Source organism: Carex rostrata, chromosome 7 (assembly GCF_964058835.1).
Source record: "Carex rostrata chromosome 7, lpCarRost1.2, whole genome shotgun sequence".
In the NCBI taxonomy this organism is placed as follows: domain Eukaryota; kingdom Viridiplantae; phylum Streptophyta; class Magnoliopsida; order Poales; family Cyperaceae; genus Carex; species Carex rostrata.
This window is the reverse complement of record NC_135924.1, coordinates 9,251,865-9,321,821: the sequence shown is the minus strand read 5'-3', so window position 1 is coordinate 9,321,821 and position 69,957 is coordinate 9,251,865. Positions and strand designations below refer to the sequence as shown.

General features: G+C 34.8%; 9 protein-coding genes and 2 pseudogenes across 18 annotated transcripts in view; 3 read left to right on the top strand and 8 right to left on the bottom strand.

Annotated features, from left to right (window-relative positions):
- ACS12 (1-amino-cyclopropane-1-carboxylate synthase 12) overlaps nt 1–3,768 on the top strand; it is a 3,833-nt gene extending 65 nt beyond the window's left edge. The window contains exons 1-4 of one of the 2 annotated variants that reach the window (XM_078305578.1): nt 1–660; nt 1,126–1,263; nt 1,948–2,108; nt 2,580–3,768. The exon at nt 1–660 is cut by the window's left edge and continues 65 nt beyond it. In XM_078305578.1, the coding sequence (XP_078161704.1) occupies nt 169–660; nt 1,126–1,263; nt 1,948–2,108; nt 2,580–3,429 (1,641 nt within the window). In that variant the 5' untranslated portion in view covers nt 1–168 and the 3' untranslated portion in view covers nt 3,430–3,768. Of the gene's footprint in view, nt 661–1,120; nt 1,264–1,947; nt 2,109–2,579 lie in introns of both variants that reach the window. The other variant, XM_078305579.1, reaches the window with a different exon arrangement.
- A 2,130-nt stretch (nt 3,769–5,898) lies between these two features.
- LOC144557037 (Cyclophilin-like peptidyl-prolyl cis-trans isomerase family protein) lies at nt 5,899–7,855 on the top strand. Its single transcript, XM_078305583.1, has 5 exons — nt 5,899–6,041; nt 6,134–6,208; nt 6,936–7,097; nt 7,368–7,526; nt 7,617–7,855. The coding sequence occupies exons 1-5, from the start codon at nt 6,039–6,041 to the stop codon at nt 7,698–7,700; spliced, it is 483 nt and encodes a 160-aa protein (XP_078161709.1). The 5' UTR covers nt 5,899–6,038; the 3' UTR covers nt 7,701–7,855.
- A 290-nt stretch (nt 7,856–8,145) lies between these two features.
- LOC144557036 (barley B recombinant-like protein D) lies at nt 8,146–11,008 on the bottom strand. Of its 2 annotated transcripts, none has more exons than XM_078305582.1 (3): nt 10,646–11,008; nt 9,901–10,028; nt 8,146–9,314 (listed from the first exon to the last, which is right to left on the bottom strand). In XM_078305582.1, exons 2-3 carry the CDS (start codon nt 9,988–9,990, stop codon nt 8,430–8,432), a joined length of 975 nt encoding a protein of 324 aa, XP_078161708.1. In that variant the 5' UTR covers nt 9,991–10,028; nt 10,646–11,008; the 3' UTR covers nt 8,146–8,429. The 2 variants fall into 2 exon arrangements, with proteins under 2 accessions (XP_078161708.1, XP_078161707.1); XM_078305581.1 differs by having other exon boundaries at nt 9,901–10,025; nt 10,648–11,004.
- A 3,053-nt stretch (nt 11,009–14,061) lies between these two features.
- On the bottom strand, nt 14,062–15,020 carry LOC144557034 (histone H1-like). The gene is made up of 2 exons (XM_078305577.1): nt 14,769–15,020; nt 14,062–14,674 (listed from the first exon to the last, which is right to left on the bottom strand). The coding sequence occupies exons 1-2, from the start codon at nt 15,018–15,020 to the stop codon at nt 14,255–14,257; spliced, it is 672 nt and encodes a 223-aa protein (XP_078161703.1). The 3' UTR covers nt 14,062–14,254.
- A 4,403-nt stretch (nt 15,021–19,423) lies between these two features.
- Nucleotides 19,424–20,231, bottom strand: LOC144557032 (histone H3.3). Its single transcript, XM_078305576.1, has 2 exons — nt 20,029–20,231; nt 19,424–19,934 (listed from the first exon to the last, which is right to left on the bottom strand). Exons 1-2 carry the CDS (start codon nt 20,098–20,100, stop codon nt 19,596–19,598), a joined length of 411 nt encoding a protein of 136 aa, XP_078161702.1. The 5' UTR covers nt 20,101–20,231; the 3' UTR covers nt 19,424–19,595.
- Nucleotides 20,232–24,733: 4,502 nt separating this feature from the next.
- On the bottom strand, nt 24,734–29,366 carry EMB2757 (Transducin/WD40 repeat-like superfamily protein). Of its 5 annotated transcripts, none has more exons than XM_078305571.1 (13): nt 29,170–29,366; nt 28,991–29,053; nt 28,382–28,450; nt 28,135–28,191; nt 27,959–28,047; nt 27,815–27,870; nt 27,611–27,704; nt 27,368–27,431; nt 26,392–26,474; nt 26,195–26,286; nt 25,980–26,086; nt 25,831–25,894; nt 24,734–24,979 (listed from the first exon to the last, which is right to left on the bottom strand). In XM_078305571.1, exons 1-13 carry the CDS (start codon nt 29,280–29,282, stop codon nt 24,875–24,877), a joined length of 1,056 nt encoding a protein of 351 aa, XP_078161697.1. In that variant the 5' UTR covers nt 29,283–29,366; the 3' UTR covers nt 24,734–24,874. The 5 variants fall into 5 exon arrangements, with proteins under 5 accessions (XP_078161697.1, XP_078161698.1, XP_078161700.1 ...); XM_078305572.1 differs by having other exon boundaries at nt 27,962–28,047; nt 29,170–29,339; XM_078305574.1 differs by having other exon boundaries at nt 28,135–28,187; nt 29,170–29,241.
- Nucleotides 29,367–30,323: 957 nt separating this feature from the next.
- LOC144557346 (dynamin-related protein 4C pseudogene) lies at nt 30,324–32,487 on the top strand (annotated as a pseudogene).
- Nucleotides 32,488–33,672: 1,185 nt separating this feature from the next.
- LOC144557030 (uncharacterized) lies at nt 33,673–40,125 on the bottom strand. 3 transcript variants are annotated; one of them, XM_078305568.1, is made up of 15 exons: nt 39,956–40,125; nt 39,670–39,731; nt 39,452–39,577; nt 39,117–39,365; nt 38,887–39,045; nt 38,619–38,797; nt 38,299–38,447; nt 36,585–36,773; nt 36,158–36,346; nt 35,878–35,942; nt 35,662–35,787; nt 35,328–35,579; nt 35,071–35,229; nt 34,791–34,969; nt 33,673–34,656 (listed from the first exon to the last, which is right to left on the bottom strand). In XM_078305568.1, the coding sequence occupies exons 1-15, from the start codon at nt 40,077–40,079 to the stop codon at nt 34,476–34,478; spliced, it is 2,388 nt and encodes a 795-aa protein (XP_078161694.1). In that variant the 5' UTR covers nt 40,080–40,125; the 3' UTR covers nt 33,673–34,475. The 3 variants fall into 3 exon arrangements, with proteins under 3 accessions (XP_078161694.1, XP_078161696.1, XP_078161695.1); XM_078305570.1 differs by having other exon boundaries at nt 36,158–36,332; nt 36,754–36,773; nt 39,956–40,124; XM_078305569.1 differs by having other exon boundaries at nt 35,328–35,576; nt 39,956–40,122.
- Nucleotides 40,126–44,523: 4,398 nt separating this feature from the next.
- On the bottom strand, nt 44,524–48,321 carry LOC144557029 (putative 1-acylglycerol-3-phosphate O-acyltransferase). Its single transcript, XM_078305566.1, has 9 exons — nt 48,041–48,321; nt 47,308–47,544; nt 46,959–47,005; nt 46,737–46,855; nt 46,264–46,424; nt 45,562–45,671; nt 45,367–45,466; nt 45,117–45,240; nt 44,524–44,794 (listed from the first exon to the last, which is right to left on the bottom strand). The coding sequence occupies exons 1-9, from the start codon at nt 48,187–48,189 to the stop codon at nt 44,666–44,668; spliced, it is 1,176 nt and encodes a 391-aa protein (XP_078161692.1). The 5' UTR covers nt 48,190–48,321; the 3' UTR covers nt 44,524–44,665.
- Nucleotides 48,322–59,753: 11,432 nt separating this feature from the next.
- Nucleotides 59,754–65,912, bottom strand: LOC144557119 (uncharacterized; annotated as a pseudogene). The gene is made up of 7 exons (XR_013512552.1): nt 65,719–65,912; nt 65,353–65,464; nt 65,167–65,241; nt 65,018–65,045; nt 60,763–61,012; nt 60,604–60,619; nt 59,754–60,529 (listed from the first exon to the last, which is right to left on the bottom strand). The product of XR_013512552.1 is annotated as an uncharacterized LOC144557119 (transcript).
- A 3,259-nt stretch (nt 65,913–69,171) lies between these two features.
- Nucleotides 69,172–69,957, bottom strand: part of LOC144557028 (arginine decarboxylase-like) — a 2,937-nt gene continuing 2,151 nt past the window's right edge. Inside the window, exon 1 of the mRNA XM_078305565.1 lies at nt 69,172–69,957. This exon is cut by the window's right edge and continues 2,151 nt beyond it. Within this exon, the coding sequence (XP_078161691.1) occupies nt 69,542–69,957 (416 nt within the window). The 3' untranslated portion in view covers nt 69,172–69,541.

Sequence of the window (69,957 nt, the reverse complement as noted above, 5' to 3'; positions counted from 1 at the left end):
TCCCTCCCGCTCTCCTCACAATCTCCGCCCCCTCACCATCTCCTACCTACAACAACGCCCTTCAAAATCCAAAAAATAAAAGCGACAAATTAGAAAAAAATATTATTCACAAAACAGCCACCAGTCCGCATTTCCCAAATCCATGGCGACTCACTTCCCCTGACCCAAATGACCCGTGCCTCTCGCGACTCTGACAAGTCCCCGCCGGAGCACAACCTTTCTTCGTCCCGCCTCAAATCCGACGGTCCGGAGATGCGCATCATCGTCCCTTTACAAGGCGTGGTGCAAGGCCGCGGCGGCCTCGTGCTCGGCTCCCTCCTCCCATGCGCGCTCTTTTACTTCCTCCAACTGTACCTCAAATCACGCAACCGCCCCTCCCAATCGCGGCCAAGCTCGCCGCCGCCTCTCTCTACTCCCAACGACCACATCTCCTCCCCTTCTTCGCCCTCCTCCGCTTCCGGTTCGTCCATCCACAGGACGCTCTCCAGGGGTCTACTGTCACCCCGGGTCCACCCTAGTGTCTCCTCTCGTGCCGCAGCCATTGCGCGGCCTGATGAGGATTCATCGTACTATGTCGGGTTAAAGAGGTGTCGGGAGGATGCTTATCATCGGGTGGATAATCCCGAGGGGATTCTACAGCTTGGCCTTGCAGAGAATTGGGTAATTGCAATTTAATTTAGTTTATTTTGTTTCCTTTTAGTTCTGCGCAGGTGGTTGTTTGAGATAGATTTGAGCCAGAGAAGATAATGACTCTCAGCTTCCAACAGGAATTGCTACTTTGTGATATAGTTTGCTCGGTACATTTGCAATTAAGACTTCAGATTATGAGTTCTTACTTGCTCATATCAAAAATTGTCTTTATACAAGGGCAATTTTGGGCACAGTTCCTGCATGTTAATGGACAACACTACTTTCTAGTAGAATTGTTTTTCTTTTATTTATCATTTTTGTTATTTATTCAGATTTGTTATACTTGCTTTCATAGAACAAATAGGGAAATTTACTGATATCAAAGCATCCAAGCTGAAAATTAGCATTTTAGTTGTGTGTGTGTTTGGGGTGGGGGGTATTTGTGCAAGTTTTTAGGCATTTTCCTAATTGATGGTTGTATTTGTGGTAGAGCAGCTATCTCAAGATTTGGTGCTGGATTGGCTGGAGAAGAAAGCGCATGGGGCATTGCTTGGTGGGGAACGACCTGATGAGCTTAACATTATGGGCCTCACCACCTATCAACCTTTTGATGGATCGAACAGTTTGAAAATTGTAAGTTTTCAGATAAATTTACTTTGTTTTATTATTAAATAATTTACTATGAATTTGGGGAAAAATTTTAGTTGCAATAATGGACTTATTTGTATGCTACCGTAAGAGTCCCAAAAATGATTGGTTCTTTGGATTTTGCTGTAAGCATGTTTGGTTGTAATTTTTTGGCCTTATTTATATTCAATTAGTTTGAAACTTTAGTTTGATAATGACTGTTTTATTTGTCTCATCATAGATGATCATTGTGTTTTTGGAAAATCAGTAGCGTAACAATTTCAAACAAACAGAAACCACACCCTTCTGTTTTACTCATTTACAGGCAGCAATAATCATCTAATTGGCTGAGAGTTCATTTATTTGTTTATTTTTCGTTATTAGTTATTTGTTTATGTTCTAACTTCTAAGGTTCTGCAGGAAGAAAATTATGTTATTAATGAAAGGTAGTTTATTATTATTATTTTTTTAAGAATCAGATTACAAGCTTCCTTCTTTGCTTTGCTTTATCATCAAGTGACTCAAACCTTCATAACATGTGCTTTCTTTCTTTAGTAATATCTATACGGAAAACTTGTGAAAACTTCTACTTGAGGAGGAATCTCCTTCAATTTTTATTTACTTCCACTGTATTAAAATGGAAAAGAAAATTTGTGGCTTATGAAGGTCGTTCGGTTTCTTTTCACACAGGCTGTAGCAGGATTTATGAATCAAGTCATGCAAGGATCAGTATCATTCGACCCTTCTCAAATTGTACTCACATGCGGTGCAACTCCTGCCATGGAAATACTAAGCTTCTGTATAGCTGATCAAGGAAATGCTTTTCTTGTCCCTTCTCCTTACTACCCCGGGTCTCTCTCTCTCTCTCTCTCTCTGTCCTTTATATTTATGGCTTTGCCCTTGCTGTAACAATCTCATTTTTTCTGTGGGATTCATTTGGATCTGAATGTAAGAACTTTGAGATAATTTGGTTGATTTAATAAAAATAAGGTTGGTCCAATGAAGTTGATCTTACTCGTGTAAAAGTTGGTAGGTAGTTAGTGCATTCAGAAACAAAATAAAAGTTAGTGGGCAGCTAATTTTAGTTAATAGAAATGCTGGGTGTTATTTGCAATTGATGCAGATTTTTTTTTTTTAAAATCTTAGCAGCTGCTACTAAGCGATTGATGTAGATTATTTAGTATAATTTACTGGAAACTTAATTATGATTGTTTTCCTAACAAATTGGACGTTCAACTTATGGTGTACTATTGAAGAATCAACATCATGCTCTGACAAATCAAATATAGCACTCTTATCAACATTTGTTTTTGTTTATGCAGGTGGGATCGTGATATAAAGTGGCGTACCGGTGTAGAGCTGGTACCAGTGCCATGCCGTAGTACAGACAACTTCAGCATAAGCACTGCGGCTCTAGAGAGAACCTATACTCAAGCAAAAAAGCGTGGCCTTAAAATCCGTGCAGTACTGATCGCCAACCCTACAAACCCTACCGGCCATGTCCTGAGCAGAGAAACCTTAATTGACCTCCTAGACTTTGTCACAGAGAAAAACATTCACTTAATCTCTGATGAAGTATTTGCTGGGTCCATCCATGGAGACCAATCAAAGTTTGTCAGCGTGGCAGAGATCTTGGAATCAGAAGGAATTGACAAAACTAGGGTTCACATTATATACGGTCTATCTAAAGACCTACCCCTTGCCGGGTTTCGGGTTGGGGTCATACACTCCTACAATGACACTGTTATTGCGGCCTCAGCTAAACTAGCCAGGTTTTCATCTATATCTGCACCGACCCAGCAACTGCTAACCTCGATGCTCTCTGACATGCAATTTATTTCTGATTATTTGGAGGTGAACCAACAGAGATTAAGAAGGATGCATTCATTATTTGTGGTTGCACTAAAGCAATTGGGAATTGAATGTGCGAACAGCAATGCTGGTTTCTACTGCTGGGCTGACATGAGCCGGTACATAAAATCATACAGTGAGAAAGGGGAGAGGCAATTATGGGAGAAATTATTGACAGTAGCTAAGGTTAATATGACACCTGGCTTGTCGTGCCATTGCATTGAACCGGGTTGGTTCAGGTGCTGTTTTACAACTCTGACAGAGGAGGATATTCCTTTGGTTGTGGAGAGGATAAAGAGAGTCACCCAAGGGCCCAAGTGAGAAAAACAAAAACAAAAATGGGTCAAGGTTGTTGGTTAGAATCAAACCAGCTGTGGTAAGTGGTAACCATGATTTCAACGTGAGACGGGTTGAAAATAAAAAACGCCATTAGGCTCAATTTTGGTCATCTGATAGGGAAATTTCAGTATTTATTACCTTTCTTCTATACTTGTGTAGTTCTTATTGATATTTGTTTCTAACGCTAGCCCGTTCCGTTCTTTTTTTGTTTTCCAGTGTAAAGCAATAATATATGTTCTTGCATTGCAATTAGTCTAAATTGTTATTTGGATGGTCCTGATCAAAATAGTATTTTGGCATGTAATTTAATCTTATTTCTAGGATGACTGTCGGAATCTTGAAAGTGTTGGAGAACAGTTCTAATTATTCTTGTGAAAAGATAAATCTCGTACTCGGTCTTTTTCTCTGTTTGCTGTGTAATGTGATGAATTAAATTCAATAAACATGTTTATTATGACGTTAAACATCGGCCGAATTGTCCCCTCCAAACCCTAGATTTCAATCTAAAAGATCAATTTTGGAAATTGATGCTTTGGAATCAAATATAAGAACCTTTTAAAATTTTACTCGAGCATTTATCTCAAGCTCCGCTAGACCGCTGCTGATCCCAACCGTACCTGTCAAATGTACCAACTTCTATTATGAACTTCTTTCTAATTTGAAATTCAGAATGACATTGCTCAGGTATGATTCTGCTCATTTCGGACTTTTCAGGTCAGTTTGCTCAAAATCGACTGTAAATTGACCAGACAATGAAATTTTGACCGGAACAAACTAAATTTGACAAGCTTTATCAAAATAGTTACATGTCAAAACAATAAATCAGGACCAGCATTCAAAAGACGTGATTTTATATTACAACAATTTTAAAAATATAATAAAATTAGAGTGAGGCTATGGTAATATGCATGTTATAGATCGATCCGTATTATGAAAACATATTTTTATTTTTAAAGTTCAAATAGTCAATTCAAATTGTCAAACGTAATCTCCATATGAAAATATACTTGCTGATCAAATTTTTAAAACTTTTTAGAATTTTTGTACTATTTTAGATAAATAGACAACCACTGTCTTTGAATGGTCCGGAATTTTCAAATAAATTGGTTTTTGCTACCTATTTAAAAATAATAAAAAATTTAAAACAAACATAAAATTTGACCATTAAATATAGGAGGCTGATAATTAACCCCGCACCTCCCACCCCGCAATTAACCCCGCACAAAATGCCAAAAAACTCCAGCTGTCATTTTTTTTTTCATAAGGTATTAATACTTACGTACAGAAGTATTTATCTGTAAGAACGGAAGTATTTATCTCTAAGTACGAAAGTATTTAAGGGACCATGCACATTTTTTTCATGGAGGGTGGGGGGAATCTCAAATCACATGGGGGGACCATGCACGTTTTTAGAGGTGGGTTTTTTTTATCTCATTTCAATCTCGTCCACATTTCTCACAATCTATGAGAAATTTTGCGAATCTAAAACCACGAACGTTTTCTACGTAATTTTCTCTTTCAAATGAGATCCATGATGACATACTTTCGAGCAAGTCGTTACAGAAGTATTTATCCCTCATCGTGTAAGTATTTATATCTATACTTGAAAGTATTTTTTTGCATATAATACTTATAATACATGATATTATACTTTCATATATCAGTATAAAAACTTATAATACATGATATTAATACTTTCATATGTCAGTATAAATACTTATAATAATTGATATTAATACTTTCATATGTTAGTATAAATACTTATAATAATTGATAGTAATACTTTCATATGTCAGTATAAATACTTATAATACATTATATTAATACTTTCATATGTCAGTATAAATACTTATAATACATGATACTAATACTTTTATATGTCAGTATAAATACTTATAATAATTGATAGTAATATTTTCATATGTCTGTATAGATATAAATACTTGCATGATGAGGGATAAATACTTCTGTAACGAGTTGTCCGAAAGTATGTCATCATGGATCTCATTTGAAAGAGAAAATTACGTAGAAAACGTTCGTGGTTTTAGATTCGCAAAATTTTTCATAAATCGTGAGAAATGTGAACGAGATCGAAATGAGATTAAACTAATTTGGAGAGAGATAGAGTGGGGGGATGGTGGGGGGATGGAATGGGGGGGAGTAATATAATTGTTCTTAAATATATTTTTGTATGAATATTACGTTCAACAGTAAAAATGAAACATGAATGATGAATACATAGACACGGTTACTGTGTAACCATAACTTCACTCGCAAAATTATGGCTGAAAATGGACTGCAGGTGCCGAAGTGGTGAACCGGAATCTAAGCGGCTGCTTTATGGGTTCAGACAGCGACACATTCAGATTTCTAACAGAGAAGTACAAGTTCGACCCATTTGCGGTGTTTACCGTACTGTTTAGACCATCCCATTAATCAGGTCCACCCTCCGCAACATTTTTTTTTACAGAAGGATCTCATGAACCACACTCAGGATTTGCGCACGCTACCTTCTGTTTCAAAAAACTGAAAAAGAGAAAAGTGAGAAACCAGTAAACAGCACATCTCTGTTTAACCACGCGTCTTTTCCAATGGTGAGCGATTCCATTTCCTTCCCAACCTAGCTAGGTGTATCTATTTAATTTGCCTACTCTTAGTTTATTTGAATTTTCGATTGGTTTTTCAGTCGGTCACTCTGCACACGAACTTAGGCGATATCAAGTGCGAGATTTTCTGTGACGAGGTTCCCAAAACCGCCGAGGTGTGCCTCTCATCTTCTGTCCTCTCTTTTTTCCTTTCTTTTTCCTCTGGCCATTTTACCCTTGTGAATTATTAGTACCAGAAATATTCATTTTTTTAGAAGGTAGGGTTTATGGTTTGATTATCTGGAATAAGATTTGGGTAGGGTTTAACCACATTAGCCCCATATTGAGGTAAATTAGACCATAGGTCGATTTAAACTGTCAAGATTTAGTATATATTTCATAGAGCTTTTAGCGGAAACATGCTGGGTTAGATTTACATTGGAATTCCTTATTTTTTGTTAAAGATGATTTCATAATGAGAATTATTAATATGTCTGTTGCTGGATGTTCATATTAGGACATGAGAGAATTTAGACTAATTACAAAAGTAAACAGACTGCATCTTTTCCTTTGGGCAACAAATGTTTTGTTAGGAATGAACAGAACTGTCGGAATTTACGAAAGATAATAGGGCAGTAATTAACTATTCCTGAACTCATTTTATCAATTATTCTATTCATTTTACAAAACGAAGGCTTGACCCTTATTTTTCACTAAAAAATAGGAACAGCAATGAGGAACTTCAAGCCTACCAGATTAGAAATTGACCTGATTTTTACTTGTATTTTCTCAATTTAACTGACTGGTCAGTCTCGGTGTATATTATCAGTGTTAAATAAAACTATTAGGATATTTTAGTATCCTTACGGACCACATTAAGCTTAAATAATTTTCTTTGTACAGAATTTTCTGGCATTATGTGCCAGTAGCTATTATGATGGGACCATATTTCACAGAAACATTAAAGGTTTCATGATCCAAGGTGGAGATCCCACTGGTACTGGTAAAGGTGGTACCAGCATCTGGGGTAAGAAATTCAATGATGAAATACGAGAATCACTTAAGGTACTATTGAACTAAACCAGGATTCATTTCTGCATTTTCTTTATTTGTATATGTAGGTTTTCTTATCTACATATGTACCCAAATTGCCTTTTATACAAGGTGAGAGTATGACCAAATTACTGGTAAATTTTGCAAGGAAAAGATTTCAAATTGATAGAGAAAAGTTGATCGGTTGACATCTATATCTGGCTTTTCATATCAAACCGTTGTTGTTTTTTTTAAGTATGTTACTGGCTTGCTAACTGAATTTTCTGGTTTCCCGTTTTTTAGCACAATGCAAGAGGCATACTTTCTATGGCAAATAGTGGGCCGAACACGAATGGAAGTCAGTTCTTCATAACCTACGGAAAGCAACCTCATTTAAACGGAATTTACACTATTTTTGGAAAAGTTATTCATGGTTTTGAAATTCTTGACATCATGGAAAAGGTTAGCTATTACTTAATCGGTACCTATTTTATATTTTTTACTGTCTTTGTGATAATTGTTAATTTTGAATGTTTTTTCTTGCTTGACCAGACACCAATTGGACCTGGGGATCGACCTCTTGCAGAGATCAGGCTTAATCATGTCACAATTCACGCAAATCCTTTGGCTGGATGACTTCTTATGTCTCAGATTGTTTGGTCTTTTACAAATGCATGCAATTGATAATTTGCAAGAGCAGGAACTAGGGGAAGAGATAATGTCGTAATTTTTAATTAGCACCTATAGTTCTTCTCAACTTATATGCAGATTATATTAAGTTGCACTTCTTAGCTTCCAGTTTTTGCTTGTTGATCCGTACATTAATTAGCTCACACTATGAAAATGTAGTTTATAGTTTTGTATGCTTCATTTTGGAACTGCGTATTATAAATGGTGACCACATGCGAGCAGTTGTAATACAGAAAACTAACCCGATCTTTACAACTTATCATAAATTACTAATTGAAATTAATTATGGAACTCCGTGTCCATGGTTTCAATAGTAGTTGAAACACAACGGCATTTTATCATCTCGAGATAATTATCCTAACGTAACCACATAACAAAATGAAGCACTAGGAAGTCACATGCTTGTATTACTGGTATATTCAACAATTAGACCTAGAGCTATATACACTAGCCTCACTACAAAATACAGAACATCTCCAACATCATCACAGGTTACATTCTAATGGCAACTTATTATTCACACAGAAGGAGTACAGTACCCTGATTAAGCAACATATTTAAACACCTTACTCCATTAAGACAACAAGACCTTAAAACTAACTTGACAATTCATAGAAGTGCACTTCCTATTCTGTGCATCCAAAATCAGTTGGAAATGGTACGAGAAAGATACAACTACTTTATTGTTATGTACCGGTTCGTCCCATGCTTTGCCCAGTGATCTTTCAGATCAACCGGCATCGACAAATCATGACCCTCAGCTGCAAGCCGACTTAGCAGCTTCTGAAAAGCAGTCCCACTCATCTTCCTCCCACCCATGCGAGCATGCCGCTTATTTGGCATGACAGGAAGCGGGTACATTGACATTTTTGTAGTACAACAGGATGATTGCCACCCCCCATTACCCCACTTGTAGCACTGCCGGTACTTCTCGGTGCACGAACAAACCGGTGCCGGCATGGTTGACTCATCAAAACTAACCTGGTTCAAACCCAAATCCTGCCCCTTCCAATCATTAACTGTCTTAGTAACAGTAACAACTGACTCATCATCATCTCCTCCCAACCCAGACCCCAATCTCTTCACTTTCTTCTCCACTTTCGGTTGCCTCTTCTCCTTTCTTGGCCGCTTCCCCTTCTTCATCATCATGTCCCCAGCCGGTGCAGCTGAAATGGGATATGCTTCTGCAATATGCATCTCCCGGATATGGTCATAAGGGGCATCAGAGAGCTGGGGCGGGGATGGCTGGACCTGAGAGAGGGAGCTGTGGCTTGTGTTGAGGCCATTAGGGTTGGAGCGGGCAAGGTCAAGAGCAGCAAGTGCATTGTTGCGTTCAGCAACAGCCGAGTCACGCTGCATGATGGCGAGGTCACGCTCAGCCAAAGCCGCTTTTCTCTCGGCAATGGCCTGGTTCCGCTCCTGGATAGCCTTGTCCCGTTCTGACAACACTGCAATCAGGCTCGCTGTGTGGTGGTCCTTCATTGGGTGGTGCCGTTGCTGTTGCTGCTGCTGCTGCTGCTGGAGTTGGTGCTGGTGCTGGTGTGTCTGAGGCATCATCCACTGGCAAGGAAAGAGGAAAGAAAATCACAGCATTATTAGATATTGATTTTTTTTTGTGTGTGTGTGTTTAGCTGGGAGAGAGTAATAATTTTCACTAATCACAATAAATTTGGGATTGGTTTTGTAGAGAAAGATTCCGTATATTTTTAATTTGAAATGAGCTAAGTTCATCTTTATATTAACTAAATTTGTATGTTCGGCTGGGACCAGTTATGAGGATTCTTTAGTGATTACTGATTAGTTACTTCTTTTTGGTGCGAATTCTCTACTATCTCCAGTCAACTACCTACCTACAAGTGAAAAATTTAGATTAGCTCTGTAGTGTACACGTTCTTTCGGTAATTTTGTTTTGATTCTATTATAAAGGATGCTAATTTTGTGTCTTACAAACAGAGTTCCAAATCAAATCACCTACATGAAAGAACATGCTTTAGAGCAAGAATTTCAACACCAATGTTACAAAAAAAAAAGACATGCTTTCTGGTGGAGGTTGATGGTGCATTAAACATATTTAATACTAAATCATGTACGAGATCTAATCCTTAACTAACCAGGTACTATGGTGCCTTAAATAAAGTTTGTCTACCTGAGCATGAACAGGTTTGTAAGGATCCTGCCTTTGCCTCCCATTTTCTCTACTTCGCCCCATGTCGTCCATAGCTAAATTTGTTTTCATGAACAACTACAAAAAGCGATGTTGAGCCAGGTACAATCCTAATAATAAAAAAGTGAAGAATTAGATAAAACATGAAACGGGATTAAAGAAATACCAGGAAAAGACGAGTATGAACTGCAATAATAAGCTTGCTAGACTTCATTACATGCAAAAGTAGGATTAGGATGGTGTGTAAAATTTGTGAGTTCCTTGAGAACTTAATGCGAGTTCTGTCATGAGAAACTGCAAAATGCTATAGTACAAAACATGCTTAAATATTTTTTTTGAAATTATGGAACCAGCTTAAATAGTAAAACAAAATGGTACTGTAACACAATGTACTTCATTTTGTCCCATGAATTTCCAACCGTAATTAAACCAGATGCACTTAATTTTACTTGTCAGTACGCAGCAGTGGCAAACTTCAGCTTACAAAAGCAATGAACTGAAATTAAAGTAAGAAGCTTACTATAAGATGCAACCAGAACCTTCACATAAAATTTGCAAATAACTTTACATGTATGAAAGGATTAAAAGCTACTTCAAACTCAGCTCACAGTGCATTCAATTTATTCCAGCATATATATACTAAATTCCTGCAATCAATTGCGCAGATACAGAAAAAAATAAGAGTTCTAAGAATCAAAATCAGACTCTAGAGAGAGAGGTGGATTACCAGGGTTTAGATGACAGTGTTGGACTTGTTATGCTTGTGAAGTGAGAGTAAAAGACCGATTTTCTCTGAAATCAGAAGTACAATCTGATCGGAGGATATTTTCTAACTTGGATTCGATCGGACCGGAAGCAAACGGCCGATTTTGCCCCGAGTCATCTAGGGTTTTCTTGGGGAGAAGAGGGGAGAAGGGACATGGCCGATTCCATGAGGGAGGAGAGAGAAAGAGACTTGATGAGATCTCTTACGTTCATGGGCCGTTGGATCGAAGCGCTCTGATCCAACGGCTCGGATGATGTGAAGGGGTGAAGCCTCGAAAGATGAAGTCACTTTTTTCGTGACCGTCTTCCATCGCAAATAACGCAGTTAATTAGAGATCCATTAAGCACTCTGCACTCATCAAATAATACTAGAGGAGCATGTTTTTAAGCATTTGTCAACGAAGACTAACAGAGAACTACAAAAATGTAAGAATTGAATGTATGGAGGTCGGTGTAGGTGATGGTGTTGAATGCTAAACAGCACTCGCGGAGAAGCCATGTGACATGTTTTACAACGAGCTTGACGTCCGTCATATGCAAAAATTTAACCGCTGCAATTCGAATAAAAAAAATGTTTTATTTTTTTTTTAAAACAATTTCAAACTAAAATATAATTATGAATTTTTTTGTGAGAAGAAAATGGGAGTGTGTGTCTTCAAATTAGATCTTGCGGCTCCTCAATTTCACTTCTTGAAAACTTTTTTTTTAAACCTTAGCAGCAAGTGTCAAGTAAAAACTCAGCAGCTGTTTTGAGAGTTGCTACTTTCTTTCGACTCCTTCTCCTCTGCCCCGCCTCCACCCTCTTCTATCCGGTTCTCATTTCTAGCCGAGTAAATGTTTTCGTTTAACGGATCTGGTCACTACTCGCTGCTCGCTTTATCTGAGTAGGTGCTTCCATTTGACGGATCTGACCACCGCTCTTTAGCCATTGCCCTTCGCTTCGCTTCGCCACAACTCTCCGGGTTCAGATGGAGGTATTGTGAATTCGCTCCACCTCTACCGTAATATTTACTATATCTACGTATTAATAAGGTATGTGTTATAGTTAATGATAATGCGTTGTTGCCGACCCCCTTCCTCCTCTCTTTCTTCTTCTCCTTCCTTGTATCTTTTCTCGGTTCCTTTTGAATAATTCAGGCACAAACCTCATCTAAGCATGAAGGCTTTCCTGGATACCTGTCTCGCTTTGATCACAACAGCACTGTTTGTGCTAACGACAAGAAATTATGTAGGCTCACAATATACCAATTCAAGCATAAGCACATAAAATCCTGCAGGCTTAATATATATCTACCAATCTGAGCGCAGAAACTCTTGGTTCTGCTTTTATTTTTTGATTTTTCTTGTTTACTTTTGCAATGGGGTTCAATTGTAATATGTTATGTACTGGTACTAATGTTGTATGTAATGGTACAAAACTATGTGTAACTGGTTTGTCATGATTAATAAAAATGTCTATGGATTTTAAATCAAAAATAAAATAAAAAAATAGATCTTGCGAGTTGTAATACCACATTAATTTGTGAGACCTAAAGTGACCTAAAGTAAAAACATTACTAAAATAATAATTAGCTTTATATTTTATAGGTGGTTCCATTAATGTGTGGAGAGGTTTTTGACGATTTTACGGTAGTCTGTCAAATTATAATTTGTAATTTGGCTCATCGCCGTGTTTTGACAGAAAGTTTATACAGTAGACTGTATATTTCTTAGCTGACAGACGCACGCAAGGTGACACATCATATAGATACAACTACTACTATGCATACAATTATGCTAGAATGCTTTTAAAGTGTGTTGTATCTTTCTGTTGATTTTTTTAATAAATTTGGACTATATTTATCAGCATAAAATTGCCAAATTTTATCCATAAATTCTAAATTATGCGTTCCACACATGCATAAATTTATTCTCACTAAATAAAACGAATATAATAAATATCATGCAACAAATTATGTAAGAATGTGTTTTTCTAGGGGTGAAAACAGTATAGATAATATCTAATCCGTATTCGAAAACTTAGATGTAGATATTCAATATTATATTGAATATCCTCGTGGATAAAGATACTGATATGGTTTTACGTTTTTGTTATCTGTATCCAAATAGTAGATATATATCATATATTATGAAAAATTTATGTTATTTACCATTATAATTAGATAAATATTTTAAACTTTAATATTTTTTAATATTATTTTAATTAATATCCAATCTGATTTGAACCATATCTCAAAAATAAATAAAAAATATAAATATGGTTTTACCACTGTCCGCTCCGTATATGTTCCGTTTTCACCCCTAGTTTTGCAGTTTATTTGTTTTCGTGTCTTGAGACTTTTAATCAAACTAGGCCGAATATATAATCGTAAAACACCAAAATTAACATGCACACTTTCACTACAAATTTTTTTTTTTTTTTTTTTTTTTTTTTGCTGAAAACACTGGATATACATATATAAAAATATTTAATCCGACCGCTAAATTTAGCAGGCAAAGCCCATGTAAATGGCCTGCTGGAGTTTGCCTACGTAAATGATCTATTGAAATAATTCAGCGGGCCAAACCATGTATCCCTTGGACTGGATTATTCAACGGCCAGATATTTTTGAAAATTTTATATATAAAAAAAAGATGGTACTTCATTTAATTTTGAATTTTTTATTTTCTCTGTGTTAGGTATAAAAAATTTGGTAATTAATTTTCTATTCTTTAATGGTATTAATAATAATAAAAAAAGCCTCTGCGTCTTGCTCGGCCGCCGGATCTTTTTTTTTTTTTTTTTTTTTTTTGCCCGTTACTTTTTAAAATCTGTTGAGTAGACAGGGAGAGAGGGAGAGCGGCAGTGAAAGACGGGAGGAAAAAAAAAAAAGAACCAACAAATCTGATCATCTTCTTCTTCAATCAGTTGCTGCTCCAATCCTGGAAATGGATACCAATTTAGATAGATACTGAACGGGAGGTTAGATTTGGGGAAATCCGTGACAACCCAGGCACGAGGGGAGCCGAGGTTATCCATATTCCTGGATTCTAGAGAGAAGATCTTAAAGAAGACGAATCTATGGCAACAAAGAACCAAGGTCCGATTTCTCAACTGTAGAGAAGAATCCAGGCTTTGCATTTGTCGAAAGTTTATATTTTGATTTTATTCTTCTTGATTTTATTCGGTGGTGTAAAATTGCATACTAGTTAACATAATTAAGATTATATTCTTCTAGGTCTTTTACTTTTTTTTTACCAGTAATTTCCAACGTTGGAACTGGTACCACTAATGGAGATTTCCGCGATACTAAATTGTATTTTTTGACTTTACAAAGGAAACAAAGATCCATCGTCAAAGCATCAAAGAAATCAAATAACCACATGGAACAAGCAAAGAGCAAGGACTAATCCATACCTTATTCTCAAGTCGTAATATAGTACATACATTATACATGGAAAGTTGCAAACACTAGAAAGTAGTAACATAATATAAACTACACCCAAGCAACTCCTGAAGTTAAAAAAGTGAAAAAGAAGAGAAAACGCTATATACAAAGTTATCATCTATCACTATCAAAACCCCAAAATTTCACCCTGCAACCGCCTTGTTTGCCTTCTTACCCGTACCGGACCTAATCGATTTGGGTTGTTTCGGCTTAGGAGGGCTTGCCTTCTTGGCCTTCTTAGCTCTAGTCGGCCTCACGCTCTTCTTCTTTGTCTCAGCACTCATCAGTGCTGGTGCCTTTCTCTTCGATCGTGCCTTTGTTGGTATCTTGATCTCTTTCTTCACCGGCTTCTTCTTCTTCGGTGCCTCCTCTTCCTTCAGCTTAAATGAAGCTCTGATCTTCACAAGTTTTCCCTTGGCAGTAAAGTTCTTCAACTGAGTTGCAAGGACCTTCTTGTAATTTACCGGCAATTCATCTTTGTGATTTTCTTCCATGTATTTTGCAATTGCATATGAGCTCGACCCGGTATTGTCATCTAAAGCTGTTATTGCCTCTTGGATCATCTAAAAAACCAAACAAACTTATGAATATCAGATTTTGAAAAGAAAAAAAAAACAGAGAGAGAAATTAAGATCATGAGGAAATCTATGTAATTACCTCAAAATAAGGCGGGTGACTTGGGGTGGTCTTTTTCTTCCTTGGTGTGCGCGGTTTCTTCTCCTTCTTCGGTTTCTGATCAGTCGGTGTTGGCTCAGTCTGTGCCGTGTCGGCAGTTTCCGGTTCGGCCAAGGTCGGCTCAACCGGTTCAGCAGGAGGAGCCGGTTCAGCCAGGGTCGGCTCAACCGATTCAGCAGGAGGAGCCGGTTCAGTCGGGGCAGCCACTGGCTCTGTTTTTTCTTCGGTTGACATAGTTATGGAAAATAATTTGTAGCTTCTTTTTGTAGGGAAAGATTTTTCTATCTTCGATCGGATTGAACTGAATAGAAGTGGTTTTGTAGGAGGATTTTATAGGATCAGAAGTGAGGTTTAGTGAAGAAAAAGAGAGAGAGATGAGCTGTCAGTATGTGATTGGTTCCAATCGAGGCACACGGATTGAAGGGGTTTGTCCGTGCGATCAGGACCGTCTATTTGTAGATGAGGATTTAGTGATATCGCCACCTGTTTTTTTTTACGGTTCAGAGGATTGGGGATTTTGAGGGCAGAATGAAACGGTGTGTGTTTTCGGTGTGTTTGGGAATGCAATTTAGAGGCGAAATTGTATGGGAAATTTTGATGGTTTGAGCCTGATATAAGATCGGATTGAAATTTTTGAAGAGAGGATTACGATGGAATTGGAATTTATAGAAAAGATCTTGCGTTTGACGAGAATTTTGCAGTTAAAGCTGGGTATCTACGTACGACATAGAGACTCCTGTGGTGTAGTAAGTGTTTTTATCGTTTGCTCTGATGCAAAACGCGTATTATATAATAATGACGTGGGGATGAGATAAGATGCTTATCCGTAAATTGTGTTGTGGCGGGGGGCAGACTTGGCAAAGGTTCTTCTCTTCCTGTTCCCAAAACTCCTGTAGGAACGTTAAACAAGTACTGTGAATGATTTAGCCTATGGGCTATGGCTATGAGCATTTTTTCCTAAAAAGGTTAAAAAGTAATTCGGACCCCTATGCTTATTCCTCACAATTAACAGTAGATTTGACTTAAGAAATTGGGAAATACTAGGTCCGGTAGTAAAAGCTTGTTACAGAGCAATTAAAAGTAGATTTGACTTAAAGAAATTGGGTAATGCTAGGTCCGGTAATAAAATCTTGTTATAAAATAGAATTTATGTGGATGATGTTCATTCTATAACTCTCGATATTACTTCTCAATTCAGCTAATATTGATATTTATTTTTTCATTTATTATTAAAACGTCTCTTTCTAATTTATAAATAGAAAATTTGTAAATAGAGAAAAAAAATACATAATACACAATTAGAAGAGAATAAAATTATGTTATTGTTCTCTCTATCTCTCTTGTTAATTACTTCCTTTTGTTGCAACTTTAATTTTAATTTTACAACACATAATCAACACGACTTGTTCTGAAGAAGTTGCAATACAAATTCGATAAGTAGTTTATTATTAGAGGAGGGTTCAAATGCCTCCATTTTTTGTGCCTCCACCATGCCTCCATTTTTTAAAACTTTAATAATTCAAAATTTAAAACTTAAAAGTCAAAATAAAACCGTTGGATATAATCTACATCATTTTATTTATGCATGTGCAAAAAATTATTACATTTCAATTTTATTTTGATTGTCATTAAGAGCTTGTAAAAAATGCACTAATGAGGATGATTTCTAGACGTTGATTTTTGAACTTATTGATTAACGTAAAATCAAAATTGAAATGTGATAATTTTTTATGAGCACATAGAGAAAATAATATAGATCACATCTAACGGTTTTATTTTGACTTTTAAGTTTTAAATTTTGAGTTATTAAAGTTTTAAAAAATAGAGGCATGATGGAGGCACAAAAAATGGAGGCATTTGAACCCTCCTCTTATTATTATATCTTTCATTAATTTCAATTTTATTTAAATTTTTTATTATATTTATTTTAGTTTATAAGAATCATTCCTTGAAGTGAATACTAGAATAATAACCTGAAATTATTATCAAAATTAAAAGTTTATCGAGAACCCGAAATTCGTATTACACGAATATAATAATAAGAATAATAACTCCAAGTTATTATTATAATTGTTTAGAACGTGAAATTCTATTAGAATTTTAGTATAAAATAACCAGAAATTATTATAAAATTAATATAATAATCAACAGTTATTATAGTCCACTTGATGAATAATAACCTGCAGTTATTCTCAAATAAAAACCTGAAGTTTTATTAGAAATTTTCATATAAAATCAATATAATAATCATAAATTATTTTAGGTCATTGGATGAAAATATAACCCGAAGTTATTTCAAATTAAATTTTACAATTGCGCAGGCAAACAATTTAATAACCAAAAGTTATTAAATATTTTTTTTATTATAACCTGAAGTTATTAATACATTTAAATTTATTTATTTAATTTATTCAATTTACATATTCTTTTATTTTTATTTATTTATTTCCCTTTTATTTATTACAACCTAAGTTATGACATTGATATGTTTAATTAAACAAAATTGAAAATCAAAATTGAAAATCCACATAAAACAAAATATGCCATTGATATGTTTTATGTTGCGAGATGTTCTCTCTATATACAATATTCAAATGTTATTTAACTTTTATTTAACAGAAAAAACTTCGAATGTTATCTAACTTTTATTTCCAACACTAATATTCAAACATTTAAAGCTTTGTTTATAACATTTTACAATGCTAATCGCAATCATTTAAACCTCTATATGTAAGCATTAAAATTCTAAATATGTATAGTTTTAACTCCTAACTACTTTTGTTTTTAAGCCAAAAACGGAAAGATTAATTTCACTCACTTTATTTTTTATTTTTTCTCTAATCATTCTCATCCATTTTCTCGACAATCCATGATGAATTTTACAAATCTAAAAATTTGAATGTTTTTTACCCGATTTTCTCTTTCAAATGAAATCCACGAAGAATAACTTTCGAGTTATATTTGTGTCATAATTTTTTCACCACTTTAGATCTTTGTGACTTTAAGTTTTTTTTTTTATTTTGCTTCAAAATAATATAAAACTCATGTACAAGCATATAAACCTCATTAATAACACTTTAAATCTCCAGAATAAAACATATAAATCTCATGTACAGAGAATTTAAACATCAACAATAATACTTCAAAGCATATAAACCTCAACAATAACAATGCATTTACAAAGCTCATTAACAAAACATATAAACCTCATATACAAAGCCTTGAAAATTTTAATTGTTGTAAATTGAGATTTAAAAACTTGAAAGTTGAAAGTGCTAATGAGTTTTACTTTGAAAAAAAACAAATGATTTTAAAATTACTCAAAAGTATTTTCTTCATGGATCTTATTCGAAAGATAAAATCGAATAGAAAACGTTCATATTTTTATATTCGTAAAATTAATCACGGATCATCGGAAAAATAAATTATAATTATTAGAGAAAAAATAAAAAAGAGTGGGTAAAAAGAATCTTTTCTTTTTTGGCTTGAAGACAATAGTAGTTGAGAGTTAAAACTATCTATAAATACTTTCAAACAGAGGTTTATATGCTTGCCAGTAACATTAAAATGTTATAAACAAAGTTTTAAATGTTTGAATATTAGCATTAAAAATAAAAGTTAAATAATATTGAAATATTTTTCTATTAAACTACTTGGGAGACACACTCGGATATAATGGCTCGAGTTACCAAAACATTTCTCTATAATTTATACATAATTGTTATATTACGTGCATAGGTGTACTGTACATGTTCTTGTCGCTTTCCAAAATATATAACCGTCCGCTTCCATTTCATTTACAATGGGCCGTCAAGAGAAGGATCTCCAGCCCACAAACCTTTTACTGTAAGGAGCCCGAGCTTCGCCGTTCATCGCAGTTGAAAAACTTTCATTCAGATTTTAATCCGAAATATAAATTTATTAAATATAGAAATGAAAACAACTTATAAAACATTCGAGTTTATTGGATAAATGACAAATTTTACTGAAGATATTAATATTACACTATTTTTTTAATTTTCTTAAGAAGCATTCGTGGCCGTCGATTAACATAAACTTACATGTCATAATAAAGATCAATCAAGTCTTTTAGAGTCTATGCTTTTTAATAAAAAAACAAAGCCTTAGAAGAAAAAACGGTCATATTATGTGAATTCGTATCATCAACTTCAAAGGGAATATTTTGAATTATTTTGAATTAATGAATCTGAACCGTCTAATTTTAAACAGATACTTATAATATAAGAGACCTTTCAATATTAGTGCAAATCTAATCCGCACGTATTTTAAAACAGATCGGACAGTTGAGATTCTCTTTTGAGTTATGAAGAGGATACGAATTCAAATTATGTTACGTGTACTCAACGCCTCCATTCTTCAATGTATACACAGATATAATTATTATAATCAAGATTATGACAAAAATGATGTTTTTCTATTAATTGACCCGTCAAACCAAGTATATCTTGCAATAATTACATAGATTTAAATTAAACTTGATCAGCCTCAACACATCTGAATCGTATCACAAATAAAACCGAATTTTTAAAACCGTCAAAATAGCTAACCAAGCAACATTTATTAACAATAACAAGATTAAAATAGAATAACAGAAATAATCAAACGAACAAGAACAATATTGAACTGCAATGTCCATTCATTCAAATTAAAGCTGTCTATTCCACATTCGGAATTTACATTCACACCGCCCCGAAATACCCCATACAATTAGAATACCTAAAATGCCCCCCCTAAACAAATCACAACATTAGAAAAGACAAAAACAACCCAAACCCTAACTCCGCCGACCTAAGCACGCTCACCACGGATGCGGCGCGCCAGCTGGATATCCTTAGGCATGATTGTCACCCTCTTGGCGTGGATGGCGCAGAGATTAGTATCCTCAAAGAGACCAACGAGGTAAGCCTCGGCCGCCTCTTGCAAAGCCAATACAGCATGGGACTGGAAACGCAGATCTGTCTTGAAATCCTGAGCAATTTCCCTGACCAAGCGCTGGAAAGGAAGCTTACGGATCAGGAGCTCAGTGCTCTTCTGGTACTTGCGGATCTCACGAAGAGCCACGGTACCGGGTCTGTACCTGTGGGGCTTCTTGACTCCTCCAGTGGTCGGAGCGGACTTCCTAGCGGCCTAGAAATAGATTCAAGAAAAGAAATTTTGATAAGAAAACCTAGATCCAAACAAACGAAAGAGATCGGAGAATAGAGATTGGATCATTGATTACCTTGGTGGCGAGTTGCTTGCGAGGAGCCTTGCCTCCGGTGGACTTGCGAGCGGTTTGCTTCGTACGAGCCATGGTTGTTGAAAAAACGGCGAAAGATTCAAAGCTAGGGTTTCGTTAGAATTTGGAAAAGGTAAGAATTTGGGATAGGTAAAGTTGATCTGAGTGGGGCTGGAGATGGTATATAAAGGATAGGACAAGGAGGAGACACGTTAAAGGTTTGAGTCGGTTGAATAGTTAAGTCGGTAGAAACAAAGATCAGACGGTTGAGATGTTCTCAGAGAAAACACATAATCCGTGAGGTTTGTTCTGATTGGTTGAGAGCCTGGAGCCACGGATTGATGAGCTGGTGGGGGTGGACAGGTGGAGGGTCCTGCTGGATTAGTTGGATGGCCCATGTATTACGACTGGCTTTTAATCGGAGAAAAACTGAACGGTTCGGATCAAGGAATGAATATGGATGTACAATATCTGATAAGGGAATCCCTTACAATTACTAAATCTGAACCGTTCCTTTTTTAACTTGGCACGAATCTCAAAACCTAAAAATACTGACCCGAATCCCAAACCGGTAAAGTGAGGGTAATCCCAAACCGTTCCTTTTTTACTACTCTGACGGTCTGACTCCACTATGTTATTAACTTCGGATGAGACACTAAAAAGAGCATCCGAAGAAATATTCTTTGAACTCTGGGATTGTATGAAATTTAGTTCGATGTTTTAATAATTTTTGTTCGATCAATATTAAAATTTGTACAAACAAATTTAATAAGTATAAATTTCAGCTATTTCGTAATTAAATAGTATAAAGACAACGTAAATTAAATTATTTAAATCGGACATTGAACTAAATTTGACACCGTGTTATTGTTTTATTATTTTTGAAACATATTTTTCAAAATATTAAATCAAATTTTTTGAACGTAGTTAAGTTCACGACTAAGTATCAATAAATGATTGCATAAAAGAAGCAATCAAGTATTGAGTGAATTATTTTGCTAGTATGAGAATAAAAGGCAGTATCTGCCAGACTGCCACAAAAAGGCGCATTCATTCCAGCGAAATCCAATTCTTCTTCATAGAGTGTGTTTGATTGGATTTAGGATAGATTATTTTTGAAGTTAGCTAAATTGGCGTTTGATTGAGTTGGAACAGTTGGATAGAAAATTTAAATTTGTTGTTTTATTATAATAGACTATTTTTTATTTTTTTTAGATTTGATTGTTTTAATAAGACAAATGACAGTTATTATTAATTTGACTATTTTAACTATTTTTATTTTGAAATCAAACATACTTAAAGCCTGATAAAAATGTATAGGGTCCAAATCTTGGAATTAACTCAAAAGAGTGTCTTTTGATTTTAAAGCATCTCGGTCGTCTTATCAGGAGCGGAGCCAATCCGGCTCAAGCCTATGACACAGGGGCCCTTTAATATTATTGCGGATCTCAATCAGACGGTCCAGATCTATTTGGTTAAAATGGCTCTGTATTTTATCATATACAAATTAATATTGCTTCACGAGTGAGGCTATGGTGCTATGCATACCGCATATATGATATGAGATCTCTATATAAAAGAATGTGTTTGGAGATCAAATTTTATATTGTATGTAAATTTTTACAATTTTTTTGATAGGTAGAAAATCACTGCTTTTTAAATTTGATCATCCAAAAACTATGATTTTGTATAACAGTTATCACTAGTGTTATCAGAATCGGACCGGAAAAAATTGGAACCGGTGACTTGTCCGATTTGGTTCATTTAAAGAATCGTCTGTGCATTTAAACCGGTCAAAACTGGTTTGACTGGCCGGATTTAACTGAGAAAACGCTGAAATATTCGGAAAAAATCCTGGTTCAAAACACATTCATTTAAATTTTTTATTTAGAGCTAAATCACTATGGAAAAGTGAAGGGGATCGAGCTCCATTGAAAATGATAAGGGGAAGAGGAGATTCTGACAGTGTGGCTTTTAAAAAAATTTAGTTTGACCCGATTCTCGAGGATTGGAGAACCAAGTGGCCTATTAATTTAATATTTTGAAAGATGTTACACAACGTTATATTAAGTGTTAAAAAGATTATCATGAGCAGTGATTGATTTTGATATTTTGCAAATTAAACTACTATATGCACAAAATATTACTGCAATTAATATTTTTTAAGATAAAGATTTAGCAGCTCAATAAAAAATCAAGTTATTTTAAAAAATCAGCAGTTGAACCTGTCAATCCAGTGGTCCAACCAATAAACCGATGAACCTAAGCTTTACCGGTTTGATGTCCGGTTCAATTCTGATAACATTGGTTATCACTATTCTAGAAAATACGGTACGTTTGGATAGTCAAAAGAACATGGTTGGGGTTTGTGGTGATTGGATGCTCTCCATTTGTAGGGATTTTATCAGAGCTCCTGGTATTGGCTGTGGCCTATGGGTGATATTTTGTGGATTTCAATGCGAGTTCCGATTTTTTTATATTAATATCCTCAATTAATTAAAAAGTTTCAAATAGACCTAATAGTGCATAATTGTAAATGCATAATATTTGCCCAGGTTGACGCTAGGTCGCCTAAAGTGCCAAACCATCATCGCACAGGTGTGGTGTTATGGAAATAAATATGCTGCGGTTCTTTGAAATTGCAGGACCCTACAATTTCACATTCACTCTTTTATTTGTTTTGAAATTCGTACCTTCGAGAAAATAGATGATTAAATTTGAAATCACAAGGGAACTACGATTTCAAGTAGGGGTGAAAACGGAGGGGATACGGAGCGGATAATGCTAATACCATATCCGCATCCGTCGGATAATGAGCGGATACGAATACGGATACGGAACGGATAGTCCACGGATACGGATTCGAATACGGATATAAAACGAATAATGGTCGGATAATTAAGATATATAAACTTCTAAAATACAAATATTAATTAAAACATTAAATATAAATATTAATGAACTTATAAGAGATGAAAGATAATCTATTCATATAATATATATATATATCAAATAAGTGTATGGTAACAAAAGATGTTGTGGTGTAGTGGCTTGAAGCTTACTCTTGAGGCATTGAGATGGGAGGACATGGGTTCAAATCCCACCTATAGCAAATATTTATTCCTCTTTTATATGGGTTTAGCCAAACTATCCGAATCCGGATAATCCGGATATCCGCTCCGTTTAGGACTCCGTATCCGGATCTTTTATGGATTTCCGAAAATTATCCGAATCCGGATTATCCGGATTCGGATTATATCCGGATACGGAGCGGATATCCGCCGGATAATCCGGCTCCGTTTTCACCCCTAATTTCAAGGAATCGCAGCAGATTTATTTCCGTTTGTGTCATATTATGAGGACGCGTGCCGCATCAACAAAATGGTCAAGGAGGCTGATTAGAAAATAGAAAATTCAAAGACAAAAGCAGGACCAAATTACGAGTTCGTATCCTCTTATCACAAATTGTACTTGCACCATGAATAGTTAACTGTACCCCGCAGCAGGGGTGTCTATTGGACCCGGTTTAAAACCGTTCATATCCTCTAGCACAAATTGTACTTGCTCCTTGAATAATTAACTGTACCCCGCAGCAGGGATGTTTATTGGATCCGGTTTCATTGGTTTTAAACAGAATTGAGAGAATTCAAATTAAACGGTTTGATTTTTCTGATTAAATAAATCAATCCGGTTTATTTATTCGGTTAAAATTTTTTAAAACCAGTTAGATCAAACCTACCGAAAAAAGGAGCATGACACTTTTGAGCCAATACAAAAATTATTTATGAACGTTTTTTTTTGTCTGGACTATAAAAACCACAAAACTCTAATTCAATTTTGACTATCGAAATAAATAATTCTCTTGAGCCTATAAAATAATTTGAATAAAATTAATAAAAGCTATTTATTTTGCTGACTAATCTTGTTATTTCGGTTAAATCAAACAAATAACATTTCAATCAATCTTCTTTTGATTCGGTTGATAAATTTATTTATATAAGCTCAGTTGTAATTTTAAAAACCAAATAACATTTTAATTTACCTATTTTATTTCGGTTTTAACCAAACCCATAAACACCCCTACCAAGCATGATTACAAAAGCTTCCCTGAAAACCAAAATAGGTCTAACACATAAAATAGACGAATCACTGAATCACATTGTCTGTCAAAGTTACAGTTCAATCACAACTATAACAACATAATACACCTTAAAAAAAATATAACAGTAATGAGAAAAACAGCCCTTCGTCTTGCACAGAATCAAATGATCAAGTGATATACTGAAGATCTAACGGCTCTGAAACACATTCCTTTTTAGTGTTCTTTCTTTTAAATTTCCGACGTGTTTTGAAAGATGAAGTATAATACCAAGGGCCAGTACATTACATATCTGTCAATTTACAAAACAGATTCGAACTTTTCAAACATAATGCGTATTTAGGCACCTTAAAATGAACTGATCCCCATTTCAGCTTAAAAGAATAACATCAAGCTGATTACTAGGTACAAACAACTTTAAATTTAACCAATTCAGGTTTAAGGTCCTCTCCAGTAGTAGGGAAATCATTGGATAGTCCTTGGCCATTAATTTTATCCAGGGGCTTTTACCATTAAAATAGGCAGTTACATCGTCAAACTCAATCTGGACTATCATATTTGAAAATGGACGGCCCAAATTCAGTGAGCACCATCTGATGATATCTATACTATTAGAGACTTAGAGTGGAGGTCATTCCCTCCCAGTCTCATAACACCTGATAAGATTACAACTGGCGAATATAATGTACACGGCTCATCAAAACAAGCCACAAACTATGCTAAATAACTAGATCCTTACAGATGATACAATTAGACTCTGTCCTTTGGCGGGTATAGTTCCCAGATAGCAACGGTTGTATCCTGCGAGCATGAAGCCATTTGTTTGCAGTCAGGTGAGAATGTCACTGCATTGCACTGTGCATAAAAACCCATATGTACAAATCAGATATACGGAACATATAATTATATAAAGATTTGCCATTTACAAATCAAATATATTGGTAACACAAAAAGATATGGTTAATGTAATTAAACAACTATAAAAGGCATGCATTTTTTATAATGAAACTTGCTTGTCCTTAATTTGCATTTTAACAGTTTTTTCGATAAGCATAAATTCTAAAGGTATTTTGATTTTTACCGGTTACCACTTATCATGATGTTTTAAATTTATTTCTCATTCTTCTTCGAAACAAAAAATTATAACAACTGTATAATAGACATATGTCAGAAAAGCACTTCAACTTTTTTTTTTTGTACTAGGCCTTTTTTATACAGGGACAAAGCCCGCATCATAATTCCCCTTGATTCTAAACCCAAACGATCCCTAATTCCTCTTAATATCTCAAGCAAAAATCTTCTAAAACATTCTAAGCAACTGGATTCGAACCCGTTCTCTATTGGAAACAGCAGTGTCACTGATCATGTGCCAGACACCTTGGTTGGGGAACACCATTCCATCTTTTTTTTTTTGAAAACTTGGTAGTAGCTACCAAGGTTCGTGAGGGAGAATCGAACTCTCGACCTTTGGATATAACAACTCTAGGACATTTTCCTAGCCAATTGTGGAATAAGAGTATATGCAACTATAGTTGATCACACTCTCTAGAATAGCTTAATTACAAACTTAGCTCTTAGCAGGAACTAGTGAATTGTGCTAGGAGTTTAAATGTTTTTTTTTCTACAAATTAGTTGATGCAATTAAAGCCACCATATACTCCAAGGTCAACCACAAACCAAAATTCCTAACAAATCTAGAAACATACCGAGTCACTGTGATACTTCAAGAAGGCAAGAGCATTTCCTTTTCTATAATTATACACTCGCAACCTGACACAAGGAAGCAGTGCTGGTCAGAATACCCATATAATAAGAAATGAAAATAATCAGTTCAAATTTAGACAAGGAAATCAACCTATGGTCCCAGCCAGCTGTGGCTGCAATTTTATTGTCTGGTCGAATTGCAGTGCTAGCTATACCAGGCCGCTCAAGCTCTATTTCTTTTCTAACGGTACAGTTACCCTGCAGAGCGAAACTAATGTTAAAGTTGAAAAGCTCTCTTTTAGCGGGAAAGAGAAGTACATTATATTATTTACCTTTCATCAAATTGTTCCTTTAAATTTTATTTACCTTCTGCTGATCAAGGGAGAACAAGAATATTTTATTATCAACCCCACCAGAGATACCACCATCGCATAAGCCATCAATTGCAATGGACAAAACTGCACCAAATATATCCTAGCAACATTACAAAATTAGAATTCAGAGAAACAGCTGCAGTAACAGCAGATGTGTTTCATGGATTTTTCGGGGAAAGATCAACAGACCTGCTTCTGAATGAAATTTAACTGTCGACAGAGGGGCCTCCGGCTTACGTAGATCCCACCAAAGCATGCTTCCATCTTCATAACTGATTTTAGAACATGAAGAGATATTTAGAGGGAAAAAGACATGCTCAGACAGTGAATTTTTACTGAGACATAATGCTGCCTGGCTTGGCCAACAAGATATTTAAGCATAATAATTTTTTGGGGAGAATTTCATATATACCACTCAAAAACTATGAAATTACGTATTTACCATCCAAATTTCTACAATTACATATTTACCATCCAAAAATCTAATAACTCACATATTTACCCAATTAATAAAAAAATGAGATTAATTAAGTTTAATATTATATAAAATATAATTAATAAGTTATTTAGTCTCTTCTCCTTCTCTACCCATTCCTCTTCTACGCACATATTTTCCTCTTGCCTTTTTTGAGATAACTTTCTCCTTCATGCTGAAACTCTCTCCTGCTGAAACTCGGAGAGAAGGATAGCAAACTCGGAGAAGGATAGCAATCGGTTATCAAAGTAGTTTGAAAATATGCTTTTTGTTACTATCTCAGTTAAAAATAGTGTGGGTCTTTTAGCTGATGGGAACTCAAGGGTGTAAGGAGAGAAAGAGATGGAGCTAAGTTAATCCTTGATTAATTATTGTTTTAAGAATATTAAACATAAATCTGAGTTTTGGGTATATTTGATATATACTAAAGTTACATTGGGTAAATAAGTTAGTTATTAGATTTTTAGATGGTAAATAAGTAATTTCACCATTTTTGAGTGGTGTATATGAAAGTCTCCCTAATTTTTGAAACAAAATACCACTAATGAATATCAAAAGAATGCTATGCCAGAAAATACTTTGTTTAGAGTTAACGATACATATAATAGAGAATTTGCAATCAAAATAAAAGAATATGTACAGAGGACAAAATATATATCTACTCTAAATATATTCTTTGAAGAGATATACCCAGACAACAGATTCAATACTTGGGTTTCAGAAGAGTAGAAAGCTTGAACCGCCATACACATTCCTTTAATAAAGAAACAAACATTAAATTAATACTTTTTAAGTTGAAAGAAATACATGATCAAAGTCATCAATACTAAAGTCCTGTCTAATAGTGCTTAACTACTAGAGTTAAAATTAAAACAGAAGTGATACAGCTTAAAGTAATCAAGTTTTAAGAAGGGATCAAAGTTTAACACAAACCGCTTTGATTAGTGGCCTGACCAGCCAAATTCAAATTGCAATTCTGAGGAAAACACATAACCCTTTTCACAGATGTCAGATCCCAAATTTCAACCTAATAAACGGACAATCACAACAAAATTCAATATTAGTCATATTCACCTGAATCTAAAATTTGTCCACCTTAAGCTTACTAAAAAAGAAATAAGTGAAGTCTATAGTAACCTGAGAGGAGTCTTCCCCAGCTAGAGCCATTATATTTGCACCATTTGATGAGTCCCCTAAAAATAAAGAATGCAATCATTGATTTAGAACTTTATTGTTCGAACAATTGAAGAAAAAGTACTGAAATTAATTACAGACATATACCACCTTCAGTTTGAACAGATAAAGGAGTCTTTGCCAGTGAAATCTTGCAAAAGTGGTATGAATTTGTTCGAATCGTAAACAAAGGGTTCCTAAAAAAACCAAGCATGCAAAGGCAACCCATCAGATCTCCCATAATGTGAACAATAACATGAAAAAATAAAAATAAAAATATTTACCTTGAAAGTCCAGCTTCTTCGATTTCCCAGCATTTACATGTTCCATCCCGACCCTGACTGAAATGAGGAAGATAAAAAATCTCACTTGTGCCTTCCATGATATTTTATATGCATCAACGGTGCATTAGAGAATATCTCTTGTCAAAATAGAACTTTTTTTTTTTTTTCAATACTCGAATAATTAAGGTGCAGGTTTTACTAAGGTCAAAGAAAAAATAGGGGAGGGGGGTGGGGGTCATCTTCTTGCCTTATTACTCTGTTGCCAATAGCAGCACTGGAAGCTACAGAATAAACACCAGCAGCTCCACCGTGAGCCCTTAAATTCATCAATAAATCAATCAGCAAAAAGAAAAAAAAATGGTCGTTGATAAGTACAAAATATATCAAATGGACCACCCCGGCCTGATCAACAAGCCCATGTTGTATAGCACCTCTCTCTCATCTTGCTCGAGTAATTGTATATTAAAAATAAAAGGTTCTATTGAACACAGTAGAGCATCTAACAAAACTCAACTACTTACTGAAAAAGATAAGAAAATAAGAATATCTCCAACAGCTTTCATAAATACATAATTATATATACTTCAGTATGTCACTCAGGGGCGGAGCCAGACTTTCAAGTTATGGGGGTCAATTTTACAGTACCGAAGCATTTTATTCTAAATTATAAAGAAAATCAAATATAATTACAAAAAAATTGAAAATGAATGGGGGTCAATTGACCCCCATTCAATCAACTTGGATTCGCCACTGATGTCACTGGAACACTGCATGCATACATCATATGTTAAATAGAAAGCTATTTAATATGTACATCTGTGTAAAACTGAAACATGGATGATTAAAAATAACATACCATGATGAAAAGATGGTGCGGTGCTGAACAGTGTCCCACAACCGAAGCTCCCCATCCGAAGCACTACAAACCACCACGCAATCAACCAATGAGAGAGATTCGAATCAGGTATGGTGAATTCGAACGAGGGGTTTTAGAAAGAGAGAATTTAATTGGGAAGAAGGGAAGGGGAGGCAAACCCGGAGAAGAGAAGCGGCCGAGAGGGATGGAAGCTGACGTCCATCACCGCCGCGCGGTGGCCGCGCAGGACAGCGGTGGGATCGGGAGATGGCCGCAGCTTCGCGCTCGCCATTGCTGTTGATTTCAACGTCTGCTTCTACAATCTGGACTCTGGAGTTCTCGTTGTCAGTTTGATATATTTTGTTTGTTATTTCTCAAGAATCTTTCCTATTCGAGAAAAGGAAATGATAAGAAGCCCAACTGATGAAACCAAGGCCGATATCCGATTTGGGCTACAAATTTCCTGTGTAAGTCCTCAAAAACATTTAAACATTTTTTGGGCTGAGATTGAGGGAGCCCAATAACGACAATATTCAAGACTCATTTACGAATAACAGGAACCTTTACATGCGAATCTCAACGAAGATCATGTTATTCCAAAAGAATAACAGCAGATTTATTTCCGTCATTACGATTATCGATTGGAATACCCTTCATCATCAGTACAATGAAATTTGAAACGTTTTACAAATTATAAACAATTACGCGTTCCAATTAAAAACCAACAACTAGGGGTGTCAATGGTACCTTTTTAGCCGTTTACCCGACCCGTATCGTATTCGATAAGACGGGTATGGGTAAGGTTTTTTTTTTCGTTAGCTTATTGGGTATGGGTATGGGTAAGAATTTTTTTTCGTTAAATAAATGGGTAAGGGTATGGGTAATGACTATTTCGTACCCGTTACCCTATAGGGTAATTATAAAATCCAAATATATATTTAATTCAATTTCCAACCCACCTAAATGTATATTCGTGTTTTTGAATTTTTATTCTTTATAAAAAATAATTTAGTTGGAATTGATTGCACATTTATTTTATTTTTTATTAGAAATGCAATTATATATGTGTTAAAATGAATGAGTTTTTGATGTTTAATTTGTAAAATATAATAAAACTAATTATTATACTAGTATTATCCGTTATTCATCCGTTACCGTTTCGTTACCCGATAATATTAACGGGTAAGGGTAGGGTAGGGTAAGATCAATTTTTAATGGGTATGGGTAGGGTATGGGTAAGATCAATTTTAATGGGTATGAGTATGAAAATGTCTCCATCCGACCCGTACCGTACCCATTGACACCCCTACCAACAACCCTTCAGATTCTCGAATTGATTTTCCTTAAAAGTCCGAAGCAAATCTAGTCCCCTTATCTTCTTGTTTTACTCCCGTGCAACTTTTCACTTGCCCTCACCAAGTTATAAATCCTCACGTCAAGCTCACCATTGTTCACTTCACAATATAACATACGAAAACGAAATCCACAATAAATATTAACATATTACAATAAACTCAAACAAACATGACGGCAAGTACTGCTCTTACGTCATCAAAATCCTACAATGACAACATCCGCCCCCTTCTCGACGCGATCGATCGTCTACGCCACCTGAAAGTTACTCAAGAAGGCATCCAGCTCCCCACCATAGTGGTAGTAGGTGATCAATCGAGCGGCAAGTCAAGTGTCCTCGAGTCACTTGCAGGCATCAGCCTGCCACGTGGCCAAGGCATATGTACTCGTGTTCCTCTTATTATGCGTCTCCAAGGCGACTCTAACGCTATCAAGCCATCTCTCCATATTGAATACGGAGACAAAACCGTGCCGACAACTGAAAATGGGATCACTGCAGCAATCAATGCCGCAACAGTTGAGATAGCCGGTGCAGGAAAGGGCATATCTGACAAACCGATTACTCTTGTTGTCAAGAAGAAATCTGTTCCTGATTTGACCTTGGTCGATCTCCCAGGCATCACCCGTGTACCTGTGCAGGGACAACCAACCGACATATACGAGCAAATATCCAAAATAATCATGGAGTATATTGCACCGAAAGAAAGCATAATTTTGAATGTGCTGTCTGCTACTGTGGATTTCCCAACATGCGAGTCAATTCGGATGTCACGACAAGTAGACCAACTAGGCGAGCGAACTTTGGCGGTGGTTACAAAGTCTGATAAGGCACCTGAGGGATTGCTTGAGAAGGTTACAATAGATGATGTCCACATTGGCCTCGGCTATGTGTGTGTTCGAAATAGGGTAGGAGAAGAGACATATGATCAGGCTAGGGCTGAAGAAGAAAGGCTCTTCAAGTCACATCCCTTGTTATCACAAATTGACAAGTCGATGATTGGAATCCCAGTTCTTGCAGAGCGGCTCACACAAATCCAGGCTTCAATAATAGCAAAATGCTTGCCTGACATTGTTAAGAAGATTGATGACAAGCTTAACCGAAGCATGTCTGAGTTAAATAGCATGCCTCAGAACTTGTCGACTGTTGCTGATGCACTGAAGGCACTCGTCCGTATTGTAAAATTGGTTAGAGATTCTCTAGAGAAGCTGCTGATAAGAGGCGAGTTTGACGAGTTCCCTAATGATGATAGCCTCCATGGCACTGCTCGCATTACAGAGATGCTAAACAAGTATCGTGAGAAACTCCCTGAAAAATGCCCGACCACTGATAAGCAGTTCCTGATGGAAGAAGTAAGAGTTATGCAAGAAGCAAAAGGAATAAGGCTTCCAAACTTCCTACCTAGATCTGCTTTCCTTACTTTACTCAAGAATAAGGTAGATACCATATCTCACATGCCACGTGAATTGGTCGAAACTATCTGGGCATACATTGAAAAAATTGCCATTCAAATGATGTTAAGGCATTGTGAGAACCATCCCCAACTAAAGTCGGCAGCCCAGATGGCTGTGCATGGTCTTATCGATAAAATGAGAGGCCATTCTTGCAAATTTGTTGAAGACATGGTAAAAATGGAGCTTGTCTCGGATTACACGTCAAACCCGGATTACCTGAATAGCTGGGTCCAGCTGATGAAAGAAGAGAGGCTTTTCATGGAAGCAATTGAGGACCATAGCAAGCCGACCAAGATCTCACTCGAAGCCTTTGGTAAGGTGGAGGTTGGCCATCTCCGGCAACATGCTGACGTGGCAGGGCAGGCTTTTGACATAAGCATGAGGCTCACGGCATATTGGAAAACAATTAAGCTGAGGCTTGTAGATGGTGTCGCACTTCATATCTTGCATGCCATCAAGTGCCTGGTTGAGGATGAGCTCGAGGCAGAACTGATTAATGAACTGGTGGGTCCAAAGATGGCAGGAGTTGAGAGGATGCTGATAGAGTCTCCAACAACTTCAGCAAAACGGGACCGGCTAAAGAAGAGCGTCAAGCTTCTCAGGCAGTCCAAGGACGTTGTTGCCGGCATCATGGATCGTATCGTTTCAGATGGTGACAAATGATGTGTCAATAATGCTTAGTCTTAATTTGGTTAGTTGATGTTTAATTAGTGGTATTTAGAGTTAATTTATGTTTGGAGAGTCAGTGAGATTGGTGTCTTAATTTGGTTAGTTGATGTTTAATTAGTCTAAATGTTGTCTTTTAATTATTTTTATGAACATGTTTCCTTTTTAAATTAGCAATTATCTATGAACTTGTCATATGGCGTTAATCTTAGTTATCTCAAGTACTTTATGCTTTCCTTTTTTTTTTTGGAAAAATATTATGCTTCATTTTGGTATAGTGATCATGTGTGCCCTTTTGTTACTGCAAGTACTTCGCAGTGCAGTAATGAATTGCTATCTGGCTTTGCAAACTTGCATGAAATTTTTCTTTTTGAGTGAAAACTTGGATCAGAGTGGAGATAGGTATGAAACTTCATGGAGAAAAAGAAAAGGAGGCTGTCATGATTTGGGCTTTTGGGTTATTTTTGCATACTTCTCCCAAGGATGAAAAAGGATGTATAAAAATCTGAAAATTGAGTTTTATTTTGGACTGAAATGCTGAATGAAAATATTTAAAAAAAAAAGAAGGAACTTATATTATTGCTTGAATAGTTTTCAATTAATCAACTGTTAGTCAAAGCTAATGAAAAAAAAAAAACCATTATACTGCTGCTCAAAATTGAACCTATACGCTGTAGCTAATGAAGACAACCAATAAATAATTACATCTTAAATTACAACAAATTTAATGTAGCATGTACAACTCTTCTGGAAACCAAGAGTTACCACTTACCAGATAAGCTGGTACTTCTGATGTATATTTGAAAACTGATTCATCAATCCGAGGCATTGGTTGTCTAATATCTATGAAGACAAAATTCCCAGTGTACATCACAATGAATAGATTAAATATGATTTATCATGAATAAATTTTCATTCTTTTTGGAACATGGGTATAGTAGGTCACATGTAAAACCCACATGTATTGCCAGTGTACATCAAAATTTATTGCCACCACACCTCTTGCATTGGTTGTCCCATAACCCCCTCTTGGTACCCTGTAAAACCCACATGTATTGCCACCAAACCTCTTGCATTGGTCGTGTCGTGTTTGGCGGGAGATTTATGTTGAAATGTGCTAGCAGTCCTCTCCATACTCATTTTGAAAAATTACAGTACCACAGCAGGTGGTCCCTGTTCTACATTTGATTATTCACACAGATTCCCCAAGAATATGCATGTAGCACCACTACGATGGATAGTCCAGTATGCTGATGAAGTTGTAAAAAGTCCTGTAGATGACCACTGCAATGTTATAGCTCCACTCATCTCATCAGACTTAAATGGATTAACTATAGAGCGGTTTGAGTGATGCTAGTGAATTTAAGGAGTGACTCTCATGGTTCCCTATTTGTTCGGGTTCCGTTATGTTGTATAGCAGTTTTAATGTGGATGACCAACATCCCGTCTGTTCAGAGTGCACCTTCCATAGCCATTTACCTTGCCCATTGTGAGAATGGCGATATGATATTGTTGAAACCTGTATGTACCAATATGGCTGAACCATAAAACCAATATTAAAGAAAGTTCATTACATGCACACTGGTATGGCATTATACAAATCGGTGTACATTGTACAAATGCATAACATAGATATGATGGCAGGAAAAGGTTGGACAAAGTTACTTAACTCATGAATTTAACGAGACTCTCCAGCTTTTGGGCATCTTTCTTGACGAAGCTTTAATTTTAGCATATACCTGCACCAATTTTAAATGCAATTTTTCTTCTTCCAGACAGTTGTATGACACCTAACAGGAAAATAAGAAAGAGAAGAGCAATAGAGGAGAAAACAGCACAACAAGAAGAATGGGGAGAGAACAAAAAAAGAAGAAGATATATGCTGTGAACTCAGCATCAGAGAGCTCATAATGATTACAAATCCTAAACACAATCAAAACCTAAATTAACAAAAGTAACAGGAACACTGGACCAGGGTTCCTCAATTAGAGTCGCTGCTGGTGGTTAGAGTGCGTCACCTCCATACTCCTTGAGCTTGTACTTCAAATAAAGCACCCTCAATTAAAACCGCTGCTGGTGGGTAGAGTACAACACCCCCATACTCCTTGAGCTTGTACTTTGAATAAACCACCCTCAATTTATGTACGCTACTTGGCGCAGCCAAATGGGCTTCCGCCAAAATCTGTGCACATTTTCTGTGTGTAAAACAAATAAATAGAGGTATTAGAAATTTTGTAAGACTGAGAGGTGCTTAATAAACCCCCCTTTCCAAAATTGAATGACATGTACAATATAGCTTAAATTAAATGTGATGAGGAGAGGTTCTTACTGTATCTCAGACTCAGAGTAAGAGGTGTGCCGTTGAAGGGTGTCTGTCCATAGAGGGGACTTCCCTAGAGTGCACCTAGCCGCATACACAGCTGCAGCTGCCACCATGCAGGGGACGAATAATATCATTTTGTACTCTACCAGCCCTAGTTCACCATAGAATAATATCATATGCTCTAACTGTCAAATTAGACAAGATTATTAATCAGAATTTGATCATGATTATTTACAATACTACCGAATAATTTTAAGTGAAGACATTATTTCATGTGGTACGGTACCTCCTCATCAGCCTTGGCTGCCTTCATGAAACGAACCAAGAACATGTAGGTAGTCGGTACTGTTAGGTACCACTCGAGATGGTTCAGTATCATCTTTTCCATGCAGATAATTACCTCTTTATGATATTTATAGCCAGTGAGTTGTATGAGATAATTAACCTGCATAAACAATTCCTTAATTATACTACCCTATAATTTACAAATTTCATGACTTGCAATTTTGAGATTCAAAATTATTGCACAATTATGTTAGATACCTTCAAAGCTTTGTTTTCTTCATACTTTGAGGCAATCAACAATGAACAGATTACGACCAGCTGGAGATTACTTCTAGGTGTGACTGCTAGGCAAAGGTACCTGTCAATTATGTGGACAGCTAGGTATAGGGTTTCTGGCCACAACCTCAAACTATGATGCATTTTTATCAGCCAAGCTATGGCAGTTGCTCTGATGTCTTTGTTCAATTCGGGCTGTCTATTCATGTAGTACGTTGGCCGACAAAGATGCTGCTTAAACACAAGAAAGAACCAAACTTTTATATTAGTTTGAGTATACTTTGTGTTTATTGTATAAGAAACAACTGACAAATACCTGTTGTTCTTTGTAAAAAGCGTACAGATCTTTGACGTACTCGGCAACAGCTAGCTGATTGTTCAAATCTGGTAAATCTATCTCATCGATTTCCATATAGTTCATGTCACAAGTACCAGATGCAACCTAAATAAGCACACACAAAAAAGCTTCTCTTATGAAATTTCTGGTATGTACAGGATCTTAAAGGGAACAGGGGTATAAATTGGAGAGTACCTTGTTATTGGTCTGGTGAACTTTGTTTTTAGATGGAAGTACAACCTGCTGCTTCTGCTTGGTCCCTACATTTGTTAAAAGAATGAATAAAGTAAAAGACCAAGAAGAATATAATCTTACTTCTGATAACTAGTACGCAATTTTACACCACCGACCAAAATCTCCAGAACGGCCTAATAAGCAGAGAGAGGAATTGAGTGCATATTGAATGTTACTTCAGAAAATCAGAATAAAATCAGGAAGAATCAAATTGAAATATAAAGTATAGACAAATGCAAACCCTGGATTCTCCTCTGCTGTGGAGAAGTCAGAACTTGGTTCTTTGCCACCATAGATTCGAAGCCCGGAGGAATACGGATAACCCTCGACTCCGCTCGTGCTCGGCTATCATGAATTTCTCTAAATTTAACCTTTCGCTCAATTATGTGGACTTGGTTTTGAGGTGGAACCTGATGCTTTTGTTCGGTTCCTACATTTGTTAAAAGAATGAACAAAGTAAAAGACCTAGAAGGATATAATCTTAATTCTGATAGCTAGTATGCAATTTTACACCAACGACCAGAATTTCCAGAATGACCTAATAAGCGGAGAGAGGAATTGAGTACATATTGAATGTTACTTCAAAATAACATAATAAAATGAAGAAGAATAAAATCAAAATATGAAGTTTAGACAAATGCAAAGACTGGGTATAAACAAATGCAAACCCTGGATTCTCCTCTGCTGTGGAGAAGTCAAAACTTGGTTCTTTGCCACCATAGATTCGAAGCCCGGAGGAATACAGATAACCCTCGACTTCGATTGTGCTCGGTTGTCAGGAATTTCTCTAAATTTATCCTCTCGCTCAATTATGTGGACTTGGTTTTGAGGGGGAACCTGATGCTTCTGCTCAGTCCCTACATTTGTTAAAAGAATGAACAAAGTAAAAGACCTAGAAGGATATAATCTTAATTCTGATAACTAGTATGCAATTTTACACCAACTGCCAGAATTTCCAGAACGACCTAACAAGCGGAGAGATGAATTGAGTACATATTGAATGTTACTTCAAAATAACAGAATAAAATAAAGACGAATCAAATTGAAATATAAAGTTTAGACAAATGCAAAGACTGGATTCTTCTCTACTGTTGAGAAATCGGACCTTGGTTCTTTGTTACCATAGATTTGTCTTTAAGATCTTCTCTCTCTTAAAAGAAAAGGCTCGGAGGAATACGGATAACCCTAGACTCCCCTTGTGCTCGACTGTCACGAATTTGCCCAAATCTGACCTCTCGCTCAATCTCTAAGTTCCAATAATCCATTTTACCCTTCATAAACTTCAAAATTACGTATTTTCTCTTCTAACATTCAAAATATTATATTCACCCTTTTAAAAAAATTAACCAATTAATTGTTTCTCCTATTAGAACTCATTTTAAATTTATAAAGTACCAATTTCCCTCTATTAAAAAAATAAAAAATATGACATGCTAAAGAGAAATGTTTGTAGCTGATTTTGAGGACAAATGATTTGTTTTTTACTTGTGACGCACATACAAGCGTATGCTTAAATGACGTTGTGTATGCGTCACAATTAGAGAAATGAACCATTTGTCCTCAAGAGCTGACCAATAGAAGAATTAACATATTTCTTACACAAACTAGACATTTTTATTTTTTAACATGAGAACTTTATAAATTTAAAATGAGTTTTAATAAAATAAAAAATTGGGTAAATTTATGAGTTTTTCAAATTTAGAAGGGCATATATGATATTATGAATTTTAGAGGAAGAAATATGTAATTTCAAGATTTTTTAGGGGTATACATTGCATAGACCTTGTGATGTGTTGGTCAGTTCATACCGTATTTTAAGGTATATAAAATCAGCAAAGCTGATAGTAATTTTTTAATATTGTCAATTGTTTTGTTGAAACAATTTATTTAAACTAAATTTAAACAAGACATTAATTTTTTAGTACACAAACATATTGAAATGCATCTGTTGATGTCATAAAATCATATAAACTGACAATTGTGCTCTAAATGCTCTCTGACTCGTTGCTGAAAATATTTATGGAAAAGGTATTCAACTACGAAAATAATTGAATCATACTTTGGTTGATAATAATATCGGTCAGCTGGGTTGAAAATAACAGCACAATTAAAGGAACAGGGAGAAAAACTCAGCATCAGAAAGCTCAAAGGGAGAATTAGCATAAATATCTGAATTACAGATATGATTTAGTGATTTGTTATAGAAGAGATTTCAGTTTTTGAAATGAACTTCATTCTATAAGTATGGGTACAGAAATTGAACTTGCTGCCAAGAAGATTGAGTTTATAATTTAAACTTAATAACAAGAGAGGCATGTTGAATTGCAACCAACAGGAACTGCACTCAAAATCAAACTTAAAAATTAACAGCAAAATACTTGCCTTTCAAGTAGCAACTGTGAGTTGCTGCTGGTTGGTAGAGTGCAACGCCTCCATACTCCTTGAGCTTGTACTTTGTATAAACTACATTCAATTTATGTAAGCTACTTGGTGCGGCCATATGAGCTTCCACCAAAATCTGTGCACAATCCCTACGCATAGGTCAAATAAATAGTGGCATTAGAAATTTTGTAAGACTGAGAGGTGCTTAATATCCACATACCTTTTGAGTCATTTCCAAAATTGAATGACAAGGACAAATAATATTATGTCCCAAATGTTCAACTAAATACAATATAGCTTAAATGTGATCCGGGGCTTACTGTATCTCAGACTCAGAGTAAGAGGTATGTCGTTGAAGGGTGTCTGTCCATAGAGGGGACTTCCCTAGAGTGGACCTAGCTGCGTACACAGCTGCAGCTGCCACCTTGCAGGGAACGTATAGTATCATTTTGTACTCTACCAGCCCTAGTTCACCATAGAAATATACCATGTTCTCCAACTGTCAAATTAGACAAGATGATTAGGATTTGATTATAATTATTTACAATACTACCAAACAATAAGTGAATAAATTATTTCATGTGGTACCTCCTTGTCAGCCTTGGCGGCCTTGATGAAACGAACCAAGAACATGTAGGTAGTCGGTACTGTCAGGTACCACTCGAGACGGTTCAATATCATCTTTTCCATGCAAATAACTACCTCTTTAGTGTATCTATAGCCCGTCAGTTGTATGAGATCATTAACCTGCACAAACAATACCTTAATTATACTACCCCTTAATTCACAAATTTCACTTGCCATTTTTTGTTGGATACCTTCAAAGCTCTGTTTTCTTCATACTTTGAGGCAATCAGCAATGAACATATTACGACCACCTGGAAATGACTTCTTGGTGTGACTTCTAGGTAAAGGTATCTGTCAATTATGTGGACAGCTAGGTAAAGGGTTTCTGGCCACAGCCTCAAATTATAATGCATTTTCACTAGCCAAGCTATGGCGGTTGCTCTGATGTCGTCGTTCAATTCGGGCTGTCTATTCATGTAGTACGTTGGCCTACACAGATGCTGCTTAAACACAGAGAAAGAACCAAACTTTTAGATTAGTTTGAGAATATTTTTGTGTTTATTATATAAGAAAAAACTGACAGTACCTGTTGTTCTTTGTAAAAAGTGTACAACTCTTTGACATACTCGACTACAGCCATCTGATTGTTCAAATCTGGTAAATCTATCTCATCGATTTCCATATAATTCACATCACAAATACCAGATGCAACCTAAATAAACACACACAAAAAAGCTTCTCTTATGAAATTTCTGGTCCGTACAGGATCTCAAAGGAAACAAAGGGGTATAAATTGGAGAGTACCTTGTTATTGGTGTGTTGAAAGTTCTCAGATGAAAGTACGACCTGTTGCTTTTGCTCGGTCCCTACATTTGTTAAAATAATGAACAAAGTAAAAGACCTAGAAGAATATAATCTTAATTCTGATAACTAGTATGCAATTTTACACCACCGACCAGAATTTCCAGAACGACCTAATAAGCGGAGAAAGAATTGAGTGCATAAATATGGAATGTTACTTCAGAAAAGAAAAGAAAAATAAAAATCAAGAAGAATCAAATCGAAATGCAAAGTATAGACAAATGCAAACCCTGGATTCTCCTCTGTTGTGGAGAAATCAGACCTTGGTTCTTTGTTGCCATATATTCGAAGCCAGGAGGAATACGAAAATCTTTAGACTCCGTTTGTCGGTCAATCTCTAAGTTACAATCCATTTTTGTGCTCGTTTTTCTTCTTCTTCTGTATCTCTGTCGCTGCCGCTCTCGCTCTCTTGCGCTCTCTGTGAAATGAATGGATCCGACGGTCTTTCGCTCTTTTAAAGAATTTAAAGACGTTAGTGGATTTCTATTTCTAAGCGCCGACTTATACCGACTTATTTTAAAATGAGAAATTTAGGTAAGAATTTCTTTAATTAGATATTTCCTCATCTAAACTTGAAAGTTAGTTATTTAGCTATCTAAATTTACTCATTGTATAATATATCCATTTTTAAATGTATTTCACTAAAAAAAAAAGAACAATTATATTACTCCCCCCCATTCCATCCCCCCACCATCCCCCCACTCTATCTCTCTCCAAATTAGTTTGATCTCATTTCAATCTCGTTCGTATTTCTCACGATTTATGAAAAATTTTGCGAATCTAAAATCACGAACGTTTTATACGTAATTTTCTCTTTCAAATGAGATCCATGATGACATACTTTCGAACAACTCGTTACAGAAGTATTTATCCCTCATCATGCAAGTATTTATATCTATACAGACATATGAAAATATTACTATCAATTATTATAAGTATTTATACTGACATATGAAAGTATTAATATCATGTATTATAAGTATTTATACTGACATATGAAAGTATTAATATCATGTATTATAAGTATTTATACTGACATATGAAAGTATTACTATCATGTATTATAAGTATTTATACTGACATATGAAAGTATTACTATCAATTATTATAAGTATTTATACTGACATATGAAAGTATTAATATCAATTATTATAAGTATTTATACTGACATATGAAAGTATTAATATCATGTATTATAAGTTTTTATACTGATATATGAAAGTATTAATATCATGTATTATAAGTATTATATGCAAAAAAATACTTTCAAGTATAGATATAAATACTTACACGATGAGGGATAAATACTTCTGTAACGACTTGCTCGAAAGTATGTCATCATGGATCTCATTTGAAAGAGAAAATTACGTAGAAAACGTTCGTGGTTTTAGATTCGCAAAATTTTTCATAGATTGTGAGAAATGTGGACGAGATTGAAATGAGATAAAAAAACCCACCTCTAAAAACGTGCATGGTCCCCCCATGTGATTTGAGATTCCCCCTACTCTCCATGAAAAAAATGTGCATGGTCCCTTAAATACTTTCGTACTTAGAGATAAATACTTTCGTTCTTAGAGATAAATACTTCTGTACGTAAGTATTAATACCTTATGAAAAAAAATGACAGCTGGAGTTTTTTGGCATTTTGTGCGGGGTTAATTGCGGGGTGGGAGGTGCGGGGTTAATTATCAGCCTCCAAAAAAAAAATATTTAATAGTAGACTTAACACTTAAAATGAGAAATTTAGATAAGAATTTCTTTAATTGGACATTTCCTCATCTGAACTTGAAAGTTAGTTATTTAGCTATCTAAATTTAATCAGTTTATAATATGTCCATTTTTAAATGTATTTCACTAAAAAAATATATATTTAATAGTAGACTAAACACCGACTTATTTTAAAATAAAAAATTTAGATAAGAATTTCTTTAATTAGACATTTCCTCATCTAAACTTAAAAGTTAGTTATTTAGCTTTCTAAATTTACTCATTTTATAATATGTTCATTTTTCAATGTATTTCACTAAAATATATATTTAATAGTAGACTTAACACGGACTTGTTTTAAAATGAGAAATTTAGACAAGAATTTCTTTAATTACATATTTCCTCATCTAAACTTAAAAATTAGTTATTTAGCTATCTAAATTTACTCATTTCATAACATGTTCATTTTTAAATGTATTTCACTAAAAAAATATATATTAATACTATTAAAACTTAAATTGACAATTTACCTCAATTTAATTTTTTGTATCCTCCATGTCTCCATAGCTATAGCTGTTTTGGATCTAAAAAAACTAAGCTAAGAGTAAAACTGTGCTAATTAAGCTAAGGCCGCTATAGCAGGTACCAACAATAGCGGTCTGCTATGCTACATGGGTTTATTATTATTATTTTGCAATTTAAATGAGCTTTAAACTCCAAACCGAAATTAAATTACATGTTTTTTTTTAATTAAGAAGCTTTATCAATAAATTTGAACATTGTGCGTTGGACTCCAGAAATTAAAATAAAATCTAGTCCCTGAGAAATTGAAACGAAACAAAATCACTTGAAAGTTGAAACGAAAACAAAAAGGAAATTAAAGAGAGATGTGCAGCTAACGCGAAGAAGAAACTAAATAGTTAGGGTTTTTTTGTGTGTTTCAATATAAATATTATAACTTCTTAATTAATTTGGTATTTTTTTCTTTATGAGACTTTAGATAATGTTTATTATTAGTAGAAATATAAAATAAAGAAAAAAATGCTATGTATAATAGCTTTTGTTATAGCTGCACTATTCGCTATTTTTTTTTTGTAACCCCGCTATGCCGCTATAAACACTATTTAGAACCTTAATTAATAGTGATTAACACCTAACTTAATTTGACAATTTACCCCAATTTATTTATTTTTATCCTCCGTGTCTTTCACTTCTCTCATCTCTCTTATGTCCTTTCATTTCTTCCTTGAATTATGTCTTTCTTCCTCTTTTGAGTATTGTCCTTTTCCTCCCTTTAATAAGTTATAACTCAGAGAAGTTAAAAGAGATGGAGGATTGAAATGTGAAAACATACCTAATGATAGTGAAATAAAACTTAATCAGGCAGAAGTATGGATTTAAGGTGTAGAGGTGACATATTATATTAGAGATCAATATTTTGGTACATTGAGAACAAGACGTTTGGGCACGATATTGACTTTAAATGTGTGTGGCTTAGGTATCATATTTAGGCATATTTTGGTACATTGAGAACAAGACGTTTCGGGTGAACAAGAAACGAGTACTGAATCAACTAATTTTTTTGGGAAAGAGTTCTACATAAAACCATGTTATGTGGCTGTCAAAATTAACCCAACTAATCAATTATGAAGGGTTTGAGAGAGAGTGAGATTTTACTACTATTAATATGTATTTTTTAGTTAAAAAAAATTAGAAATGGACATATTAAAAAAATGAGTAAGTTTAGATGGGTAAAAAACTATTTTTGAAGTTTGTATGGAGAAATATCTAATTGAAGAAAGTTATAATGAGTATATATCTAACTTTCTATTTCAAAATAAACTTATGAGCTTTTGTGCAATCATATATTGCTAAAATCAAATAGGCGGAAATTATTGTGCATTCTTCTAAAACTTTAAATTTACGTAATATCCATTCTAAAATTTATAATATCATATTTATCCTTCTAAATTTTAAACCTTACAAATTTACTCAATTAATTATTATTTTTTAATTAAAACACATTTTAAATTTATAAAATATCTATTTTACCCTTTATTAAAAAAATATAAAGATATGTCAGGATTATAAAAATGTTTAGTTTTATAATTGGCTGATTGTCAAATGGTTTGCCTAAATGCTATTGTGTATGCGACACAAGTAGAGAAATAAACTATTTGTCTACAAGAACCAACCAATTAAAGATGGGACATGTTTCTTACACACAAGATATTTTTATTTTTCACTAAAGGATATATAAATTAAAAATGAGTTTTAACATAAATGATGATAAATTGAATAAATTTATGATTTTTTGAAATTTAGAAGGGTAAATATAAATTATAATATTATGAATTTTAGAAGGAGAGACGTGATTTCGAGATTTTTGAGGGATATACATTGCATAGACCTTGTGATGTATTTATCAATTCACGCCGCATTTAAGGTATACAATCAACAAAGTTGATAGTAATATATGAAAATTGTCAATTGCTTTTGTCGAAACAATTTATTTAATCTAAATGCAAATAATACATAAATAAATCTATCAAAGTGCATCTGTTGATATCTTATTTGACGTCATAAAATCATAAAAACTGACAATTGTGCTCTAAATGCCCTCTGGCTCGTTGCTGAAAAAATTATGTAAATGGTATTCAACTACGAAAATAATTGAATCGTACTTTGTTTAGTTAATAATAATATATGGTTATTCCGTCCGCTGGGTTGTATATGAACTTGTTATATCCGGTGCATCTTAAATTCTTAATTATCTATGAACTTTTAGCTTGTGCTTTTCCTGTTTGAAATATATTCAACTGTGCCCCTTTTTGTTGGCTCATTTATCAAACTAACTTTATTCCGCTTTGCGGATTTTTTGTCTTCCATTCTAATTTTATCTTATGATCAGGCAGTTCGTAAAATAGAGCAGTGAAATGATATCATAGGATAATTGAGAGCGAATTGAACAATCCAACAAAGGCAACAATAGAAGTAATTTGGCAATGTGCCAATTGCATGTGTCGGGTGAAACATTAACCATACATTTACATTACCCACTGAAATTACCACCCAACTATAAGAGAAAACAGTTAAAACCACAGTCCCGTCTTTTGTACCAAAAAATGTTTATTTTACACGGATAAAGGAGAGTGCAGAAAATGAGCATTGAAGTGTATAAATTGAATAATTAATGTAAAATCATAGGTTGTAAAGTTGTTTTCTATGATAACTATACAGCTGTTAACCCTTCAGGGAATGGCGGAAGTTCAGGGTTGCCAGGAGATGTATACTTATGGAGGGCGTAAAGTACTGCTTCATGAAATCCTGATGGATTGTCTATGAAGACAAAATGCCCAGCCTGCATCAAATTTATAATTTAAATTTGGTTTATCAGAGTTGAACAAAACAATAGGTTCTATCATATTGATATGAAAAGGAAATATTGTGGTAGATATTATCAGTCAGACACCTTCTACCAGACCTCTTTTTCTTATTCTTTCCTTTACCTGGTTGGTTTATTTTTTTTATTGATTCCAGGAATTGGTGAATAGCTGAGGCCTAATTCCAGTACTAATGGTTATGTGTGCTACCAAATATCCCTTGAGATCCAAAATTCCTTAAAAGTTTATGCTCTCTGCATCTGTGCGCGCATGTCTGAGAGAGATGGAGAGAGAGTGCACCTGAGGTACTCTGATAATATCGCATGGTACTTTCATTTCCTTACGAGCCCGTACTGCTCCTTGAAAGTTCATCCAATCCTCAGTTCCATATATAAAGGTAGTTGGCACCTTCCACTCAGAAGCACTAAAAATAAAAACATCCTTCAATTAAGTATTCTTAGATGGAAATCCCATTTAAAATTGGATAAGGAAGAAAAGCCGCTTCAAATTCAGTAGAATTTGCATATTAACTTGAAAATAAAAGATGGACCTTTCTAGAAGAGGTTTCCTTGCAAAAGCCCCAAAGGAGAATATATATTTCAAGCACAGCTCCCCACTAGCTTTGGCAGCCAAAGTATGATAAATGTATTCTGCATGAATTAAACAATAAAGAAACTTTTGACTTGAACCAGATTGTATAATTGCATACATCAAAAAGGCAGAAAAAAATAATAATTGAAAGTACCAGTAAGCAATTTTGATTCCTCTTCAGTCAATGGATCCCCTTGAGAGTAGGAACCGAATCTGTTACCAGTGTACTTTTGCACAATGTTGCGGCCCCATGGGCCCAGACCTCTGTATTGACAAGAAAAGTAATTAGCCTGGCATGACATGTCTCTTGCTTACTTGCCATTGTACTATGTTTTGCTCATTTTGGTTTGAAGATTTTATATCGTGGAATTTGATTCTTTTGAAGAAGAAAATCTCTTTTTGTTTGAGAGAAAGGGATGAAAAGGATTTTGATATTTCAACCAATTTTTCTGCGCATGGATATACAAAAGTTATGGCATAATAAAAAAAAATACTTCTTCACCATCCATATTTTTTTGCAAAAAAATGACATAAAATGAATGAGTAAAATATTATTTTTATGAAAAAAAGGATAAAGAAACAATTAGGGTCTTTATTGAAGAAATCATAAAGGAAAATTGATTTATATCGTAAACATGTTACATATCGTCATAACCCAACTCAATTGGAAATACTAAGCGCACAAAAGCTCAAAGACAAAAGAAATCCAAAAGGACACATATCAGTATTCAGTACCATGTAATACACCTCAATATATATGGTACCATGATACCAGCACCAACAATTACTGGTATAGTAATAAGCGCCACTTTAAGCATGGAATTATAAAATAAAAATAAAATACGGCAGCTTTTACCTTATGAGCTTTTGAGGAGTGAAATTAGATTCCCAAAAATGGTTCATGACAGCACCTTTCCATGATGATTTCAATTTTGAAAACTGCTCTGAGCTGTGCTCTGACTCAGTCGTGAAACCAGCAGGACCCACCAGAACCAGATGTTTTACATGCTCAGGATGCTAAAATAAATAACATAAGCATATCAGATGAAATCATAAATTATTGTAAATTACTAAAATCTTGAAGTAACCTTGCACTCTTATGACCAAAAAAGAAAGAAAGAAAGGAATATCTAGTTTTCCTTAAATTTTTCTCAAATGACCTCCTTCCTAACAACTTATCTGTAATGTAATAGGAGTCTGGTCATCTTTACAAATCATAGAAAGAGGAGGTTTCTGAGTATATAGGTGGTAATTTGAGGATATGCAGGGACACACATGAATATCTTTGAAAATCACATATCAATTTGATAAATAATAAAAGAATTCCACCTTTAGTGCATACTTCGATGCCATGTAGCCACCAAATGAGTGGCCAAGCAAAATGAAATTAGTTAGATTCTTAGCCTTGCGCCATTCTTCAAAAGAATCAATGAACCATGCTTCAGTTTCTGTGAGGATTTAGAATAAAGGTCATTAATTCACTGAATCAGAGATCCTGGGTAACCTGACACAAAAGATTGATTTCAAACAATGAAGTTCCATTTAACAAACCTTCTGTACTTTTACAAGTGAAGTCAGGTCGACTTGAGCCACCCCATCTGAAAATGGAAAAGGTGCTAAGTGAAACTAACTCTTGAAGATAAAATATCAGAATGAATATTGGTGTTGACCTATTTGATGAACTAAAAGATTGAATTACGGGAATACTGGTACCATATTGGATAAAATTAGACCAATTTACCCTTTTTTCATTATTTATTATATATTCTCATCAATGCAGGCAGTCTGAGTCAGAACATAAAGCAGTGAAGTCCTCCCATGTTGGTGTTGCATTTTAATTGTATCACTCAAAAGCAGTAGCACACTAACATAAACATTATATATAACAATAAGCATTTACCCGAGCTGATCAATGGCAATGACTTCAAATTTACTCGCAAGCGTGTCAAAGTTCCTAAAGAAGAAACCCTGAGAGGCGGCATAGCCATGAACTAACACTATTGTAGGAGAGTTTTCACTGCTGTCGAAGGTAACGGTGTTTATATAACGTGGTTCATTGCTAGATGATCTGAACCACTTGATCTTCGACCCGGGTGGACCCGACCCTATATTGACCTGCTCAGTTGTGTAGCCAGTTCTACAATAAAAAAATGTTGGATTTCAGAAATAAAATTAAAAAAAAGGCTTGATTCGTGTTTCAATAACAGAGTTCTCCGGTCAGTTCACTAGGCCAGTAAGAAAATGTTCCAAGAATGCAAATTAAAATTAGAACAGTAAGCTTGGCGTCCTCATATAAACTTACCAAGAAATTTTATTTTAATTTGCTTATGAAGTGTGTATATGCACAAATTGTGTCAAACTGTCAATCAAGCTCAAGAGGCACAATTGGCCCAGATATTAATCTCAACCGTAAAAACCAAAATTAGTATTTCTCAATGATAGTTCATCCATACCGGTTTTAGATAAATAGATAAATAGGCTCAACTATATCACCGTAAATCACAATAATGTACTGTCACTTTCCAAGGATGTTTCAACAAGCTTCAGTCCAGTCCCTTCCGAAATGAAGAGGATCCAATACAAGACAAAAAAAAAAGGGACTCAAGCTATGTAATTGACTTGAGAAGACTCACTTGACAACAGAAAGGAGGCGTTTCTCGGCGGCGATGATGTGATCGGTAGAGGTTGGGACCCACTTCAGGCGCCGACCCGGCGGTTTGGGCTCTTGATTCATCGACTGAGAGGATTCGGAGGTAGATACCTCAACAAATTGATCGCTCATTTCTATTTCCCAAAGTTATTCGCGTTTTCCCGAAAGCGCCATGACTGAATATATAGGATTTATAGTTTGGTGGAGAACTTGCAACTAACGACTTCTCTCTGGTCCTCTGGCGCCTGGCGCGTTCATTCCAAAGGGACAAAAGGGGTATCGAACCGGTTCGGTTTTGACGGCCTATTCACCGACAGGTGGGCCCTCGTTTTCGTGAATTCGGAACACCCAGGCCAGGTACCTCTCAAACAAATTACAAATGGACGGTCCAGATCAGTATTTTAACATTGCACGAATCTCAAAGCGGACCCTATAGTTTCTCTCGGCACCGGATTGACTCGGCCCGGCTGGTATTAATCTGGGCCGTCCGTTTGTAATTCTGTTTTCATTGCATTAACAGCTCTCAATAAAATGTTGACTTCTCGAATTATCGCAGTTAAGCATATAACAAAATAATTCTAGATTAATGGTTATGGCCTTATGGGGGAGGTTGATTTGTTAGCGACCAACGTCACTACTGACGTTTAATCAAGGGTTGCTTTTGCTTAGTGGAGAATAGAACTTTCAAAGTGACTTCCCGATAATATTCTGTTTCTTTTCAAACGTATAATCGTACTGGGTCACATATGGCTTGTTTTACACGGTAACTTTTGACTGGTGACCAAGGAGAAGTATATATATTGAATTGGTTGTAAAATGGAAACATGAAACTTTAAGGCATGTTCTTTTATCACGGAATTATATGAGATGAAATTTGACGGGATCGGTAGGGACAGACTCAGTATGAATCAGGGGGGCAGTCGTCCTATTTGGATTTTGAGTTTTAGTGGTGATATATCGGTACTGATCGACTTTGCTCATTTCTGAAAAAAAATTTGTCATTCTTTGGATGTTTAATTTGTAATTTGGGTTAAATTTAGTATTAAAATCAAAATAAATTTCTTGAATTATGATTGGTAATTAGAATTATAAGTTAAAACATCAGAAATTATAAGTCAGAACATTGAAAAATATAAGTCAAAGCATTGATTTTTTATCGAGTACCCAATTAGTTAATGGGTTTAAATCCGATAAGCTATTTAAACCCGATTCAAATTTTTTTTGCCCCCCGACAAAAATCCTGGGTCCGCCCCTGGGGATCGAGAACCTACTTTTTAATTTGCAGGATCTCATATTCATTGGTGTACACGGGAATAGATATAAGAATGCGTTTAATGAGTGTTCGGTTGTACCATGGGTTTAGTTCTGGAAAATATTGAGATAAAATCTACTTCTATACTATGTTGCATGGATACGGATACGGGTATTGTATCAGATACGATATGGATATGGCGATACGGCACTTTTAAAAAATGAAGGATATGATACGGCTATTATATATATTATTTTTTATTATTTCAATTATATTATTGTTTCATGTATTACAACAAAGAAAAAAAATACAATTATATTATTAATTCAACACTTGTATATATATCAAAAATTTTACTTGTAATTCACAAGTAAAAAAAATGATAATTTTGACATGGTATATGTATACAGTACTCAAATCACCCAAATTTATAATTCATCTAAAAAACTATTTAAAATTTAACAATTGTATCTACAAACATAAAAATGACAGTGAACATTATAATACCAAACAACATAAAATTAGATCCATAATATCCATAACATAAATAACATCCATTGTATATTCAAATCAAATAGACTAAACACTAGTTAATCTTAATTATAAATTTCAAAGCCCATAAAATTAAACTAAGTTCATACTTCATAACAAATTAAACTAATTAAAGATCCAAAAAAACAAGTGAGTCTAAATCTCCAAAACAAGTTGATACTTTATCTCAAATACTACACATCATCTCAAACACTATCCTCTCAAACTCCGGCTTTTCAAGTGAAAGACTTGCAACGGTAAGTTGCTCGGCACCATCAAATGACTCATGTTCATCACCTGCCACATCCCAGAACATACTCTCCCGTAGAATATACGAGGGATTTTCTAGAAAGAAATCTCAAATTAGAATGCACGAAAACTAAATCCTCGGTACGCTTGGGTGTCATTTTATTTCTCTTAGCGTCATATATAAGAGAATAAGTTTTCCAATTTCTCTTGCAACATGAAGATGATGATGATGGTTGACATAGCAACTTCAAAGCTAAACACTTGGAGATTAGGAGCCGCTCCACCATAAATCCCCCACTACTTAAGTGGTGATATTTATCCTCTATCCGCAATAGAATCATGTAGATCAAATTCGTCGCCACAAATGGAGAAGCTTGCAAATTCAATAATCACGCGTCTTCTTTCACCAACATTTGGAAAGAGTTTTCTAAAACATTGATGTCTCATGTTTGATATCTCTCCATCTAGATGAGGAGGCACACGATTTGGATGAGCATCAAGCCATTGTGGACTATAGTATCTATTACAAAAATATTTAAGTAAGAAATATGCATTAGTCATTAAATTTTGAGATTTTCTTGTTAAATCAGATTTGGATAGAGAGCATCAAATATGTTTCAAATATTGATATTTTTTTTGTTAACAAAAGATATGGACAAAGAGCATCAAACTGTGTTTCAAACATTGAGATTTTTTGGATAAAATCAGATCTGCAAAGAAAGCATCAAAATATTTTTTTTATTCCAAAAAAAATATACTTCAAATGAAAATATAAGTGTATGGATGTAACAGCCCAATTTTCGAAAATTCGGAAATTTTATTTGACATAAACCAATACATGTAATTGAAAAAAAAAATTGCTATAGTGTAGTCGTAACATGTTAAAATTTGCTTTGAATTTTTATGAATTGAGATGAACAACTATTTGTAATTTATTTGATTTTATAGTCATTCACTGATTAGATAGATTTTCTTATACCTGTTTATAAGAGCTAATATTTATTTAACCGTATATTAAATAAGAAATTTAGTATTTTATAACACAAGTTTAACTCCTCAATTACTAGTACAGTGTTCGGTACAAGTCACTAATTAATATATAAATACAAAAAGTAAAAATGCATTTCATTTATTATCTAAGTTGCATATATGATGACACCTGTTATCCACTCTTGATTCACCTAATCCACTTATTTTTGTGTATTTTTATTAGACCATAAATAAATTGTGTTTTAAAGTAGCAATATAGATTTGAATTATATTTATAAATCTTTCAAGTTCAACAGTATGAATAGATAAACTAGATATATATAGGAAAAATTTAATTAGAAAATATTTGATTGTAAATTATCTCATTGTATGGTCATACAAGTGATTTCATAGATTTTCTATTGGTCTTGAAATTTTTGTAGTTATTTAAATACATGTTGTATAAAACCTTTGTATTTTATTAATCAAGTTGAATATTTTGATAATAATAGGTGGCTTAGTGTAAATAACTCACCATTTAATATGAAAGAAAATTTAATTAGTTTCTTATTAAGCCATTTGCATGAGGGGACACATGTCATCTTCATGGTAATCCATCTTAGCTTCTCTAATTAAAACCATTTGCATGAGGGGACACATGTCATCATATTGATAATCCATCTAACTTATTTAATTAATATTGATAATTTATTCTTAAAAGAGAGGGGTTTAAAAGATAAAATATTGAAATGAAGAAGGGAATACGGGTTCTCTTTTTATGGAGTCCGAGAGAAAGAGGAGCGGTAAAATCATAAAAGAATGCGAAATTGAGAGAAGCAAAGGAAACTTTAAAGGATGGAAAAAAATGGAGGAAATGACAAGAGAAATAAGAGTCCGTGGTAGTCCTACACAACGACGAGAAGGAGGAGATCGAGGTGAAGAGCTTCTCGATTTGCTTGATTGCTTGAGATTCACTAGTTGCTCTCGAACGACTCAATTTTGAACGATGAACTAACTTCGACCATTGTTGTGCTCAACAATGAAAGGTACAGATTTCGAGTTATTCCTAGATCCTTCTAACTAATTTTATCATTATTGATTATTTGTGAGTATTATTGTTTGCTTGGAATTGCATGTTGTTTGTGAGTTGCATGGCATATTCATAGATGACATAAGACATGAGTTAAAATAGAACTTTGCATGATATACTTGCATGCATGTTACATACAATGACATGAACAATTTACTTGTTTTAAATGAAATGTGTTAAAGAACCAGATGTCTGAAATCTGACGATCATGTATGCGCCCTATTCAGGGTAAGCGTGTAATTTCTGTTATGTAGGCGCTGAACTTGTAGCGCATAACAGAAATTGCATAGGCGCCATATTTGGGGTAAGCGTGTAATTTCTGTTATGTAGGCGTTGAACTTGTAGCGCATAACAGAAATTGCATAGGCGCCATATTCGTGGTAGCGCATGACTCGGTTATGTAGGCGCTGTACTTGTAGCGCATAACTTTAGTCATGTAAGTGCCCTATTCGGGGTAAGCGCATAATTTCAGGTTATGAAATTGTGTAGGCGCCATATTCGTGGTAGCGCATGATCGTAGTCCTGTATGACCGGGGTCATGTAGGCGATGTACTTGTAGCTCATGACTGAGTATTGTCAATACCAAAATGGTTGAACCTCACACCTGAATCTTGACGGTCATGTAGGCGTTGAACTTGTAGCGCATGATCGGAGTCATGTAGGCGCTGTACTTGTAGCGCATGACCGAGTATTGTTAATACCAAAATGGTTACCTAATACGATGTGAATTTTATTCTATACTGAATATTTACATATTTGACATGATACATAAGCATTGCATTTTTTTTTATCTAATGTTATAAATGCATAAGTTTAAGTGAGAACACTTGAGATGAGTAATTGTGAATAAAGCATGATTAAACAATAAAGTTGCACAAGTAAATTGGATTGAATTTTTAAGGCTATTGTACAAGAGCATTGCATAATATAATATTTTGTTATGCTTGATTGTTACAGCTATCAATTGTTTCTATAGCTTGCTGATTTTCTTTCGCGGTATTGAGCATTTTTTGAAGTGGACTTATATTTTAGTTTCTTGATTGATGATAATTGGTAGCTAAGAATCTTTGAATTCTTATACTATTATTGTAGTCTATATTTTTGGTACTCGGTGCTGTTTTAGTTTCAGTTGGTCGGATATGCGGATAACTCGACTGGAACTAAATACCGCACTAGGCGATTTTCAATCTCTCACATTTCCATTTCGGTGGGTTCCAGGTACAAAGCGTGAGACACAAAAGTGAGATGCCGAACTAGAGGACTGCGTGACATGCCACAAAGATGAGTATTTGGTTCACTTTAAATAAATCTGTTATGGTACTTCGATTGGATTTTATTGTACCGTAAGAGGTTTATTTTCAAATTGTTTGTTACATGTCAATTTCGAAACTTAGAAGAAAACTTTATTCATGTATTGTGGCTCTTGTCTTGTCATTGGTAATTTATGTATATATTTGATTGTGTATGATGATTGAATCGCCTTGCGCTGATAAGAGCGGCGGGTTATCAGCCCTGTTGTCGAGGTGTGACAATTGATACCTTGGATTTAAAGAGTAAGCCAAGCAATGAAGATAAGTATTACGTTTTGACCATCTTTTGTGCAAAATTATGTTCACCACTTTGTAAAATGTTAATTCTTGATCATCTCTTTTTCCCTCTTGACGATAAATGGCTTTCACTTTATCAATCATGGAATCTGATAGACCTAAATTATATACATATTCGATCTAATTTTTATCAAGAAATAACACCAAATATCTTGTATTTTGAACATAAAGAAAATATAATACACTTAGAATCAAGTTATACTGCGTTTGCTTGGTTTTAATTTGCAGGAAATGAAGAAAAATGCCCAGTGCGGACGCACCAGCCATCAGTGTGGATGCACTCAGTACTTAGACAAATTTTCAGCATTTACAGAAAAATTCGAGCCCAGTGTGGATGCATTGTAGCAGCCAGCAAAAATTTTGGGCCAGTGCGGAACAGCCACCCGCACTCACCACCAATGCGGACGCACTGGACCCGCAGACAACCAGAAATATGCGTTTTTGACAGTTTTTCTATTTCTGGCACATTCAAGACGTGTTTCAAGGGCTAAATTTAGACATGACAGTCTGTGAAACATTGTAAAGATAGCACCCACTAACCCCACATTCTAGCATCTAAATTGGGAATGGTTTTCAGCTATAAAAGAGGGGGTTCTTTCCCATTCAAGGCATCTCTTCGCAAAGATCATCTCATCTCTCAAAATCTCTTCTCCACCTACACTTAGCGTAAAATTCTGAAATCAAGGAAGCAATTCAAGGAGGAGGAAGAAGAAGATTTCAAGAAGAAGGCAAGAATAAGGGTTCTTCATCTAGAGAATGATGTAATTTATTTCTCTATTTAATTTATCTTTGTTTTAGTCAATCTTTGTAATGAATCTTTTGTTGAATTCTTGCATCTCCATGAGAGGCTAGTTTTTTTTCTAGGGGATTAGGTCAATGCATGAACTTGTTTAATTTTATCTTATTCGTTTTTTTTTATTATGATTGTTTTATGAGATTTGATTGTTAATTTCTGTGATTTATCATTTGTGTTGATTACATAGTTTAGTACTTGCAATCGAAGTAGTCCCGATTTGAAATTTATTTGTAATGCAAAGAATCCAAAGAAGTTAGGATGAGAGGAGAGTACCAAATTATGAACACAAATACCTTAGGATTTGGATTAGAAACGGTCGTACTTTGATATCCATATCTAGAACTATAGAAATTAAAAGTTAGGATTTGGTGAAGAACGACCGTGAAGTCAAACCCTTACTTAGGACACCTAGATTGACTAAATATTGATATGTGTTTTGTGTGCAAAAGATTGTTAAATATCCCTTTATGATGGTGACAGCACCTAAAATTCGAGGAACATTAACCCACAACACCAAAATACTTGTATCAATAATTAGTCGAAATAGGCTAACAAGAGCTTAATGGGTCTTGATAGCTAGGGTGAAGAACGACCGTGAAGTCCGAAACTATCTAGGCACGTTATTAATTCACGACCGTGACCCTTTTTAACACTTTAGGATAGAAATATCATCAAATCATACATGAATTTAAACAATACCGAATAGATATAATTAGCAAGGGATTGTAGACCGAATGCCCCTAGATCTTTCCAATTCTTGAAAGCAACCAAGATTCTATTTTACTATAATTGTTTCAAAACTCTTCCTCCGGATATTGAACCCGAACTTAGGATTGTTAGAACAAAACCCCCATTTAATTTTATTTTCTTGCACAAATCTGAAACGAATCGATAGAGTTAAAGATTAGTATTTTTCAATTTTCCTGTGGATCGATACCCAAAGTACTACAATGATAGGTTGTGTTGGGTTTCGGGGTAACCAAAACCCGTTTAGGCTTAAGCTGCGGAATGACCGTAGAACAAAAATTTCTACGGCCAACTTAAGCTCAGGATTAAATGGGGTATGTCAGGAAACTTTCCAAGGCGATCCACCTTCAGTATTCCTTTGGCATCAAAACCCAATTTAATCCTTTTTACAGATCTACTTCATGATTGATTTCTAAAACTTTAATCTACTTACCAATTAAATAGATTAATATAACATATTTATACCTTGTTTCCAAATCACAGTTGGAATGTAGACCGAGTAGAGCTACATCACGGGAATGATTCTCCTCGGAGCATCAGACGTCTGATGCCTCTATCGGTTATCCACCAGGACTAACCGGAGAGCGGTTTATTTCTTTTGCCAGAAATACTATAAATTGCGGAATTCTGTAAAAACACTATTCACAGAGAGAAAGATGAAAACCCGTAAATACGAATTTTCGGTTACTCAGTTTCATCAATGAGCAAAACTAAAATACCGTGAAATTTAGGAAAACACTATTAATCGATCCCGTAAATATACTTCACAACAACCCGCAAGATTATACGTCAACTACGTATAACTTTCTTTTCTCAACCGAAACACTATTTGAGAGAGAAACCGAGAAAGAGAGAAAATACCGATTCGTTTCGACACGAAACGATATGAGTGAATTAGTATTTTAATCTCTTCATGCACCCCTCTATTTATAGCCTCTAAAATGATGTGAAATGACCAAAATACCCCTATGACAAGGCATGCCACCTAGGGGTGAGGTGTTATGTGAATATGATTGATGACGTGTCATCTGGATAGGATCGATGACATGTCATGCGGATAAGGACGAATCTGAAAAGACCCGAATGCCCTCGGCCCGAATACAAATAATATTCGTATAATTATTCTGAACAATTATATTTCTTGCGGTTGTTGTTTCGGTAACTTTTATACAACGTACCGTGTACGTTTATAAATTAACCGTTGTTTTTGCTTGTCATCTTATATGACATTTATAATTTAATTATAACACGTATAATTAATTATAACCATCTTACTATTAATCATAACCAATTTATAATCAATCACAATAAGATTCTTCGATTAACTCCTATATGGTGTGACCCAATAGGATCTGTGTTATGTTGGTAAATAGAGTTAAAACTGTTTTAACTTCTATAATCATGAGCGGTATCTGGCAGTATACATCATGACCATCCAATTACACAGATGATGCTATACTGTACAATATCACGATCCAGTAAACTATTTACTTATTTGTTCTTCTGTCTCATAGCTATCAGATTAGTTTCAAGGTAGATGTGTGTCATCCTTGCTAACTGAATATTTTCTTGATCTTGAGCAGATTATCAAATATAATTACTCTTGTAATATACCGCTAGCAGATAATCTTACTCTATCAAGGGGCCCAGTGATGCTATAGCTCGTATAAAATACGAGGGACAAATAGTATTCTTGGTAAACTATCACTTCCTCAGCTAAGCTATACATATGGAAAAGCTACCGTTATGACTGCTTTTTACGGACAGCGTTAAATAACAATCACCCATACATATTTCTCAGTGGGAACGATAAATACCTCATACTGTAGAACCTGACACTGAATGAAAACATAAATGACACGAACACAATTTTATTTAATGTTTCATTCGGGGTCCGTCAAATACCATGTTCCTAGAACATGTATCTATGTGATTAAAATGAAATCTCGTGTCAGGTGGTTTGTAAAACTTAACCATATTTTAATCCACATACTAACCTTATCGCGGTAATTAGTGTTCCTGCTAATTACCTTGGTCAGTGACCTTTTAAGAGTATATATCATCTATATTATGGAGTTTCACAATTTCAGTGATGAACTCGAAACGATCCATAAATTCAATAATACTCAAGGCAACAAAATGATATATAAATAAACATGCAATTCATGAACAAAGTTTTATGATAATTTATTGTATTATTGACTTCTAGATTATTACAAACTAACAGGGTGTGCGCTTGCAATCGACCATTATTTGAGTATTTAGGTTTATAAATTTAAAAGTCTAAAGAGTATAAAACAAGCATAAAATCTTATACTTAAAATACTCATCAGAATTCCACATCTCATACACAAAATGCAAACAAGGTTTGTCGGTATCCGCAATTGTCAACATCCCAAAATAGGCTCAGTGAACTTAAGAATGTACTCAATTTTCTTCCAAAACCCTGCTTCATCTAAGATCTTGTTCCTCACAAAATTTGCTCTATCAACATTATCATCTTGATGCTCACTCCAACAATCTTTTATAACCATTTCTTTTAACCCTCTCTTAACTTGCAAAAACATATTGAACACAATAATTATCGAGGCAAAACACGTCTCGATCGCCAAAAGTAACTTGAGATCACAACATGTAAGATACATATGCAATCGCATTGAGTGGTTAATAAAATTCTTGATGGCAGACACATTTGAGGCAACACAACTAATCCAACTACATTAATCATAGACAATTTGATTGGCTTGGATATTTCTTGTAGCACATATATTCTCCAAAAATATGTTAAATGTGTGAACAACACAAGGTGTCCAAAAGATGTTAGGAAATTGAGTTTCAATTATCATCCTCGTCGCCTTGCAAACCGGGACATTATCTGTGATCACTTGTACCACTTTTTGAGACCCAACCTCTGATAGGGCCATGAATCCAAGGCCCTTATAAAACAAATCTTGGGTCACAAATGATAACTTGGGTTAAAAACTACTTTGATGAAATTAACCCAAGAACAAACAAAAGATCCAAGATATGGTAACATAGGCAGCTTAGTCACACAACCCAACCCGAGATGGGGGCATCCCGATCCAAGACCTGGCCCAGAGTCGGCTTAGAACCACCTCCATTAGCTGTCCGTCCAAGACGGGTGAGACTTAGTCACCGCCTTCTATGCGGACGTCACCGCTCACATAGTGAACCCTGCAAATACCCTAAAGTTTCTTGCGCCATATCAAGGTATCCGGTATCATTTGCGAGAGCAAGGTCTAGCAAATGAACGACAACAAAATTATAAAGATTTTTTAATCTTCAGCATGCAAAACTAAGAAATCATATCGAACGTATCATTGGCATATTAAAGACATGATTTTCTATTTTAAAAGTTGCAATATACCATACAATAAATACACAAAGTGATTTGGTCAATGTATCATGTATTCTTTATAATTTATTGTTAATCACAATAGAGATACAAATTGGACTACAAACACAACATATCATACAGTAGAACAAAATGAAATTGTTGATGTACCGGACGGACAAAAATTTTGAGGCACTAAACAATCTACGTCGTGCAGGACATTAAATAAGACAAGCAATTGCTATGGATATGTGGAATGATTATGTTAAACATAGAAGAAGTAGAGACTAATTAATGTTTAATATATTTTATTTAGAAGAAGTAGAGACTCAATGTATCATGTATTTTTTACCATATTATTATTTAAGTAGTAGTTCAAAAGATGAAGTTATTTTTCTACTAGTATGGATTGTCAGAAATAAAAAAATAATTCAAAAGTATTAGATTGAATTCATGCTTGGATACATACCAAAAACATCAAAACAAAAAAAAAATACAAAAAGTGTAGCTAGAAAATCAAGCCCCTTCACATGAAGATAGAGGACATCAAACCAATCACATTAGACCCAGATTTTGCATTTTTATAATTTTTTAACCATTTATAAGGGCATTTATGAAGTCCATCTCCTGAAAACACAAAATCAACAAAATTTCAAAACAACCCTAAATGAAAGAAAAATAGAAAATGATAGCTCTCAGTTGAGTTTGATAAAACTGTTGTGTGGGCACATACTAGACACTCCAATGAACACCGTAAAAAAAAAATTCTCAGTTTAGAATTTTCTATAATTTATGGTGAGTGTTTGAAGTTCATACTTTGAAAATGGAACTAGTTCAGAAATAACCAGCATACTGTCATTCATAAATGACACTGTTCATCATAGTGGATGACCATATAAAAATTTAAGATTGAACATGCATAAATTTTGAGTTTTGCTGGTCGCATCCATGTAAAGAATATCCAATTTGGTTTAGCCAATTAATTATGATAAAAATGACAAATCAGCATGTCAACAGGAGCAATATAGGCAACACCAATATGATTTTATGCCAATTACAATGAAATAAACTGAAGTAAAGAACAATACAATATATAAAATATAACATAATTGTATCATTTTACTTCAATAAAATTTCTAAAATATCAACTCTAAACCACTTCACTATCTTTTTCACAAAAATATCAACCCTAAACACTAATATTTTCAAAATATAACACCAATTCTCTTACCACTTCACTATCATTTTCACAAAAATATCAACCCTAAACACTAATATTTTCAAAAGACATGCTACTTACCTTACTTTTTGGACTTGTACACATCAACCATCAACTTGATCCATTATGCCCGTCTTTCTTTAACAATACATATGAATGCCTCACAAGTCTCGGGCTTAGCGATGAACATATCACATGCAAAAACAAAATCCACCATCTCATAACCCGGGATGCTACATTCGTATGCCTCAATTGTAGCCGCAACTGAAAACTTGTCCGCACGCTCATTACTCCTAATTGCATTCTTTTCTATTATAGCACAATATTGAGATATCTCTTCCCTCTTGTATGCCAAATAATTCTCGTGAAATTCAGATATAGCATTTTTCTTTCTAGTCTTGTTTGTCCTCCTAGGTGACAAAACTCTACCAAAGGGAGGCGTGTCACCAACAATTGGAGCTTCGGTGGAGGATGGTACTTGTGCTTGAGTAGAGATCAGATCAAATGCTTGTGTATTAAGAAAATCTTCATTAATATCAATATGATTTAAATCTTTTGGAGCAGGTGTAGTGGGACTAGGAGAGTCCATGCCAAATTGATTCTCACGATTTGCATAATAATTACTTTCACGACGACACGAGCCATTCGCAATACATCCTAAAATTTTGATACAAAAGGTTATATTAAACAAAACAAAATAATTAAATTGTTAAAAAAAATGCATGTTTTACTAAACAAAATCTCATACTAGAATACAAGTCGTGCAAGTCATCATAGTATGAAAAAGATATTTATACCACCTTTTAGCATCCTTATACGTTTGCAAAAGAGCGGCCCACACTTCCTCGGTAGCATCAACCATTTTCCTCGTAGGATCCCATCTGAAATCACTTTGATCTCTCAATCATTTGATCGTTTTGTAATGCTTCTTCAAAGTGTGTTATTGCTCTAAGTTGCTTTAGTGAGAAACTTGAATCTACAAACTTTGTTTTGAATCTTCGCGCCATATCATTCCATGCAACACCACTCCATGCATTTTGTTGGCGCGTACGAGTCTATTAAATTCAACAAGCAATTCCACTAGGAATGCCTTTTGAAACTCATTCCAAGCAGCTCTATTGTTGGTTTCATGTACATTGCCTACATACCAATTATGAAATAAATAATCAATGTTTACAAATAAAAGAAAACTTCACCAATCAAGCTTAATTGAAATATTTATTGAAATTTTTTATCAAGGAGCTTTATTGAAATAATAAAAAAAAGAAGCTCATATACATTGAAAAATAGAACATTTCATCTATTAGAAGACAGTTTATTAAGTTCTATGAAACGACAACTAAATTAACAAAATCTCTACATATCAGAAATTACTCCATCCATACTAATTATACTCTTTGGGAAAAAATCAAGCACCCCATCAGGTTCCCTCAGATCTAGTACCCCCTATGACCAATTTCAACCTCTTGGTTTTCTAATTGAGATAATATCATTGTGCCCAAGGAAAGATTACGTATTTCCCAATTAATAAGCATCACAATGCCATGAGCATCCAATACTTATGCAAGAAAAAAAATACAACATATAACATCTGAATCTTTGAATCAATAATTAAATATAATTATAGTCTAAGTAATCTAAAAATATACAAATTACCCCTCAGTTACTCCTCATTGAGCGTAAGTTTCATGAAACACCAACTAAGATGTAAAATTATAAATCTCAATTAAACAATGTAAAACTCTAAGAATTCACATAAGATGCCTAAAACATATTTTTAGGCAAAAAGTACTTTGATGAAATATATGGAAGTGCTACCCTATTGTTCGTCTCATTTTTAGGCAAAAGTTTCTTTTTTCTTTTTCTTTTTCTTTTTTTTTGAGAAAAACTTATAGGTGATTGATTGAAATAAATATAGGTCCATTATAATTTCTTACAATGCAAACATAAAATGCCAAGTTAATATCAAAAGAACTACCTCTAAACAAATGAACAGCCTGAAATGAGAAGCAATTATGTGAAACACAAACATAAATTGTCAATCAGCTATCTAAATATTCTACCCCTAACAAACCATCAGACTGAAATAAAGTGAAAGCAAATATGACCCTTTATGAGGGCTGCTAGGTAAAAAGGTCTGACGAACTAAAATAGTTGACATTACTTGAGGTTCAATTGCAATTTTCTCTCTATTTTTCTAACAATCTCTTCTCTTCGATTATCACAACTAATTTCTCTTCGATTATCACAACTAATGTCAACTCTTTGCCTAGTACGAACGATGTAGGCTTTTAGTGATATAAATAGTTTTAATTTCAATTTTCTCACTATTATTAATAAAAACCTGCATATTTCATACCTTCGCCAGATTATAACAAATAATGACAAAGGATAAAAGAGTTGACATCTATTAGTTATTTTTCTAAGAATTTGAAGGAAATCATACCTTCTCCAGCTATGGTGAAAGTAAGATATCGAGAGGTTTGAGCAAAATCCGCTATCCACCTTTTATGCTAGAGGCACTGTTCGAGCTTTGTGCACAATATTTTCGTTCTCACATCGAAATCAAGTAAAAAGAGACTTATGGGACTCGCTAGCACACCATTTGGGGAAGAAAAAATGAGGTTGGACTCAATGTTTTTTATCCCAAAATTTTACGCAGTGTGGATTGATTTTGGGAAGAAAACATGGGAATGAGATGGGGACGAAAAGGCCATCCAAACGGGTACAGGGCCCAAATTCCTACAATTCCCATTAAAGATATGTCTTCTGAACAGGGCCTAAGGGCCTGTTTGGTTGTCACTAGATTGTGCGGGATGGGATTTCACGGGTTTGAAAACTCACTTTTTTATTTGCGGGAATCCATGCTCATAATTATGAACGGGAATAATTACATAAATGTACCGAATGAGTGTTCGGTTGTACTTTGGAAATAGTTGTGAAAAATTCTACTTTCTAAAATACTTGATATCAATAGAATAATTATTAATTAAATTAAATCAATGGGTAAAATAAGAAAATTCAATCCACAGGTAAAAAATAATTAAATTAAATTAAATCAACATATAAAAAATTATCACTAAAATGAGTACAAATAAAATAAGAAAATATTTATAAATAAATTAAAAAAATAAACATTTTACAAAAAATAAATATCAGTAAACAAATAAACATTTAAAATATGTAATTAGAAAAATTAGAAATCAAACAAACATTTAAAATATGTAATTAATAAAATAAGAAAACAATATTTAAAAACATTTTAAAAAATAAATACTTATAAACAAACAGGCATTTAAAAAATATAATTAAAAAATTTGAAAATAACAATTAAAAACATTTTAAAAAATAAATGCTTATAAACAAACAAACACTTAAAATATGTATTAAAAAAAAAATAGTCCGAATCCGGTTAGTCCCACAATTGAAATGGGTTGTTCCACTCTCTCCTTATATATACATGGAAATAAGTGAGAGATGATAAGCATAGTAACATGATTCGCGTTTTATTCGCGAATAAAACATTTTTTAGAGGTTGCCGAACTGAACAACGAATAAAACAGTTAACTGAACTTTTACCAATTTATTCGCGAATAAAACTCGAATAAAACATTTTTTACGAATTATTCGCGTTTTATTCAAAAAAATTGTCACTAAATTTCTTTGATTGCATGTGAGAAGAGGAAAATTTGGTCTACGCGTTTTTTTCACCTGCCATTCTCCTTTAAGTGAATCACGTGAGTTAGTACTTAGAGTGGGGACCACTTCATACTTTAATATGACACATTGAATAAAAAGTACATTTGGATCTTGTATTGCTTGAACTTTGTATTTGTTGATGTGTGCATTGTTTCATAAGCACATAGCCACATAATCCACTTCATACTTCACCAGTTCATATGTACCATAATTTGTTACTTTTTTTTTTTTTTTTGCAATTCTTGTAAATCAAGATCTATGGTTCAAATTTAATGTACGATCCCGGATCATTTCCGAATTATATCTGAATCACGAATTTTTGATCATGCCGAACCTTTTCCGTATTATTAAGTTGTCACTACGATGATAAGTAGAAGAGAAATGAGCCACGTGGGAAGATTGAGGCAGAAAAAGAAATATAAAGAGTGAGTGAGGTGGGTCCCAGCAGGATAGAGAAGAGGAGAGAGGAGGTTGGATAAAAAATGAAGTTGGAGTCCGTGTTTTTAAACCCAGCATTTTACAATGAAAAAAAAATGAGTGGATTGTTCCCACTGGAATTTTTGAGCCCAACATTTTACAAAGAAAAAAAAATGAGTGGATTGTTTCCACCGGAATTTTCGGAGAATAAAATTGACTGCCGAACACTCAGTTGGAAATTTCAGCCCACCAAACTCAAACCCACATAATTCTCAATTCCCAGATAAAAATTGTACAGCCGAACAAGCCCTAAAGAAAATGCTAATTGTTAATTGGGTCGAAACAGGAGTTAGCGAAACCAATTCGGTGTTTACACAGATCCTAAGCCGGGCAAGAACAAATTTTATTAGCTTGGAAGTTTCAAGTTTGGATTCGTTTTTTAGTTCCAAGCTCCAAAGCAAGAGATTATTTACAGTCTGTAATGACGGGCTGGAATGCCGGATTGGCAATAAAACATACCAGATCCCTCCGTTACACTCAACTTTACGATTGAGATTTAACTAATTCACACGATCATTAGTTGATCATGTCCATGCCTCCCCTGCACTGAGTTGCAATTTTTGATGAATCATGACATCCAAGGATCCACCATCAAAGCATCACAGAAATTATATTATCACTTCAAAACAGCAAAGAACGAGAACTAATCCACACCTTACTCTCAGGTCATATATCATACTTGCAAAATTGCAAACACTATTTGAAAGTAGTCTTGTAAACTACACAAGCACCTTAAATGTTTATTCACGGAATCATCATCTATCACTCTAAAAAGGGTACCTTGTATTGTTTGACGTGCTTCCCAGCCTTAAAAGGCATCAGACTCTTAACAGAACTAAACTGAAGGGATATTAATTAAAATCGACACATTTTCAAAACAAAACTTTTAACTAGAAGCAGCTCCTCAAACCACTGCATATTTTAGTTGGAAGAAAAGGCACTCTTTTTTTTAAAAAAGGATAAATTTACCAGCATCCCAGCCTTTTGCAATCCAAACCTTAAACATTGCAGACAACTAGAGCGAGCTAAAACTTCTGCTGTTCTGCAGTAATCAATATTCACTTACAGTGTCTACAGGGTTAACTCCATGTAATTGTGCAAGTTGTTATTGGACATACCATCTTTGTGCAATCGATCATTTTTATACCATGCATCTCAAAGGAATCCATATCTTTCAAGCCTCGATGAAACCACTATAGATGTTTGCACTTCATTCCAGGGTTAAAATTGCAAAAGCAGCCAAAGAATTTGAAAAAATCGCTTTAAAAGAACTCTACATTATATGTTTCAATTTTTTTAAATACCTTTTGCAATCCTGTACCGGCAAGGAATAGCTGTATCAAATTCCTCCTCGTACCCAATTTGGAATTTGTTGGATCTAAGGGAGAGCTCAGTTGAACTAGACAAACACTGACTCTCCAAACCAGGACAGAAGCACTTATGATTTTGGTATTGCAAATTATAATACCAATGCAAATCAGAAAGTTAGTAAGAGATCTTTTTATAGTATATGGTCTTGCATTATATGGTCAAATTTATAATTTGTTAAAGTGCTAACATGACTTAAGTACCGTTATTGAATGACTGTAATAGACTCGTACCATTTTGGTATCTCAATTGGATCTAAATTTTAAGCTTGATTGGGGCTCAAGAAAAACATATCCACATACATATCTTCATACATTGCAACAGTAACAGAAAGTGTGCCAATCAAACATGTATTAACTGATACCAGCACTATCTCAACATGTACTAACTGATACCAGCATAAAAATATAATTTCCATCCTTAGCAGAAGATAAAGAAAAAGAAGTGGAAAAGGTAGAAATACACCATATCGGGGTTGACGCCTTGATGGAGCCATCATGTCAAATTAAAAAGAAAAATCTCAGATAACAAGTAGCTTTGAGTATGTCTAAATGACTTCAAAGAAAGAAAATAAGTAAATTCATATGCTTTGTGCATTACTGGAACAATTTTAGGACCAAAATGCACTGAAATCTACCTATAAATGTAAGAAAAGTAAGATGTGATTCAACGACTGATTACAGCGCTGAGTACTATAATTATTGTTAAAAAAATACCAAAATGCCCTTCGTACTTGAGCATTGTATCTGGGAGCTATTCATAATTCGTATTGGCACCATTGCTTTTCTTGGACCAGCAGCTACTCACATAACCCTCCATCATTTGAGCAATTGTACACCAGCCAATGCCCATATTATTTCATTGAAAATTTTGATTATTGCACATAAAAGAAGTTAATGTACAGTATATGCAAATAAATAATATTATCTGAGAAAGTTAAATTCTGACAGCATGCATGCATGATCACCTGCTATGATGCTTGCTCAAAATATTTTGTGATAGTGGTACTTCTTCAAGAGGGTACAGGTACACTGGTGCAATGCAGTCATTTGAAGGTCGGATTTGGGTTAAAACATTCACAATTAGCCTGACCTGACATGTAAACTCGAACTCATTTGTTTTTTAATACATATTAAAATTTCCTTTCAATCAAGTAATTCGGCACATTCTGAGATACCACAAAGCTGATTTATTTTGTTTGACAAAATAATGGTTAAACACAAATAAATAAGAAGGATGTGCAATAGTAAACATACTTAGGGTCATTTCCCACATCATAGCAGAAATAGAAGCAAGTTCCATTGTAGCACAGATCCCTCTGGTTTTTCTACTAAGCAGCAAAACCAATTGGAAACAAAGAAGAAATAAATAAAACGAAGTTATCGCACAAATCATACAGTTGCCACAACAAAATTATTCAGTACCTCTAATATCACAGTGATGAAATTAGTTTTTGAGTTAATCTAATTAAAAAGGAATTCCATCCACCATGGTTTCACATAATGCGACTTGTTCCAGTTCCTGTGCATCGTTTACAAAACATTAAACCATCATTCAAAAAAAGGCTTCAACCATAGATCGAGTATAATTCAGTAATATTAGATAAACTCGTACTTAATATTTACTGCATGTAATAGTGGATGCACGTTTCATTTTGATTAAGGTTTTAGAAGTAAAGGCCCAGTGACATGGCAACCAAGGACTGTCTAGTACTAGAGAAGAATTCACATCCTCTCAAGTTACTGGACTGAGTACAATTGAATCAGATGATCCAAAATTGTCCTTTTTAACTTGGCACGAATCTCAAAGCACAAATAATACTGCCCCCTCTGTCATCCCGAGAAAGGACCGGCTGAGAGTAAATCTGGGCCGTTCGTTTCAATTGTGTTGAGTCAGGTACCTGGGAGGATACGGATCCACTAGAGAAGGCCTACAGATACAAACTTGATTAAAGAATGCAAATATTAAGATTTCAAAATTTACTTTTGTTTTTGTCTTACAATTGGATGGTCTCACCAGTTGTCAAAGGAATCATGCAAAAGTAGCCATTATCATCTTAGAATCTCCATCTCGTAAATCACCCGATATGTTAGAAGTTCTATTAGAAAGTGAAAGTGTGATGTGGGAAAAGAAATGAGATCAACAGTAAGTGGTCTGTTTACCTCAAATGATCAGTTTGCCAAAAATTGCTTCCGATTCAAACTGCGACTGAAATGACAGCCCGTTTTACCATTAACACGTAGTGATTTTCTAGATTTAAAATTCATCCTATATTTCTTCTTTTCTTTGTATGAGAATAATTCTGCCTTCTGCTTAATCTGCATGTTCAAATAGTTATCAATGATCATCCTGCACTCTCCATAGTCGGATGCCATAAAAGTCATGTACCCAATCTCGCATTTTGCCATTTTGAAATTGAGACCGTTGTGAGATAATTTCCCTGCAAAATTGAACTGAACAAAGAACCAGTAATTTGTAATTCTTTGTTAGTTACTATTCAACTTTTAGCGCCTAAACTAGCTTGCAATTGTGGTCAGTTGTACATATTGGTTCTCCACCTAATTACCTATAGAATATTGTATACATGATCAATATGAAAATGCAAAACACTATTCTATTTTACAATATTGTAGAAAATATTTTGCACAGACACAGGAGAAGAAGCATCTCAGTGGTAGCAAAGGCCCAAAAATTCCATAAATTGTCACTTTCTTACCAGGTATCCAAAGCATGGCCATCCCAGTCGGAGAGATTTCCACCGAAAGTGCAATGATATTCTTTTTTTTGGTAAATCACCTGTAGGTTGAAAGCACTAGTTCCATGGCTTGAAGAATTTCTTAAAAAATGAAGGATATTCCTTAAAAAGTTAAATATCAGAAAAGGGGAAGAGTCGATAACGACAGGGCTACTTGGCAAAGAATTCAAGAGAGGGTTACAAACACAAACAACAATTCCTTCATTTCCCAAATTCAAAGTTTACCAGGAAAAGTAATGCTCCCACTTGATGCCAGACCACATAATAGCCAGCCAAATCCAACTTTCAGCCACCATGGAATATTATTTTACCGTAGTAAAATCCAAAGAATCCGAGTCAAAGCGCTTACCCCATACAACACATGTACCGCGCATTATAGAGGATTTCAAATCATCGAACACAAGAATTTTAGTGTTTTACAATATGGCCATTCAAAATCATAAAAATTGATTTTACAGTAGAACCCCTAAACTTCAGTGTTTTTCAAAACCACTCAACCAACTATCACTTAATTTCTTCACCCTCGTTTTTGCAAAGTAATTCCACACCAGACACCACTTCAAAGAAAAAAGGGTTTCTTCCTGAAAATTTATATAAACCATAATGGAAGCCGGGTACATGTCAAATTTTCCAAAACAAAAAGGGATACCTGCAAATAAAACAATTAAAATACTAATTTAGTACGTTGCAGTACAGACAAATCAGAATGCTGCCGGGTCAAACAAAAGAGAAAAAAATTAATAGGGTCACGTAGGGACAAACATAATAGGGTTTCAGGGTTTAACATTTTTGAGATTCCAAACAGACACACCACCACCATGAACTGCAGCAGTTCAAAGACGAAGAATAAATTAAAAAATATATATATAACTCTGCATCTCAAAGTTCATCTACACATCCCTCGCAAATCTCACCTATCCCTTCTCGCCAAGGAATCCAAACAAATATTGTTCTTGAAACCAGGAAAAAAAAATCAAATCCAAAATAACAAAGGCCCAAATAACATGAACTTGACTAATAAGAATTACGGCTCAAAAAATGAGCAATGTCATCTACATATTTATTTGTTTCAAAACCGGCAATTAGAAAAAAAAAAGAGGAGAAAATAAAAATAAGAGGAGATGTTCTGCCTCTCATGTTCATTCATACATCCTCCTCACCTACAACTTATGACCACGGAATCCAAATAAAAATTACATTTGAATTCAGGACCGAATAAAGATATAAAGTTCAAAATAACAAACAAAACGCCAAATGACACAAACTTGGACAATGACACAACAAAATGCGAAGCACCCCTAACAACGGCCATGACATACACAGAAAAACTAGTACCCCTCACCCTCACAGGCTAAAGCATTGAACACCTTTCACACACTAAGGCACCGCATCATCTCCCATTCTTCATCATCATCATCATCATACCCACTACCCTCCTCGGTCACAGCACTCGACCCCTCCGAGTCGCTTATCATGCCGTCACCTGACAGGTGGGTACCGTAAACCAGGTAGGGCATGGAACAGAAAGCATTGGATATGGTGCAGGCCTTAGAGTTGCTAATCGAGTATTCTTCAATGCGGCGCTTGAGTGAGTCAAACATGAGCTCGGGCTCATGCTGCATGGCCCGGAGAACATCTGCACAAGATGGACCTGGCACAGCCCGTGTGACGGTGAAGCAGTGTGGACCATCACTCTGCGACACACGCACAACGCTGGGCCCGCCAAACAGATTGTGCAGACCTCCGAGCGCCTCCTGGTAAGCCCCTCCCAAAAACATCCCCAAAT

Coding starts and splice junctions, on each gene's coding strand:
- LOC144557032 (XM_078305576.1), bottom strand. CDS start 20,100: ATGGCTCGTACGAAGCAAACCGCTCGCAAGTCCACCGGAGGCAAGGCT. Junction 19,935..20,028: donor GCAAGCAACTCGCCACCAAG/GTAATCAATGAT, acceptor ATCTATTTCTAG/GCCGCTAGGAAGTCCGCTCC.
- LOC144557034 (XM_078305577.1), bottom strand. CDS start 15,020: ATGTCAACCGAAGAAAAAACAGAGCCAGTGGCTGCCCCGACTGAACCG. Junction 14,675..14,768: donor GTCACCCGCCTTATTTTGAG/GTAATTACATAG, acceptor TTGGTTTTTTAG/ATGATCCAAGAGGCAATAAC.
- LOC144557030 (XM_078305568.1), bottom strand. CDS start 40,079: ATGGATTGTAACTTAGAGATTGACCGACAAACGGAGTCTAAAGATTTT. Junction 35,943..36,157: donor ACAGCAGAGGAGAATCCAGG/GTTTGCATTTGT, acceptor TAACAAATGTAG/GGACCAAGCAGAAGCAGCAG. Junction 34,970..35,070: donor CAGCCAAGGCTGATGAGGAG/GTACCGTACCAC, acceptor CTAATTTGACAG/TTAGAGCATATGATATTATT.
- LOC144557037 (XM_078305583.1), top strand. Junction 6,209..6,935: donor AGGTTCCCAAAACCGCCGAG/GTGTGCCTCTCA, acceptor TTCTTTGTACAG/AATTTTCTGGCATTATGTGC. Junction 7,098..7,367: donor AAATACGAGAATCACTTAAG/GTACTATTGAAC, acceptor CCCGTTTTTTAG/CACAATGCAAGAGGCATACT.
- LOC144557029 (XM_078305566.1), bottom strand. CDS start 48,189: ATGAGCGATCAATTTGTTGAGGTATCTACCTCCGAATCCTCTCAGTCG. Junction 46,425..46,736: donor CATCGAAGTATGCACTAAAG/GTGGAATTCTTT, acceptor TATTTATTTTAG/CATCCTGAGCATGTAAAACA. Junction 45,467..45,561: donor GGAATCAAAATTGCTTACTG/GTACTTTCAATT, acceptor TAATTCATGCAG/AATACATTTATCATACTTTG.
- EMB2757 (XM_078305571.1), bottom strand. CDS start 29,282: ATGGCGAGCGCGAAGCTGCGGCCATCTCCCGATCCCACCGCTGTCCTG. Junction 27,705..27,814: donor CTGGGGAAGACTCCTCTCAG/GTTACTATAGAC, acceptor TCCGTTTATTAG/GTTGAAATTTGGGATCTGAC. Junction 26,287..26,391: donor TAAATTTCATTCAGAAGCAG/GTCTGTTGATCT, acceptor TATTTGGTGCAG/TTTTGTCCATTGCAATTGAT.
- LOC144557036 (XM_078305582.1), bottom strand. CDS start 9,990: ATGAAAACAAATTTAGCTATGGACGACATGGGGCGAAGTAGAGAAAAT. Junction 9,315..9,900: donor ACAAACCTGTTCATGCTCAG/GTAGACAAACTT, acceptor TTTCCTTGCCAG/TGGATGATGCCTCAGACACA.